The 72,089-nt window shown below is 32.6% G+C and overlaps 2 protein-coding genes across 2 annotated transcripts; both read right to left on the reverse strand.

Annotated features, from left to right (window-relative positions):
* Window positions 1–9,417: 9,417 nt before the first annotated feature.
* Window positions 9,418–14,089, reverse strand: LOC132732213 (uncharacterized). Its single transcript, XM_060718604.1, has 3 exons — window positions 13,921–14,089; window positions 12,255–12,383; window positions 9,418–9,545 (listed from the first exon to the last, which is right to left on the reverse strand). The coding sequence occupies exons 1-3, from the start codon at window positions 14,035–14,037 to the stop codon at window positions 9,426–9,428; spliced, it is 366 nt and encodes a 121-aa protein (XP_060574587.1). The 5' UTR covers window positions 14,038–14,089; the 3' UTR covers window positions 9,418–9,425.
* Window positions 14,090–26,911: 12,822 nt separating this feature from the next.
* LOC132732216 (plexin-2-like) lies at window positions 26,912–34,928 on the reverse strand. The gene is made up of 7 exons (XM_060718606.1): window positions 34,113–34,928; window positions 33,319–33,406; window positions 31,860–32,123; window positions 31,055–31,216; window positions 30,346–30,574; window positions 29,724–29,832; window positions 26,912–27,883 (listed from the first exon to the last, which is right to left on the reverse strand). The coding sequence occupies exons 1-7, from the start codon at window positions 34,304–34,306 to the stop codon at window positions 27,610–27,612; spliced, it is 1,320 nt and encodes a 439-aa protein (XP_060574589.1). The 5' UTR covers window positions 34,307–34,928; the 3' UTR covers window positions 26,912–27,609.
* Between the last annotated feature and the right edge of the window lie 37,161 nt (window positions 34,929–72,089).

Consider the following 72,089-nt stretch of genomic DNA (forward strand, 5'->3'; position numbering starts at 1 on the left):
ATTTGTATTTTTTGAAAAATTGGTGAAACAACGTCGAGTTAGCAAAGAGAAAAGGTTAATAAAATGCCTTTATATGGAAATATAAACATTATGCACGTTGAATGTTGACTGGTCATTTTCTATTCCTGTCCACGAGGGGAAAATGATTTTGGGTAACGGTCACGGGTACTTTTATTGTTAATAACCCCCACGAAATATTCTTTTTGCGATCGATAGCTTTGCTGGCTTAATCTTAGATATTGATTAAGCAAAATCATGATTGATGCATTTAAGATATCATAAAATTAAGAATTATATATAAAATAAAGCCAAAAGGTTCTTGATAGAATCAAGCACCTTTAGGTAGCAAAATATACACTCACGTGAATATATTAAATGAAGTTTCGATATTGATGAATTAACATATTTTGCAGATATTGAAGGTTCCAGCTGATAAATGTGGGAAAACATTTTATTCACGACCAGGTCTAAATGACCCAATAAACAGGCTACTCGGCAAAGGACCTTAAAGATTGTGTGTCAAAAAAATATTTAGATTCAATAACATTAAATTATAAGTTCTCTAGATATTATCACTCTGTTTGTAAAATAAAGACCCATTCTAATATTCTTTAGGGTTTTTCTTTGCTTTAGATTTTGAAAAATTAATAAATAAAAACACGTACCTAATTTTAGAAATAGCTTGTTACATAAAGACTTATTAATATTGGAGTACAGAAAAAAGAATCCCTAAAATAAGCCTAACACTCGGCTCGGTTTGAGTAAATGGACGGTACTGCAAAGTGCAAGTTACCGTTGTTACGAGCCAGGCATAACGAGAAAGAAAAGCCAGCAACAAACTTGTAACAATAACAAATTTATTACAGAAAAAATATTAAAGAAAAATTTAAGCACAATTTATGCTTACAAATACCTGAAGTCCAAATAAAAATGTAAATCTCGAATGTCTAGTCTGATCCTGAAATGATCCCGTTTTGAACATCACAGTTAAATCCAAGAACACTTTAGAATAAATTCCCACAATGAAATCCACAAGAATAATTTAATCTGTTTTAAAATCCAACTCCAATAAATTACTTAATATACAAGTTGAATAATACTCCAAGTGTATTGATGACTTAAAAGGTAAAGAAAAGGAAAAATGTCCCCTTATATATATTAGCTAAGATCATTCTAGATCAGTCTTTTATGTTCTACAGAAATCATAATCTAGCACCTTCAACAATAAAGAATAATCTGGAAATTTCTATCTAAATATAATGCACGAATCATAATCTAGAACAATAACACATTTATTACAGAAAAAATATTAAAGAAAAATTGAAGAACAATTTATGCTTACAAATACCTGAAGTCCAAATAAAAATGTAAATCTCCAATGTCTAGTCTGATCCTGGAATGATCCCTCTTTGAACAGCACAGTTAAATCCGAGTTAAATCCAAGAACGCTTTAGAATAAATTCCCACAATAAAATCCACAAGAATAATTTAATCTTTTTTAAAATCCAAGCTCCAATAAATTACTTAATATCCAAGTTGAATAATACTCCAAGTGTATTGATGTCTTAAAAGGTAAAGAAAAAAATGTCCCCTTATATATATTAGCTCAGATCATTCTAGATCAGTCTTTTATGTTCTACAGTAATCATAATCTAGCACCTTCAACAATTAAGAATAATCTGGAAATTTCTATCTAAATATAATGCACGAATCATAATCTAGAATTTTCTACAACAGTTAAGAAACTTCTTGTTCAATCTTTTGTTGACATACATGTAGTTTATGTTCTAAAAATAGAACAATGATTAAATTGGAAATACCAACTTGTCAGAGATAAACTAATATATACATGTAATATTTGGACTTCAGGTATTTGTAAACATAACACCGTCCACGCCCCCTAGCACCGGCTTAAGCAGAATTCAACATATAAAACAACACAGTGTGTTATATTCTAAATTGGCTATTTTAGTTGAACAATAAAGATGTGGATACGTGAACATGAATAAAAAACATAATGGCAGCCAGTTATTAATACATGGCGCCCTAGGGCAACCATTATTGAAAGGCTCAGCTCGCGTGAATTTATCTGTTAATGCATGTTTTATTATCCGTCCTGTGCAACATTTACGCACATATTGGTACGGAATTAAACCCAGTCCTAGAAAGATATTATTTTAAATTCAACAGTGGCCCAATTTAAGTCATTTTTAGTTTGATATGTCATAATTAAAGAGTATTTATTGCATCTGTGTAGTTTTTGTTCGTTACATGATGACCCTTAAAGTAGTTTTGTGTGTATCCTCCAGGACCTCATTTGTTGGCAGAAGAATTAAACATGTATAACATGACAGCAGTCAAGTGTTTTAAGTTTCAACAGTGCTATAACAAAACGAAGAATTATGAATTAAGTAGATTGTTAACATAATATAAATCTGGCCTCATTTGACTTAGATAGTGTTGATGATTAAAGAAGAAGACATTATATAGTTTATCAAAAAACAGTAGAATATAGAGTTAAGATGATTTACCAATAAAAACGTCCATGGCTATTATTTATGATAACCTCGGAAACAATACGGATTGAAAGTAGTTTTACCACGTGTTTTCAGATGTAAAGAGAACAGCGAGTGAAATGTAAAACAAATGTATATGTTTGACTTCCAAAGGAAAATAAAGTATATTTCGGCACAATTATGATTGAATATATGTTTGACCAAATTTTTTAATGAAAACATGCCCGCTGATGTACAATTTTAAACAAATCCGATTTAATGACAACATGTTGAAATTTTGTTCTTTCGGTTTCACCAACCATAATAATAAATCTATAAATAATGAACTGTTTGCTTATGTATCTATGAATTCACTTATTTTAGGTGGACTTTTACTTGATATCTTTGAAATAAACTTGTCAATAACTCCCAGAATTAAATTATTATTTGTTTACATGTTTAGTTTCTTAGCGTAGGTTAGGCCGAAATGCCGTATCCGTTGTGTGTATTCGTACTATGGTGTTCGAGGTCCTTGTCCGAAGACTGACTGAAAGGGCCGAAAAATGCGATTAGCCGATTTACTATAGAACAGTAAAAATTTCAGTGGGCCGACACCAAATCAATGTGTTTTCTATCCCAACGATAGGATACTGCTACATCGCGCATTTAGTATATATTTTGCTACCTAAAGGTGCTTAATTCTATCCAGGACCTTTTGGCGGTATTTTTAATATTATTCAAAAGTCTATGATATTATAAATGCATCAATCATGATTTTGCTAAATCAATATCTAGGCTAAAACCAGCAAAGCTATCGATCGCAAATAAAATATTTCGTGGAAGTTATCAACAATAAAAGTACCGGTGTCCGTTATCCAAATCATTTTCCCCTCATGGACAGGAATAGAAAATGACCAGTAAACATTCAACGTGCCTAATATTTATATGTTCATATAAAGGCATTTTATCAACCTTTTCTCGTTGTTAACTCAACGTTGTTTCATCAATTTCTTAAAAAAACCAAATGTTACGTGAATGCTACCCGCAAAGTAATTTTCAGCATTGATAATTCCACGGATTTACATGTAATATAAATCCGTGATAATTCCTAGTGAATATTTGAGTGTTTGTAAAAACAATAAGCGCAGGGGTGGAAAATAAGGTAAAGGCGACAACAATTCTTTATTCCGCTTAGGCTGCAACAGGTCTCGTATGTAAGTTAACGGAATATAATAAAGAATGACATGAAAATCACGTTCGAAGCGAGGTGTTTAGGCGGCCATATTGTCTTTACGCGTTACCATAAAAGCCACGTGACACCGTGTTCAATAAATCATGAATTTTAACAATTCGGATTAACACGAATAAAGAAGGACCCAACTGAATATAAAACAAAATTCTATTTATTGAAGTAACTAATATCTAGTGATAACCATATCACTTTTTTATTGAAATAATCCATACATGTTGTTTAAAAAATATCTATGTAAGTACCAACACCATATATTGAAAGTTACTTTTACCAATAACAGTACCTTGTCAGGCTACCACACTCGTAAAATGAAATGGCCGCTTCAGAAATACGGATACTCTCATTTACGTATGCCTGCACCGACACCTCAAGTTTTAACTTCCTATGTTCTGAAATAAAGACATATAAAGGCCTCAACAGACAGGTAGGATTAAGTTGTACAACACTAATGAAAGATACATGATGTTCAATTTCCAATGCAATACAACACTTTGTATCAGGTTTCCCTCCAAAACGTTTCCCTCCAAAAAACTAGCACACTACTATTAGTGGAATATGTGTAAATAATATAATTATTGGAATTTGCCTAATAAGGAGATTGTTTTGAATGAAGAGCAAAAGGTTCAACCGTGGATAACATGGAAGGAGTATTTAGGAATTTACCATGTCCTGGGAATGATTGAAAAAATTAAGCACCTTAAAGTTTTGTGTTTAATTTATGTATTATGGTGAGGAATTATATTTTTTTCATGAGTAACGACTGAAATTCCTTCATTAAAAAAACCTTCTAGTCTATAATCATTATCTGAGTAATTTGGAATTCTAACATTCCACAGCTTGGAGGCTCACAAAAAGTTTTTCAACATCCTATTTACTCCATCTTACTACTATGTTTTCATTTGAGCCTTAATTGTTTGAATTTCATTAATCAAACACTTTATCAGTGGACAGTTAGGAATCGGTCATCTGTCATCGTGGGAGGTCTGAACAACTAAAATTACAAAATAGAGCATGTTCTCTCCTGTAAATCTAGTATTAAGGTTTAGGAATTCAGGAAATGGTAGCCTTTACACAATAATATTTGCCTGTAAAATCTAAGTTTTAATTGGTGTTGTTCTTCTAATCTTACGGTATGTTGATGCTTAATTAATATTGAAAATTTCTCCGACGAATGCGGGACAACCATGTTTCTATGCGCAAAGTTGATGATAAAAATATTAACACTGGCATTAAAAAAATAGTTAACCTTTCTGCTTATAAACAAATATTGTTGATTTTCATTAAAATACCAAAATGATTAAAATGTCAGATGAAAGAATAGGGCTAGGACGGAAACACATTTTTGCATGATTTAATTTTTGTTCAGAGGAGACAGTTTAACATCATTTAAGCGTTCTTGTACTGATTAAAGTTGTATTCAATCTGTACAAAAGTGAAAATGAAAAAAGACTTTGAAATGACATACGAGGCAACGTTAAACACATCTTTGAAAATAAACGTGCAATAATTGCAACAAACCTTTAATGAAAGGTAAGGTACAAGAAATCACACTTCCGTTTATTTCTGCTTGTATTTCCGAGGCAATGATGTCGTTTTTATTATCTACAAGGCTGCATTTTAAAAACACATCCTCAGTTCGCGGCTTTGGAAGATGTTCAAAAGATATCGTCACCTGAAGTGCAGTATTCAAAAGATAATATACAAACTTACATAAAAATATTTGAACATCAACATGTTAAATGTGTTGTGTCATATACATGTTTATTGTTTCTACTTTTTGTTCGCAAGTCATCTTTCTATTTTGTCTTCAAAGAAGTTGCTTTTTGACACGTGAGAGCAAATAACTTGTTGTTGTTTATAAAAACAACACGCACGCACACACAAATACCAGAATATGTTTAATTTTTAATAGTTATTATCATTATATATTTTTAACATACCAGTCCAATTTGAATTATTTATTTCGATGTTTAGCACCCGAGACTAAAGATAAGATTAAAACATGTAACTCAAGAAACAACAATGTGTACCTACGCGTCATTATACGAAAAAAAACAACATATTAATACACAAAATTAATCGAATAAACAAGTAGATAAAAATAATCGAATAAATAAATAAATAAATAAAGTTTACCTTCACGTTTGAAATCTTTGAAACCATGACAGGTATTTTGGATGGTGTTATATGAATTTTGTATAACGACGATATCCAATGGAAGGGCGCATCTGAGCATTTAGATTTCCATGTTGCTCTTTAAAATAAGATGATTGTCATGTTTTATGATATTGTAAATTAATGTTTTTACAATTAAACCAGCATGTCAAGACAACTAAAACTAAACTGTTTATTCGCTTACTTTTTCCTTTTACCAGATCAAGTGCCTTACGTTCCTTGATCATGATAACTTCCTTTACCATCATGTGGTACTAGATAGATATATAGATAGATTTATTTCAGTAATCAGTAATAACATGGTAAAAACATATCCAATACATGATAAAACAATAAAAACAAACATCAATGTACAAGAAGTGTACCATATCAAAAACATCATACCAAGGATAACAAAAGGAAGCGAACTTAATCTCTTATTTCCATTGTGGTCCTTAGATACTGATGGTTTTGACAAAGAGAGGCATGAAAATGACTTATCACAGTTTTAATTGAAGAAAGACGAATAGTATACATTAAAATGTTCAAGATTAAAAATAAACAAATAAAAATAATAAATATTAAGGACTAGAGGATAGACACCCTTAAAAGACAAATTAATAATTACCCATTAAAGTAAAATGTTTTTAACAGATAATTTAAAATTGTACAATTTGATTCCATCCTTATAGAAGAGGGTAGTTTATTACACAATACACATCCATTGTAAGCAAAAGACTTTGATCCGAAACCTTTGACCTTAGGTAGCATATAACAACCACTTTCACTTGACCTGGTACTGTAAGTATGAACAGAATCTAATGGTAAAAGTTTTCTCCCATATATTCAGGAACAAGTCCATGTTTTATTTTAAAAAGATTACAGAGGACAATTTGATCAACTCTTTTCTGTACAGGTAGCCAATTTAAAATTTTAAAGTGTTCATTATCAATATGTGACCTATAACCAAGATTTAGAACAAATCTTATTAATTTATTTTGTGTGACATGGAGTTTATCCTGCTAGTATTTAGTAACCCCGGAAAACCAGAAACAACATGCATAATCAAAATGACATTGGATGAGGGCCATAACCAGAAGTTTTTTAGTGTGAAATGTGAGATAATCACGTTTTCTATACAGAAACTTTAACCTTGCATTGGCCTTTTTAATAATAGAACTTGCCACCGGAGAGAGATTGATCAAGTGTTGCACCTAGATATTTGACATTAGAAGTTGACTGCATATCAGTTCCTTTACAACTGACATGAAGAGATGAATCTGATTTTAACCTATGTTTAGAACCAAATAATACTGTCTCTGTTTAGCCTAAGTGAAGGGAAAGTTTATTGTCAATTAACCATTGACTGACAGAATGTAGTTCATCTGTCACTTCTTTTTCAATAGATGACATATTTTTACCTGCAACAAGAATAGCAGAATCATCTGCATAAAGAAGAAGTTTATTTTTAACAACAGCCTGCATATCATTTACATAAATTAAAAATAATAATGGTCCCAAGATAGACCCTTGCGGAACACCACAAGTAACCCTTTCATGTGAGGAAAAAGTACCAGATACATCAACAAGTTGTTGCTTATCAGACAGATATGAGCTAAACCATTGCAAAACATCAGTACTAAGACCAGTGGCTTCTAATTTCAATAAAAGGATTGAGTGGTCCGCTGTATCAAATGCTTTTTAAAGATCCATTAAAAGCATGCCTACAACATTACATTCATTCATATGTAGCCTAATGAAATCAGATGTGTAAGACAAGTGTCCATGGAAAAACCACCTCTAAATCCTGATTAAAATTTATATAAAATGTCCATTTCTTTAAGATAGGAAGAAATCTGATCATAAACAACCCTTTCAAAATTTTTTAGAAACATTGCTTAATATATTGCCAACTTCAGTTTTATCATTAATTTTTAAAAGAGGAACAACTCTCGCTGCCTTCAAATCATCTGGTACTGTGCCTTGTATCAATCACAAATTTATAATGTGTGTTAACGGAAAGGCAATAATAGATGCGCTATCTCTTACAAAACGTGAAGGAATACCATCCAGACCAGTGGATTTGTTTGAACCTAGTTTATTCAAATACTTTATTACACTCTTTTCAGACATCAATGAAAAAGAAAAAAATATTATATATAATTCTTTTTGAAAAATAAAAAGAAGATACAAACTGTTTACCAAAAATGTTTAATGCTGGATGTAGTTTTGCAGTAAGATTTGAGGCAACATTACAGTAAAAAAAATTAAATACTAGAAACAACCGGAAGAAAGAATTCCGTAGTAAAATAAAAGAAAGAGGACTGTCAGTTTTCAAAAAAAAAAAAAAAAAGATGTCAAAATTAACGTTTAAACGATATTTCGATTTCTTTCATTTATTTATGTATTAGAAGAAAACTTTTAAAATATTCGTACTACACAAGGTTTTCTGATATCTTATAGGGGCATGCTGCTTTAATTGTTATAGCATGGAATTTCGTTTTTAAATGTTTTAAATTATAAACGATCCATTTATTTATTATAACAACAGTTTGATTTGAAAATTAATTTGATCATACACTTTATTAGAAACATTTTAATTTTAAGGTATATTATGCATAAGAAACGATTTTTTTGTCTTGTTTTGAAAAGGAAGCCGTGACCTATATTGTTTTAAGGTAGACCACTGCTAATGCATAACCTCAACTTTGAAGAGCATTCAAATAGGCTAGAATCACTTGTCAAGTGCATTGAAACTGAGGGGAGTTGGTTCAAACCCCAGTAGGGGCATTTTTTTCTTTCTTTTTAACATTATTTATGTATCTTTCAGATCCCTTATGGAAGAAAAAAGTGTTTGATTTTAGTTATGTAATTACTGTAGGTATTCATTTGCTAAATAATCCCAAATTTAATAACAAAAATGATCCCAGATATTTTCAAAGTTTAATAAAATATAAACTACACGGTAAAAGTATTTTATATTTTATAAGATCAACCAATATACTTTTAAGAAAATTTAGGCAAACTTTGAAAATAGCTCCTTATTGTTGTAAATTTGCTAAAAGCAAAGTTTTAGTTCGGAAAAATGTCCATAACTCCATAAACAAGACGGTAAATTTTATTTACATTTTGCATACAGGTGACCTTTAAGGCAAATAACTGTCCTATGTTGTTAATTTTACAGTTCATTTTAGTGCCTATTAGGTGTGGTCTACCTAAATGATGGTTTTACAGCATGAATATGAGCATCATTTGAAGAATATAGCGTAAATGTAAAATAATAAAAAAGAAAATATTAACAAATAATATTTTGACTTCAAAATAGTTAATCCTTATAATAATATCAATTGGTAAATGACGATAGAAGCAAACTATGACTACTAACATGGTTCGGGTTATTGGCCATTTTCCAACGGGGCTCTATAAAATGTATATTAACTTTTAAGAATTTCCTACATCGTCGGTTCTATAACATATTCCCCAATAGTTACGCTATTTTGGGCACGTGTCTTCGCAATTGGACATTATTTTTCTATGTAGTACCTTTGTTTGAAGACACACCAGCCACAAAAAGGGTTCCGACCTGCCATTGTTTCAGCAAGAGACTTGAACTCCGAGCAATTGGACTGTGAATACAAATACACCTGTTGGATAGAAAATATTCATTATTCATAAGAACAACACTGAAAATATCAGTTGAAATAAATCGAAATGAAAGTTGCTTTTAAGAAATGAAATTTTATGTTCTTCTCGCATAAATAAATTCTATACTCATTGTTGAATTCGATAGCGAAACCGATGTTAGTTCTATTAGGTTAATTTGTCGTGAAGACCAAAATAATCCTTAAAGTACTAGTGTCTTGAAAACACATGTGTTGCTAAAAAAAACATCTGGTGTAAGGCATAGTTTGTATAAGTTAAGTTATAAGCTTATCTATCATAAACTATACGCCAATTTCTATCACATGTCTCAAAATTTATCATTTACAAACAAAAAACCCTTTCAAATTGAAGTATATAAAAATCAGTTGCTAGAGTGCAAACTATTTTATGATTTCTCGATATTTTATTTGTTTTAGATATTGTTAATGAATTTAAGATCTGTACACCAAAATTGTACAGCTAATTGATATAATGATTTGCATTAAAGAACCTTACACATAGTCCTGTAGTTAAGGTCAGAACTGACGATAAATATTTGTTTTGAATGATAATCTCTGTATTCTGTTTTCTTTTTATATGTAACATTATTATATAATCGTCACTGAAAGCTTTTTTAAAACGTAGGTAAATTCAACTGACATTTATCAAATAAATATAAGTGTCTATTTGACTCCTAAAATTAAATGCTTTCACAATATATATACATATAGAATGAAATAATGCACTTCTAATCCAAATTATATAAAATACATTATTTATCTACATATGTGCACACATCAAAATATGAAGTACTTTCTTCGACATTGAAATTCAATATTACGATAGTAGGCCCAAATAAATGAAAATAACGAGTTATCAAATAATAATCTTTATATATAGCAAAACTGAATAAACGTCTATTGATCTAAGCATTTTAGGTAAACATAGTAAGAAAATATGAATATCAAAATAATACTTATTCATAAAAAACAATTGTTAACAAGTCGTCTTTCAATCAAGTCGTCTAGTGATCATAAATACAAACGCTATTTCAAGCAACCGTACAATGACCTCACAAAGCAACTGCATGACTTGTTTTTTTTTTAATTATACAAGCAATCGTACAGTCAGTAAGCCTCAACATTGGCAATTTCAGTAACAATATTTTTTTAAAAATGTGATATCTGCAAGTATTCCTTCATTTTCTTTTACCTTGATAGTTATTCTTTACGAGGGGTGTTCAGATATGAATGCAACTGGGTCGGTTTTCACAAATTAACAAACAGTGCCAAAATAATTATCTCCATTCTTCAAAATACTCTCCACCATGTGATATACCACGTTTTTTTTTATCTAATTTTTAAATGCGTTTACATAATCTTTTCGAGGTATATTGTTCAGACACTGGAAAATAGCCGAACCAAGATTTTTTCGCGTTCGATATTTTCTTCCAGCATTATGTTTTTTGAGCCTCGGAAATAGGGAAAAGTCACTAGGGGCAATATATGGCGAATAAGGAGGGTGAGGAAGTTCGACAAATTTTCCCGTTTCAGATATTCTCGCACAATGGCCGTTTTGCGTGACAAAGCATTGTCATGCAACAACCTGGCGCCACGGAAAACAGTTGCTGAAATATTTCTTTAATTCATGAAGGACCTTGCCTTTGTAAAATTGGCATTTACAGATTTGCCCTTTAGGTAAGCCGTCCGGCCGGTTAGCTCAATAGGTACAGTGTTGGACTGTTAATCGGGCTACCGGAGTTTGATTTCGGGAAGGTGCAGTTCACTAACGTTGTGATTGAACATCGAATCTTTTCTACTGTCATTAGCAGTTTACATCTGCTAAGGCATGTTCAAAAGTTTCAATTCCTAACGAAAGTGAAGGCAATTAATATTAGTAAAGTGCTTAACAGCTTACCCAGGAACGATGCGGTTGCTGAACTGTGTTCTGGTAAATTAAATGTGGCGCATTGCCGTGATTCGGAGAGAAAACTACCAACACCACCCACTCAGTTTCTGAGGTGAGGAGTTCCAGTTGAGACATCGACTCGGAAGGTCAGGCCAATAAATTAAGTAACTTGTGTAATACTTTGAACTTTGTGCCAAAAAATACCACATAAAACAATGGCTCAGATATTTAGAGCATTGCGTTCTGATATCTTAACATTAAAGCATTGTTTTAGTTGTACGGGTCGCGAGATTAGTGAAGAGCTTACGATATATGTCTAACCATATAGAATATATAGGTTGATGTATACATTTACAAAAAACATTGAATATTACCAATCCATATGACTTACATAGTACTTCCCTATTGGTTGAGGTTTTAAAATAAGACGTTGACGAGTTCAAGTAAACTTATGGAAGATATATTGGAAGCACCATACTTCTTTTAAGTCCCCATAAGTGGAATTGCCACTTAAATCATTTGAGAATCATTTATTACCAATCATAAGGGAAGTAGCCTGAGAAAAAATACATGAGTTATAGTAGCAAGAGCTATTACTTTATATAGTTTAAACGCTACCTGAATTAAAAGACAGAAGCTCGGAAAAGTTACAATATTAACATGAAATTGGCGTTCAGGAAAAATGCCGTATTAAATATCAATAAATTTTTCTTCTCTAGGAGAAAACAGTACGTAAGTTATTGTTTGATATAAAAACACCACAAGACATATCTAAACTGAATATAGAACAAATAGAATATTACGTAAACATGTTGAGAGCCCAAAACATAGAGGGTATCTTCGTCTTGTATATGAACATTAACTATTGGTGTGTTTATTCCTGTCGTCGTGCCTAACACCTCCATTGTAGATTTTAGACTTTTCATGGTTATCTGCAAAAGATAATACATAACACTTTGGTTAGTAGGCATCAACCAAATAGCCAAGCCATCTGTGGCGGTTCTCGTCGCCTAGATATGTAATATTATCTTATATGTACATACATAAACGTGTTAAATCTTTATGGAAAAAAGAAAAACATATCCTCTTTCACAACTTGTTTATTGTCACAATACATAGTACACATGAACGAGGTTTCGATGTAAACACAAATGAGACAATATATATATAAAGTTTTGTTTAATTTGCAAACCTATTGCCACAAGAAGTTTATTAACTTCCTCCAATACTGTTACTAGTTACTGTACATTTATGTGCCCATTGCGGCTGTACTTCGGCTAAAAATTCATTTCCAAGGCATGTTTGGGGTTTCGTACTTTTTGTGCCATAACGGGCGGATAGACCCCTCACAAACATATATGCATCTTGTGATTACAAACACTTGTTGCATACATATTTCAACTAGTATCTTTCTTGTGATAACAGGAAGTTGACTTTTTCCCACACCGACACTGTTAAATGAAATATCTAAAACATTGTAAGTACTTAATGAGTCATTCCTGGTTCTGAGTATTCTCTTAATCGACCGACTGTCTACCTGCTTCTAAAGCTCATTAGGAAACCTTTTGATTAGTAAACCAGGGGTCAATTGTTATCTGACGATCAGACATTGTGTCTAATAATCATTTGTCCCTCACCGCTGATTTAGAAATCATGTGGTATTGATAGTTGATTACTAACTGAGAAATTATTGTTTCAATTTAACTGGTGAGTTATTCGTCAAGATATGAGCAAAATATTTGGAAACGTCGTTAATAACCAAAATTAAACAATAAAACTATTATTTGACTATAAAAAGAAAATTTAAAGTCTTCAGACACATTCCTTGCAAATTTTTGAACTAAAATGTCATGTTGTTTATTATTCATGTTAGTTAAAGTGTTAATGTAGTGAGAAAAACTTATCTTTGCATCAAGCTATCTATCTTACGAAACATTGGCAGTTCAACTAAGGTGCCTGTTTGTGCCTGAAATAATGTATGGAGGTACATTTGAGGTCTCCTACCACCAGTAAAGCTATAACATAAAAGGGCTGTTTGTGCGAGCAAATGACGCCCCCGCTCGAGCCGTCATTTCGAACTAGGAGCTTATGCATTCCAGTATATTATAACTCCTTGACTCTCCCAAATTTTAGGGTCACTCCCCACGTAATGAGTCAGGACATCGGCAGCTCATACATAGGTCTGGCCGTCTTATTTAACGTTATATCGAAATATAAAATTTTTGTTAACTAGCAGTCTTACACGTTGCAGTGGGCCTTCACTCATATGCCGAAGCCATGTGCTTCTGCACTTCGTGTACATACCGAAGGGAAGAGAGAAGTAATCATAAGACATGTCACACATTGAATTCTATAGGCTCGCAAGACAAGGTGCTGAGGATGAATTAGTGATCTTTCCTTTTTCAAAGAAATACTTATTCTGAATGCTTATTTATCTTTTACAAAGCCTTTAAAAAATAAAGGAATTACCTGTATTAAAGATCCAGTCGATAGCCCTGCAATGAGGACGATAGTATCTCCAATAGAGGTACCATCAAGCGCAGTCACGTGACCAGTCTTCGTTTGGTGTAGATATGTTGCTGTCATTTCATGCGAATAATTACCACTCCCACATAGCAAGAAGAAATAGGTCAGTAAATAGTCACTTAACTGAAAAAATGCAACAAAAAATAGTTTACTACATCATCATCATCAGCATTATACAGTCAACACCAACACAATCATCTTCATCACCATGTATGTATGGAACACCCTGAAGGTGGAGCTCCACTTTATGTTTATTGATAATATTATTTACTACTTCTGCGTAGCATAGTTGATGCAAGGTAAATGCATTTCTTTCTCCAACATATAATTTGTTATCAGCCTAAATATACACAGGACATTGATAAGAAAATTCATGGCAGACACGAAAGTCTTAAAGTATTGTTGCCGTCATCCTTATAAACATGCAAGCTGCAAAAGACACCCTAAAATTATACTACCAACACCAAACAAGTACTTAACCGTTGTATTTGTTATTCACAGGGCGATCTGAATATTTTTCAAGAAAGTAATATAATGGCATCCGTTTCACTATGTTTTTTTAATAAAAAAGAAAATATTTTGTAAAAATACATGTAAGCTTTTATTATTTTTTATTCAAGAGTGGGTTTATTAGAATTTTGTTTTTGTCATCAGATTAGAAAATTTAGAGTTTATTGTAATAAGTAAAGCTTTACATAAATAACAATTTAATTTAATTTTACCACAAACATTATCATCATTTGTATTATCAAATGTCTATTTCTTCCTACACATATACATCATTATCATAAACATCGTCATTTTTATCCATACATATCATTATCACTCTTACTACCTCCTTATCAATCAAATATCATTATGGACATGGTCAATAATATCATGAATTAGTCCACTTTTTAAATTTTAGCTTTAATGATTATTGATTTATATTATTGACTACTTGTATTATATTTTATAATAATAAAGTTTGTTCATCATTAAAAACTACCATTACCCAAGCACAGAAACTTGGATGTTTTCCTTTGGCCAAACTCTTAAAGTTTTCTTTAGCATTTAATATGTCCTGAAATATGTCACTTATTTTGGATACACAAATGGCTGTGTTACCAGTTGCATTTGTAGGGTCATTTCCTCTAGTGAACGCGCCCACAAAAATTCTATCGTTTCTTAACATTCCGAAGGAACTTGGGGCATCTATAAGTACTGCCTTTTGAATAAGATTATACTCAATGCCACCATATATACAACTAAGAATTATGTCCGTATATGAATCAAAATCAGTATCATTTTGGTAAAGACTCATCAATTTAGAAACATAGTTTGTACTGTTAACATTCTTCTTTTGATTTGTTACAAAATAAGTGTACCAGTTAAATTGAAACACGTCTTTGAAATAGCAGATGAATTCTCGAAAAAGGAATTTAATACGACCAGATAATAAACATTTTCTGTAATTGAAGTTTACAACGTCCACTGTACTGATATAACAAGTTAAATAGTTGTCAGGTTGTGTTGCATCTTGAGAAACGGCTATCGTAACATGACCATCCATTGTAACAATACTTTGCATCACGTCATTTTCGTTCGTGACAAGAGTAGTATATATCCTTTTTGTTCGCAAAACAGTTTCAATTTTATCAATCATTCGTATTTCGCATATGACCATGTAGTCAGTTCCGCATACGAAAATTTCGTTCCGTTCTTCCAGCACAAGTAAAATTTTATTAATATTTCCGCACACAATCGAAGAATTGGAGCATGTTGTTGCTGATTGACTTACACTTAAGTCATTATTAAGTATGTACAGCATATTGGTGCCTCCAATGTAGATTTTGTCATTAAAGACACGAAGATTCTGCAACGGTCCACTAAGTGCCACAGACCTAAATCGTTGAATCAAAGCATTGGCGGTCTGGAGAAATAAAATCAAAATTAGAAAACATGATATCCTTTTGTAACTCGGCATTTTAGAAAATCTCCGACTTCCACCAAAATAAACACACACACAAAACAATAACAACAACAACAACAACAGCAGCAGCAAAAAACCCAAACCAATTGTTATATAAAGCACTTTTTCATACAAAAAAATTGAACATATAGACATTAAGTATTTTTGCATTACTCAAACCGGAAGATTATCTATAAGTTATGCACGTTCAGTCGCACTTCTTCGAGAAATTAAATTCAAAAACAACTAATGCACAGATCACGCGCTTATTGTTAAGAGTTTATTTCTGATTATTTATCATTTTAGAAGACAATGTCCGGAGGTGAATTTAAAAGGAAAATTAATGTTAATGATATGCTTCGATTGAATGTTTGTATACATTTGTTATCATCTACCATTGTATACTAGTACTCTGTTTTCTTGCACAATAATATATTACGATATCACACATATAAAACAGGTAGTGAAAAAGGATTTAAAAGAATGATTGTCAAACTTTGTTCTCTTACAAAGTGTCTTCGTTGTTCACTCTCAAGTAATAATAAATAGACTTAATGACATAAAATAATCTTCATCGGGTTTTATTTCAATTGCCTTCAACTTTATTTGTAAAATTTAGTTATTTCAATATCTGTCTTTTAATGTTCAACAAGTTAACTTCGCGTTCGATCTATTTTTTTAATGACTATAATATAAATAAAAGGACACTGGTACGAGCCGTTATTAACATGGAAGGTTTTATTTATCTTCACTTAACATCCACTTCAGGTTGCTGTTTACTAAGTATCTGTTTCAACAAAAAATATTTGTAAAAAACTGTAATTCTTTCATTTAACCTTTGGACTAATGTTCGGTAGACAATGCTACATAGAAAATATATTTTCCCTTGTGCGGTATTTCTTTATATGACTCATATCCGGGGATATTTATTTTTATCACAGTTTACGTACACTTAATGATCTCAATTTTGATGAGAATGACATAATACAACTTTGTATAGAATCATGTAGAAGCTACAAATCAACTAATTATGCTGGGTAATACAGTTTCTTACAACATTCAAATAGTTTCTTTTTTTTCAATTCTGCTTTCACAATAAACCAACACTAGTTGGCCATGACCTCATTTGGTTCGGGAGATATTTCCTAAGGGTAGTGGAATTTGATTATGTTTATCCGGCCACTATACCTTTTTAGATAGGGTTTGATGACTTCAGGAGCTCAGTCATAAAAAACACGAAATAAAGAAGCTGTATAACAATTTTCTAGCGTTTTCAAATGGAGAAATCCCTTTGTGTATTATTTGTGATACTTTGTTAATTATTTTTACTTCTTCCAATTGTAATTTTTTCCTCTTTTTTTACATAGATTTTAAAAAAATCTCGACCGTCAACTGACCATCCTGGATAATCATTAATTACCAATTACTCCACAAATAACCGTCTACTAAAATTTTAAAGGATTACTTAATCAGCTGTGAGAGACAAATGAGAATTCGACTCAATGTTCAAGATCAGTTGTCATGGAGAAATATAGCCTTGATAGAGGGTCGAAGCAGTGACCCCTGGATTACAAATCCGATGCTATTCCTATTGAGATAAGCAGGTGGGTGCTTTTTCCACAAGAACATCTCTGGTATTCAATGTAGACTAGTCTTTAAAATCACGTTTTATATTCTTTGTATCATAGTTTGGGGACCTGTCTGTTGAAAATGTGACATTGTAAAATCGTATACATATACATGCACTGTGCGTTAACTGGAGTGCAGGTATTAGTTACCCGCACTCCAGAGCATGCTTATTGATTTGTTCATTTTGTCCTGGGTTTACATATTGTGACGACAGAGAAAGGGATAGTGATGGAAATATCATATTTAGATGCTCGTTCATTGGTTACTTTTTGTGGGGTTTCATATTGTGGTATCAGGGAACGTGTTTTTATGTTTGACCATGATACAAAAGAGAAAGAACATCAAAACACTCGGCAATCTGATTTATACTCGGGGGCTTCCCCTCGTACAAATCAGAGTCTCGTGTTTCGATGCTCTTTCTATTACTTATCCTCATCCAAAGACATACACATACTTATCACACGAACAGTCCATTATTTATCTAAGAATCTTTAATATATCAAAACAATACCTAACACAGAGCAGCTAGTAACTAGGTTGTAAGCGAGACTATACTGATGTGTAGGATGACCTACATCTTACAATACTGGTGACAGAGACAAACTAGAGCTTTCACTAAAGTTGATTAATACAAGCAACTTTGACTTTTTGTGAAATAAGTGATCACTAGAAAAATTTGATATAGTAAATGAAGTATCAACTGTGTACAAATAATTATTTCAGTTAATTGCAATCCCAACCGGGGTCTTCATATAAGCTTGCTTTACACCAAGTTTGATTACAATATCTCATTCCTAACTCTACTTATTGTCCGGAAACCGTTTTTCTATTTTTAGTAACGGTGACCTTGACCATAGCCCCGGGAGTTGGGGGTCCAAATGCAATACCAACTAGGGTCTTCATATATGCTAGGTATACACACAATTTGATTATAACACCTCATTCCAAATTCTAGCTTTTGTCCGGAAACCATTTTTATATTTTGAGTAATGGTGATCTTGACCCCAGGGGGTCCAAATGCAATACCAACCAGAGTCTTTATATAAACTTGCTATACACCAACTTTGATAACATTATCTCATTCCTAACTCTAGTATTGTTTGGAAACCATTTTTCTATTTTAAGTAACGGTGACCTTGCCCCAGGGATTCCAAATGCAAAACCAACCAGAGCTTCCACATAAGGTTGCTTTATACCTAGTTTTGATTACATTATCTCATTCCAAAATCTAATTTTTGTCCAAAAAACATGATAAGGACTGACCGACCGACAAGCTGACTCCTTTAAATAGCCCCCTAAACTTCGTTTGTGGGGGGTATAATTATCATCTCCACAAACACTCTTTTACATTTTAAATTAAATTACTTCATCAAATGAAAGCAAAAAGCATTCAAACAAATACATTCTGTTATATCTTTAATCACTTATATAATGTTCATTTTTCTTTTCTTTCACAGTTTAATTACAATGTGTAGTTTTATCCAAAAAAAAGATAAACATCCATAATTGTAATATTATTGTCAGGATAATCAAATATATAGTTTTCGGAAATTATACATTTGTATTTGAAAACAAACAGTTAAATTCAATTCCATTAAAAATCCTCAACCATTAAAATTTTTAAAAAGTTCAGAGCAACATAGGTAACAAGATAAACATATAAAGATATGTTGTCATAATTGTCAACAAATTTAATAATTTATTTATTTCAGTGTATTAAACACACATCAAAAAGCAACTGCTTTCAATATGTCATTGGCTCAAAATCTTCATATAACAAAAACATAAAACATGTTCGATTCCACGAGTAACTTTACCGTAAGCTTTACTTTTCGATCCCTGAAAGTGAAAACAAAATCTGTAATTAGAACTTAATTTTTATCATATGATAATTCTAATAATTTGGTAGACACATTTACAACTGAGACAACACAAGCTTTGCTGCATAACTTTTATCATATATGATAATCGATTAGCTGATAAACTGCTTGTCCTACATGTAAATACCTTTAGAAAATATCAATACCATTAGTATACTTTCTGTACAGTACATAAAGGAAATGCAAGACCCTTAGCTGATATACAACCAATAGTTATGTGTAAGTGTACCGCTGTAATCAAAAGTTTACCTCTATGCAACTATAACAATTTTAATTCCGGGCCTTAACTGTTTAACCCTTCAAGTGATGGGAATTACCATGCTTTTTATTTGGAAATTCCAAATTATAAGTTTAAAGGGAATCAAAAATTGTTTTGCACTTTTGCACTGTTTAAACAAACAATCTATATGCAAAATTTTATTTTAATTGCATGAAATGAGCCAGCTTGAACAGCTTTTAACTAGACAATAATGTTTTTCAATTAAATTTGAATTTTTTTAATATGTTTCCTTATTTCTTTTTTTATAAAGGGGTCTTAGTCTTATTCTGAGTATCTGATAAATGTAATATTTTATTTAATTTTACCTATGAAATTTGATTCTATATCAGTCATATATATTTCATTTGTTAATGATAGATATGAAATATAAATATGAAAGTGGGCGAGTCAAAACTTATATTTATTTCAAGGGACTTTTTTCGCCATTTTGTTTGGAAAAAAAAACCTTAAAAATAAAAAAAAAACAACAAAAAACACTTTTTGTTGAATTTTGTTTTGATAACTGTCTAGAATGATAGAAAATGGTCTAACAAAGAAAATAAATCCGAAACCAATATCTTTAATTCATTTAATTCAGTCATTACCGCTGTACAGATGTTTAAAGAGTTATTTATGTGACGTCACAATGTAGCGCCAAACAGGGCGTGCAGAAACAGTCACAACAAAATATAACTGCACGCTGTACAGTTGCAGTTCCGTAGCAAGCAAGAGGATTCGTCATCATTTTCTTATAATAAAATTACATAAGAAGGTTATTTTTTCGTTTTTCTTGAAATATGGTATATATTTTCACTCAACATGATAAAATGCCACATATTTTCACTCGCCGATCTGGCTCAAGAAAATATGTGGCTTTTTATCATGTTTCCATATTTCACTCAAAGGAAAAAATATCCTCTTAATATTTCCTCTTAATATTCGTGTTGTTTCAGTACTAAATGTTATTTATTAACTTGTTGAATAAAATAATATTATGCTCGCCAGAGGCTTGTATGATATAATTTTATTTTATTTTCGTTCAGAAATAGATAAATTTAGTATTGAAACTAAACTCAATCAATATCTACTAAGTCCAAGGAGATGCATGTAAATTACATAGATGGAAGGGGTATTTTTTACTATACAAAAACTGACCTTATTTTTCCTCTTTTGTTTTGAAATTGTGGGTCAAAATTATTTGAATCATTCGATGAATAACCTAAAAGTGTAATAAAACATTATTTAAATGTGTGTTTTAAAAGCTCAGAATTTCCACATAACTAAAAGTCAATGAAAAATTCTTTCACTGTTTTCAGAATACTATTCTGGATTTGTTTAATGTTACCTGGCAACTATCCCTGCCTTTACTAGGGCTTGATGACCTTAGGAGCTTTTTCCATGTAATATTCTAGACAGCAGCTGATGGATTGTTCAAATCATTCCATCAAGCGTAAGATGGATAGTTTTCTTAGAAAATGTAAGGTGAATCGGTGTGGATCATTGATTTAATAAAAATTTGTTAGATATTTAACATGTTGTATGATCGTACAACCAGCATGTTGTTGCTGATTGACTTATACTTAAGTCATTATTAAGTATGTATAGCATATTGGTGCCTTCAATGTAGATTTTATCATTAAAAACACGGAGATTCTGCAACGGTCCACTAAGTGTCACAGACCTAAACCGCTCAATCAAAGCATTGGCGGTCAAGAGAAATAAAATCAAAATTGAAATACATGATATTCTTTTTTAACTCGGCATCTTAGAAAATATATGACTTGAAACAAATAACATCGACTGTCATTAGTGCTATCGAACACAATTTTATTTCTTCCTAAAGACATGAAACATAGACATTATCATTTTGAACTAATCAACGCGGAAGATTATTCTTTAGTTAGGCACGTCCAATCGCAATTGTTCCAAAAGTTAAGGAAATTAAATAGATAAAAACAACAAGCAGTACATACGTCAGCGTTCATTGTGAAGAGAATATTTCTGATTATTGCTCATTATAGGAGACATTTGTTACAGGGGAATTTCGTGATAGTTTTAAATTACAACAGTTCATTTTATATAATCATTTCAGATTATTCATTTTGCTTTCCCTTACAATATGAATAGTTTTCATATATTACAGTTATAAAGAGTGATATAAACGAGAAAACACTGATTCATTCATTTATTTAATTTTATTAGGTCTGTTTGGTCACACTCGTTTTGTACAAGTATGAAAGGTCATATCCAAATTATTCAACATGTTTGTGTGTCCACAAGTGTTATTTTGTCTACGTATAAATTAAATTCGTACATAAATAACTAATATATGACAACTTAGCCAAACTTCAATGATTTGACATTGACGGTCAAGGTCAGATCACCCTTTTATAAGGTCTCACCCAAACGGTAATTTTGTCCAAGTATAAAGATAATCCATTGATACATTACCAAGTTACATTGTATTATAGCAATAATCAGTGAAATTATTTTAATTTGACCTTTAAGTTCAACGTCATACATGAGTCATAGTCAGTTAGAATTTAATTTACATAACGAACCCTAAATAAAGGCTGTTCTGTCTTAATATGAAGCTTATCCATTTAAAAATAACAAAGTTATAACCAGCCACAGAAAAGAGCAAGGGAATATGTTTCTTTTGTTGCAAGTTCTTTTGTCCAAGTTTTTGTTTGTTTTGTTTTGAGTTTTACGTCACATCGACACAGTATAGGTCATATCGCGACGTTCCAGCGTTACTGGTAGAGGAAGACCTCAGGTGCCCTTCCGTGCATTATTTTAGGCACGAACGGGCACCTGAGTAGAACCACCGACGTTCCGTAAGCTAGCTGGATAGCTTCCTCACATGAAATAATCCAAAGTCCCTGTCGGGATTCGAACCCACAGCGGTGAGGGGCAAGTGGTTTGAAGTAAACGACCTTAACCACTCGGCCACAGACGCCCTTTTTGTCCAAGTAAAAATCAAATTCGTACACAAATAACAACATTATAACAATTTATCCAAAATTCAATAATTTGACCTTGACAATTAGTCATTTAAAGCTCATGGGCAAGGTTAGTTCAACATTTTAGAAGATCGTTTCCTTAAGGTGGTTTTGTCTAAGTGTGAAGCTAATCCATATGTTAATTACTAAATAAAGTCAATAATCGAAAAAATAGAGAAATTTCAATAATGTAACTATTAATGTCAAGGTCATTCATGAGTTGAGATCAACTGGAGTTCAATATACATATTGGCCTTATTCTTAAGAATATTGTATCTTAGTATAAAGTAAATCAATTCATTAATAACAAAAATACAGCAAGAAAAAGAGAAAATTTGACCTTGAAGGTGCATGTCATTGATAAGTGAAGGTAAAGGTCTGTCTGGTTAACTAAAAGTTATATCCTTAAATATTGCTGTATTTATTTTGAAGAAAATCCATTTAAAACTCACGTATAGCCAAAGATGCAAACAGCCATTTGACCTTGAAGATCAAGTTCACTAATGAATGAAGGTCAAATCTAGTCTGGTCCACTTAAATGCCTTGTCCCAACGGTTGTTGCGCAGGCTAAATATGAAGACAATACACCAAGAACTTAAAAAATTATAATCAAGGTTAAAGAATTTTTGTTGAATATCCCCCGGCAAGCACTGGTTATCACTTACACAACAACTGGAGACCCAAGGCTTTACTTATATATTCATATAAACCAATCTTTGATGATTGACATAGATCTGCTAAAATTCAGTCAGTTGTTGTAAAATAAATTGCATAAAAATGTTATTCTATGTACATGATAAAAATTTATAACAGGAGCCATAAATCCGTATTATATAGGTATTATCTGGACATGCCAATGAGATGCACATTTTTTCTTATTGACGGCGATGGCTCCAATAAAGTCTTGTTGAAATAAATTCAGCAAAGAAAATTTAGCAATATTACTATAAATATTTACTGCAAAACCAATCAAGGGCCATAATTCTGTCTTGAAAAATCCGACCGGAACAATGTGATGATACATTGTATGCACATTTTCTATTGAAAATGATTGTTTCCACAATGTTTTCTTGAAATCCATCCAGCAGCTGCAGATAAAATATCGCGGAAACGATTATCGCTCTATATACATAATGCTTAACTAACCAAGGGTCTTGAAGGTGTTGAAGGGTCTGACCGGAAAAAATGTGTTGATATGTGCATTTCTTATTGGTATTGATTGTTTCCACAAAGTTATCTTGAAATAAATCAAGCAGTTTCTAAGAAATAGCAAGGATACACTAATTGCTGTATATGCATACTACATAACTATTCAAGGACGATAACTGTATTGAAGGGTCTGATCCAAACAAGGCGAAGATATGTACATCTTCAAAGAATTCCAGCCAGTAGTTGAAAGAAGTAGCACGGAAACGATTATTGCTCTATATGCATACTGCATAACTAATCTAGGGGCCATAACTGCGTTGAAAGGTCGGACCCAAACAAGGCCACGATGTACCCATTTCCTCTTGGTATTGATGGTTTCCATAAAGTTTCGCTGATTTCCAGCCAGAAGTTGTAGAGAAATAGCGCGGAAACAAAATTCTGACTGCCAAATAAAACGCCAAAAAATATCTCCCTCCTGATTCCATTGGAGAGGTATCGAAAACTTACAGTAGCATACAGTTCATTTCGAAAATAGTTTCATTTTACTATGATTGAACACTGATTGCAATTGTATTATATTTGTAGTAGCTCTCATTTCGTTTCTTGTTAAATCTAGGTCTTCAGGAGAAGTGTTCAGCTGGTTACCACACATTTTTTGTTGTAAACCAAACCTTTCCCATTTTGACTCCTAGCAATCACTTTTATTTGCAGGACTATATTTAGTGCATATATCACACATAATAAAACGAAAGTAAAATAAAAAGACAAGACATAGTAACATATGAATTTGATACGGATGTTTCGGACTAGAGAATGATAAATGAGGCTTCATGGAGTACAATATAGTTCTATTACATGGAAACTATGCGCCGCTTTTCATAGAATGACACCAACGTGTCACATTGAAGATTCCATGAAAACCGCCATATGAAATCATATGCGGATGGTTCTTAACTCAAAATATCACCATCTTCGTCTTTAAATATTGAATTCATGTTAAATGTTAAATTCTGCTTAAGCTAGTGATAGGTAGCGTGGACAGTAGTTTGCACTTGACATTACCGATTAACAGGCGCAATCAAACCGAGCATGCAACTTTTTCAATTTTGCAATGTTGGACTTTATTTAGGGATACTGTTCTCTTTTTTTTACATACAGTTGTTGTTGTTTTTTTTTTTTTTTTTTTTTCTTTTTCTTTCTTTTTTTTTTTTTTATCTTTTTTTGCAATTGGAAGTGATAATGAACCTTAATTGATACGATTGGATCTAACAATGGTTTTTAATTGGAACATAACATGATGCAAACACGGAAAGTTTATAGTAACATTTTATAAGGAGACATATTTATTATTATTTGAGCCTGCAATATCAGTATAAACTTCATTTAAAGATTTTATACAAAAACACCAAACACCACACAAGTAGTTCCAATCATGTAAAAGACTCACAATTCATTCAATTAAGAAACTATCTAGATGGCGTAAAGGAGCATTTGAATAGAGAAAAACGGAATTTCTAGAGAAAGCCCAACAAGGCAAAATTTCGGTTTGATTGAGCCTGTTAATGAACGGAAGTGGTAATTGCTAGCTTTAAAGTTGAAATCTTTTTCCACCAGCTAAGTTGGAAAACCGCCATGTCATAATCGTGGCTTCAAACACAACTTAATAAAAATAACTTATAGCTAAGAAAAAATAATTATAAAGAAACAGACATTTATTTTATAATTTATTGAAATCTAAATCCATCTCCAAAAAAAAAAATATAATTAATCATTTAAAAATTATTTTACTTAAAATCAGAATAGTGTAGTCCAATGTGTTTTATGCATCCCAGACTTCCTGGTTGATTCCTTGAAAGATAACATTTGATAACGTCTTTCGTATGACACATGCCTATGATAAGCATTTAATTAAAATTATTTTGTAAATTTGTCAGTGAATCATCGATTTTTCGTTTGACTTAATGATTGAAAAGCGTTTGTTTTAATTAATAAACAGTGACAATGAGTGTCATAAATACAAAGGAAATATCGGGCAAATTACAACTCTAATAGTCCCCCGATTATTGAAAATAAGCGCAGAGTATGGGAAAAATGAAATATTCAAAATTGAAAATGGAGAGAAGTGTTGAAACTGTAATACACGTATAACAGTCCATTAAATTGATTATCCTTTTATGTACAAGTCTACAAGAGCATGATTCAAGCACAAAATAATGTTTGTTTTCTTTTTCTGTACAAACTATTTACATTTTGAATATGCATGCATATATTATGTCATATAAATATTGCAAAACATCTTGTCATAAAAATATTTCTTGCCTGTTTTCTGTTAGATATACTGTATAGATATAGCTATGGGTAAAATAATATTATTGCAGGAAATTGAAATCTTATAATTTTTTACTGGACATATCAAATCTGAATAAGAGAATGCACAAACAGTATTCTGTGGAAACTGCATTCTCTAGCTATTACTGGTCATATTGATTTTGATCTTTCTTTTAGAAACTGCTTGTTTTTTTTTTAAATGACAACATGTATTCATACAGAGTTTAACTATGGTGTGTATAGTAATTATCAGTAGTTTCGAATTAAATTTGAGCGTATCTGAAACTAGTAAAATCTGACACTAAAAGTCGCGAAGAACAGCAAACAAATAAAAACATAGACAACAACAACAACAAAAATGAAACACACTAAAAAAACAATTAAAGTTTGCTTTGCGTAGTCAAGTCAAGTCTAGTCAAAAAACATTTTATTCTCTCATTTCATGTACAAACATGACATAATGGAGTAATAAACATGAATAAAGTATAATGAGGCTCAAATAGCAGTTAATTTACATACTAGCGAAAAATATAATAGAATTGTGCTTCCAGTTTTTAAGTACGTGGAGAGCCAAAACTGTTGTGTATATATATTACTAAAACATATTAAATAATAAAGAAAGCTAGTATTACATTCAAAGATATTGTTTCATTTTGTCTCGTCACACGCACACGCACACGTACACACACACGCACATACAAACAAACACACACACACACACACACACACATATATAAATGTATGCTTTCTATTTCACCAATGTGTAATATTAAATTGACGATAACTGCTCAATAGTACCGACAATCAATATTTTTACGTAAATAAATATACTACAAAAATTAAAGTAACCGTGCGAATCATTTTAAGGTATAAATGGAGAAGTCTAATTTTTAACAATAACAAAAGGTATGGTATAGAGTAGAAATTCCATTATGCGAATGGTAGATGAGGGGAGATAACAAAAAAAGCTTTGTACGTAGGTGTTGTTGCATTTACTTCCCTTTACTTAAAGTTTTAGGTAATATTCAAGTGTTTAGTTATGCAGAGTGAATTTAAATATGTATTCTACCATTTTGACTGTGAACGGATTGTTCGATACTTTTTAATCCAAGAAGCTAATCCGAAAGGTCACTATCGTTAATAACATGTAAATATAACTGATCGCCAGTGAGTTAGGGCTCGGATAAATCATTCTTCTAGCTGAACTTCTACAGTAATATGGTTCGTCGGGCTCAAATAATTTTAGAAATAAAAACATAGACAACAACAAAAAAACATGAAACACAGTAAAGAAACCAAACAATTTAAGCCTGCGTTTCGTATTCGTATTCAATCAGTTTGCCTGTGAACGGATTGTCCGATACATTTTTTATTCAAGAAGCTAATCTGAAAGGTCACTATCGTTAATAACAAGTAAATGTCACTGATCGCCAGTTAGTTCGGGTTCGGACTCAACATTGGATGCTTTGGTTCTTCTAGCTGAACTTCTACAGTTATATGGTTAGTCGGGTGTAGATAGTTTTGGGATTGTTCACTGGTCGAAGTGCTTGTCTCGGAAACGCTCTTGCGTGGACACGTTAGAGAATTATTATCAGTTTTGCACCTGTCCATTGAAATGTCGTCTGCTGCGATCGTGTCATAGTGGTCAGATTCATAGGGTTCATTGTAGACCCCGGAGTAGTTCATCTCACACGACGAACCCGCAATTCTTTGATAAAATAACAAAATATAGTCATATGGATAAAATAGCGGTGAAATAGGCTAAACTAACAGTATAACTTTCAATAACAGGACCATGTTATTTGAATGCTGACATATTTTGATGTATTGTCTTTTCCCCAAATTCTGTTTTGCTAATAAGATGTGAATGACAACGATCTTGGTAGTTAAGTTCTCGGAGTGTAAAGGCGGACTTCAACTTAAAATGTACACTACGTATAAAAAAGGGAAATAAGTAAGCAAAAATTGTTTTCAGGACGATCTACCCTCCCAAGAGATGCATTTCAAATTTAATACCAAACAAGTGATCCAGATATACATGTAAAGTAAATATATTTGATACTTATGGAGAAATGTACCCCAACAAAAGAGTATGATTAAGTATGCTCACTAGGTGCAATGTAATATGTAACGTCTCACACGCTTGCAATCCCCTAGCACCGGCCATACCGGTAATCAATAAGGCCAAATATACAATATCTGACAATAATGCAGAGTGATTTTATAAATTTGGTATTCAATGTGGGGTTTATATCTAGTAATATGAAACTACGATACGGATTAATTGTTACATTGGTATACGAAACAAGAGTGGTCACCCAAGTGACGAATGCCCCCGAAAATGTTTCTTATGCATGCAGGTATTATGAAAAGAAAAGAGAATGAAAGTAACTAATTGCTGAATATTGTTCTTTGTATAATTGTACCTGTAATCTGTAATTGTGATAGCATAAACCTTCAAAATATAAGTGTGACCTTGACCTTTGAAGAAGGGACGTGGTTCCTGGACGCGACAAAATGTTGTTATGAGATAGACATTTGTGCCAAATTATTTCAAAATCCCTTAATGCATGACAAAGTTACAGTCTGGACATGAGTGTTGTGTAAGTGGGGACGCACGCACGGACAGACGGACATGAGCCTTAATCGCGACACATTGTCTTGATATGGTAGACATTTGTGCCAAGTTATTTTAAAATCCTACCATGCATGGCAAAGTTACAGTCCGGACATAAATAAGTATCTTCAAATTCGTCTCGAGAGAATGAGTAACTTCAAACTATAAGTGTGACCTTGACCTTGAAGGTAGGGACATGGGTTTTTGTCGCGACATGTCATCTTGATGTGGTAGACATTTAAGCCTAATTATTTTTAAATCCTTCGATGTATGACATAGTTACACCCCGGACACGAATGTGTGTACCTATAAACTCAAATTGTGATAAAGTGAATTTCAAAATGGTAGTGCGACCTTGACCTTTGAGGTAGGGACGTGATAATTAGACGCAATAAATCGTCTTGATGTTGTAGACATTTATGCCTAGTTATTTTAAAATCATTTATTGCATGACAAAGGTACAGTCCGGGCATGAATGTGTGTACCTATTTACTCTAATTACGATAATGTGATACTTCAAAACGATAGTGTAACCTTGCCCTTACAGGTAAGGACGTGGTTTTTCAACGCTTCACATCGTCTTGATGTGGTAGACATTTGTGCCAAGTTATTTCAAAATCCCTCAATGTATGACAAAGTTACAGTCCGGACACGAATGAAGTAGGACAGACGGATAGACGGACGGACAGACGGTGCGATTATATTCAGCCTCCCTTTGGGGGCATAAAAAGAGACAAATGTCTCTAAATTAATGGATAATAATATGAAAACATCACTAATTTACTCCCAGAAGAAGTCAAAACCACTTGTAACGTAAAACAAGTACTTTCATAATTATATCAATTAAAAAAAACGATGATTTTGAGTCATAAAAATCAATTACTGCCTTAACAAAAGCACAAACTGAAAATATTGCATTAAATTAATGTACCTGCTCAATCGTAACTCAAAGGGGGGTTCTTTTTTCGTACTGTTCTTGTTTACTAGATTGCGTACTCTTGACTTCGCTTTTCTGTATTGACGACATATCAAAACTACAGCTGTAAAAATGAAATAAATGTAATTCGTTGAGACATTTTGATAAAATGACATGACATTAAATTTGACTTCTTTCCTTTCCGATATTGCCAACTGAAATCCTTTTCCGTAAATTATTTAACAACGCCCGTATTAATACTGCATAACCAATAACTCACTCTTTCTCCCACGTTTTGGTAGATTATAAACAGAGTGTCCAAGTACCAAGCTTTTTCGTATTGGATTCAACATTGATTAAAAACGTTAATACATCTCGCTTTATAGAACGCATACTTGATTTCATGTTGTTTAATAAGCAGCGAGTACATCAGTAAAAAAAAATAGATTACATACATCAAATATATATATATATGTGTGCTATATAATTTGTATACAATAAAAACAACAAATAGGAAAAGAAAACTACAAGTGTTATTTCAAAATTGTGTTACCATGCAATTATCCCTTTAGTGAACATATGTGTTTACACAAGCACAAAATTAAAAAAGGACATTATGCGTATGTGATTACTTTACCCGTAACGTTGATAAAAATGAGCGCAGCACCCGCTCCAGTCACTGACAATATAACGGAGAAATCAACTGACAATATTACAGAGTTATCAGAAGAACTAGTAACAGAGTTATCAGAAGAACTAGAATAACTGGAAGAATTTTCTATTGTTTCCGGTGTTCCAGTCGTGCCTGGTGACGTTTCTGTATACTCAACATATCCAATCATCTTTTGTATGTTTCCAATTGTTACCTATAAATTGAAAAAAGAGTAAAGATACGTATATGGATGACAATAAACGTAGGGTATAGGAGCAAAAAGTATGTTATGGTTACAAAAAGGATGACAGGTCACCAGACGAAGAAAATAAAAACAACTGACGGTGGCGTTTTCATGCAGTTTTAGGCTAAAAAAGATTTTGTATGATTTTCGGCAGTTTTAAACATTGGCTCCCTATTGTGTTAATTCTAAACATTAAAAGGGCCAGGCTTTTTTCAAGGAAAATCCTATTGAACTGGCAACGTAACAATTATTCAGTCTTTAAGGTAGTATGCTCGGAAATTGCTCAGCGATATTTTCTCATAACCTTGGGTATTTTAGTCTGCCAAGCTCTTAATAAGAAATAAACGAAACAATTTACATTTTCATACACAGTGACAGGTCTATTTAAGTATATATTTTCAATTAAATACTTGATATATAATCTACAAAAGTTGAATGAATATTCCTTACATTAACTTCAGACCGTGTTGCATTTGGTATTCCACTCCTTGGCTCGTATTGAGGGGCAATGCATGTTATACACGTCATGTTCAGCTCCACTATGACACATGATTCCACGCCGACTGTAACATTTATATCAAATTTTGTTGCAACATGGGTCAGCATATAACCCTGAAATAATAAGGGGATGGTAAACTGTTTTCTATTATGACTCCGTCTCTAGATTCTTGCAATGTACGTTAGAGCTATATTGCCAAAAAGATGTTCCATATTCCATTATAAGGTCTTACAATAACTTTCAAAATTTGCAAGATTTAATACACATAAAATTATAGACCTGAAGACACCAGTGAGACAGAATTGAAATGAAATAATATTCTATGTACAGATGTTAATTCATGCTGTTGATGTTTGGTTGTAAATCACACCAATACTGTAATGCTCATATGGCATCTTTCCAGGTTTACTAGTAGAGAAAACCTCATATGCCACTCCTGCATTTGTTTTTAGACAATGCAGGGACATGAGTAGAACCACCGATGTTCCATAAGCTAGCTAAACAATTATCTCCCATGAAATATTTTAAAGTTCAGGGCGGAAACGAACCTACTGTGGTGGGGAAGGGACAAGTGCTCTAATGTCAACAACCTTTACCGCTTAACCATGAACACCCTATGATAATTTATAATACCAATTACTTTTATAATTTTCTAAATTTCATTATTCTAAACAAGGTTGAAATCTTTGATATTCAAACACTAAAAGATTAAACAGAATCTGGTATTAATTTTATCCTTCTTAAATAAATACGTACATAAATATTCAGACGTCTCGTGTTTGCTTCAAATTTTACGACATTTTCTCCTTCAGTCAGATCTTTAATAATTGGATCTTGACAGTAGCATATTTCAACACTTATATTAACATTATCCAAATAAAATAAACCCTCGACTGTAACATTTTTTGAAAATCGATCTGTTGTATTGTCAAATTTCAACAGCTCTTTTCTAACACTTTCAGGCGCTTCTGGGGTTTGACAGGTTACTAGTTTTCCTGACAGTATTATGCAATCGCCAGTCTATAAGACAACAACATGTTGATTATTAAAATATGACATTTTTTCAACTTGAAACCTGATCATTTTAGATAATAATATTAGAAAGAATGCACTTCAATGAAAAAAATTATCATGAATTTCGAATACAAATGTGACACATTGACCTTTGAAGTAGGGACCTGATTCATACTCCCGACACATTGTCACACACATTTATGCATAAAAATTTTTAAATCCACCCAGGAACCTCAGAATTGTTGACCAAACACATTAGTGTTGATTTACAAAAATTCATATCATGACCATTTAAAAGTTTAAACTTGTTGGTTCATGCGTATGACTCATTGTCATTATGTCAAACAAATTCATCCATAATAATTTTCAAATTCATCCGGACATAACAAATTGTTGACCGGACACAAACATTTGTGTACGTATACAAAATTTGATATTACTTATTTTATCTACAAGTCAGTAACCTGATTCTTGCACCCTGAGCGCCGTCATTATACCCAATATATTATGGATAAATTTCCTTTTGGATTCAGAGTGTGACAATAACCTTTGAGATTCAGACCTAGGTGTTGCATATTACACACTGCCTCAATGTGATACACATTTAATCAAACTTATTTTATAATTTATCAAGGAATGACAAATTCATAGACTTGTCACGGACGGAAGAACAGAAAGACAAATGAAAGCTTCAAAAACTATATGCCTCTTTTTGGGGCTGGGGAACAAACAAAACAAACAACACAAAATAACCACATAACACAAACAAAATAAAGAAATTAAAGAAAGCATCATTGAATTTAACAATGCCCACCAATACCTATAGTTGATTCATATTCACAAACTTTTTACCACTGTCCTATTGTAGAGACAAATGCAAACGCTACACTTGTAGATATCAGGAATTTGAATTGAATCCTGAGTCACAGAAATAAAATTGAAAAATCATTCAGATTATCATACGTCTAAAATATTACGTGTGTTTTTCTAAACAAGATCGTCAGTCAATAAAAATGAGGATCCCCCAAACAAAACTAACCACCGACATACCAAATAGTTTATGTAATATATGAATAAATGCACAATATAGTAGAAAAAAATCTAAACGCACGTACAAAGTCAGCAACGAAATGTCACCTACTGTTTCCTTTCTTTGTTGATGGGCCAAATATGTCAGTAAGTTTCCTTTTTAACAAATTACCTTAATTACTACTTTGTGACGTAATATTAATCTGGCATTATGAGCGTTGGTTAACTGTACCCCTTCAACTGTAATTTTAGTTCCTCCACTGAGAAAGAAAAAGAACGGTTACACTTCATAAAGAAAGCTCTAATTGTTAGCAATATTTACATGTACTTCGATGAAAATCTGGAAACAAAGTGATCCCTCGGAAGCATTAATCACAACAAAATTACAAGAGAATTGCAGACTCGGTTTGATTGAGTCTGTACATGAGGGATAATGAATACGTGCAACATCCCTCACGCCCCCTAGCACCGGCTTGAGCGGTACTCAATTCTCAACACTCAATAGTGTTGGCATCAATGATCCCGAAGGACCAGAAAAATATAACAACACTGAAGTGAAGAACGCTAGTTACCTATCTTCAGATAACAATTAAACTGCTGTTAGACCATTATAAGAAGTCCAATAAAAAAATTAATTTATTTTCAGATAAAAGCCACTGATACCTATTCGAACTTAAAGAAACCATACCTTGCTTTATTTGTAACAAGAGTCACAAAAGCTTAGAATGTGGACAATAAATATTTTCATCTGAATTGAAATTTCTAGGTTAATCTGATCCTTTCATCTCTTTGTGACTCAAATATAAGACACAATATTCAGCATTTTTATGTTAAGTTTTAAACTCCTCTGAAGATGTTTCTTAATTCCGAATTTTTCATGATTTTCATATTCAAATGTTAGGTACTGATTTTCAGCCAGTGCTATGGGGGTGGGAAAAGTTTTCCTCTATTTTTTTGTGAATATACCTTAGAAATGCTTTCTGGGGTGATAACGGATGAATAATCGGATCGGCGATAAATGTAAATGCATATGGTATTGTAATTTCGCTGCAATCAATCTTGAGAGAAACACCGTTGATTGCATGTTCTTCTTTTTTACCAGCTGTACAAACGATAGTAAGGTTTGTTGGTGTTCTAAAAATATAAAAAGAACATGGCATTTAAGGCAGAAAAAGATCAATGATACACATTCAATGTGTAAAAACATTGACGAAATAATTGATTTTCCTTTTCCATATTTTTTTGACCTGTTTTCCAAAAAAAGATAATTCTTAAAATCTACACTCATTAATAATTGTTACTTTATTTCGAAAAGTTTTTTAATGGTAACGTTATGACGAGACAAACATTTTGGAAACATGTCAGGATTTTTACAGTGTCACCTCAAAGAAGGTCAATGTATTCCCCGTCTCTTTATGTATATTCAACGTTGTTATACTTTGCTGGTTCTTCGGGATCATTGATCCCAGCTTATAAGTATAGAAGATTGCATTCCGCTCTAGGGATTGATACCGCTTATGTCGATGCTTGATGCGGATGAGATGTGCCACATGTACATAAACTTTCACAAACCGAGTCTGTACTTTTATATTAAATTGTTGTTTTCAATATCTCCAGTGGATCTACCTTTACAAGATTTTTAACATTATTTTGAAAAACAATGGTAACATTCATATGAATTTTATTGTAGATTATGAAAATAGTAAATGATGACAAAGTAAGTTTCAATCCTAATCTTTTTTTAAGTAAAAGTCACGTATAAGGAAGTTATTGTAGGAAGTGAATTTTGTATAAAATAGTCCTCGTAAGTTTACAACAATTCATAATAGAATGAATGATTTTAGCTCGAAAATATCTTCATATTTTCTCCAAACCACCAAAAGAATTGTTGCAATCCGCAATATATATGTAATGAACATGAAAAAAGATACTCCCTCTGTATAAAAGTGCAGATTTACACAAATATGAAAATTAGGATAAAATTTGATTTATATGTATTGAAAGTGTATTTTATTGCATTTTCCATGAAAGAATTATTGCTGAGGGTTTATTCAAAAGTAGAGAAATGGTAGTTTAAATGTGGAAGGGATCGCCCTACGACATCACAAATAAGTATCGGGTATGACCACTTTCAGCATAAAGGACTTCTTGGCATCGTTGGCGCATAGAACGGATCAGCGTATTGATTTGGTTTAGCGTAATGTTGTTCCATTCCTGAATTAAAATTGTCTTAGCTGAATGACGTTTAACGGTGGAATAAGGTGACATCTAACACGCTGGTCAAAATTATTCCAAAGGTGTTCAATGGGATTAAGATCAGAGCTGTTGGCAGGTCAGTCTTTATTAAATGCAATGTGAGTTGCCCTGAAGAAATTTACAGTCTCCCTAGTTGTATGGCTTGTAGCAATATCATATTGAAAAAGAGTGAACATGGCATTATTTTGAAACCGTGGGATAACATGCCTAGCAATAATTTTATCTCGGTAGCGTGGGGTTTTAGTCGGCAAAACGTTTTTTTTCTACGTTATACTCGAACCCTTCCATCAGCTCGATGAATGAAAAACCTCGACTCGTCAGATAAAAGATTGTCATTCTATCCTTGTCAAAGCCAGCGTTTGTCTGTATATGCCCAATTAACACGATTTTTGCGTTGACGCCGCCTCAAAACACAACCAACGTATGGTCGACGTCCGTGAAGCCCACCTTCGTGCAAGCGATTGCGCACAGTTTGGGCAGATATACGGCTGCTATGTGTATCAGGTGTTAGCAGCAGTAGCTGTGGCAGTTTTGAAGTGATTTCGCTGCTAGGTGTTCCGAATTAAGCGGTCTTAAGAACGCGTCGTCGTGCGTGGACATCCACTACGTGGTCGATCTTCAGTACACCCTGTTGTTTGAAAACGTTACCTAAGGTGTCGACAAGCATTATCCATGGCAATGGCATGTTCCCGTTAATATTTCGGAAGTCTAGGCATGTCAAAATATAGAAAACTGAAAAAAAAATGCAAAGTCTTTTTCTTATTGACATGAAACCCTTTAGAATTACAAAGGTTTCATAAAATATACACTATCAAATGGCCCGTGCAGGTGCGTGAAAATCGCTTTTAGCGAGTTAAAATCGAGTTTAAGTTTGTTCTTTTTGACACATAGCCGTTCATTTGACATTTTGAATTTAATAACGCTATATCTCTGCTTAAACACAGAGGAAGTGTTTTCTTTTTTGGTTTAGTATATTACCTAGTAACAATTTGTATTAGTACAAGAACAATAAGAATAGTTTACATGAACGTTTTGTTCATGGATTATTAATCAAAATAAAGCAAACATTTATAACGTCTCATTAATATTCATATTTTATTACACATAAACTGTAGTGTTTCTAGTGATGAACATTTCAATATATATTGTTATCGATATCATGAGCTAAACTTGCCTAACAAGTACAAAAAGTGAAATCCTTATTACGTAAATTTTATAAATCCAACATCTAGTCACATATTTCACCAGACCTTGTATTGCAGTATCAACTTTATATTGGCTCATAAATTTATTTTATTTGCGGATTTGAATCAAGAGAACAGCGCATTTTTTCTCAACATTTTAACATTATTTTAGCATGCCTTCAAAACTTAAACCTACAAAACGTTAGTCCTGTGTTTAGAAACGTTATAAAAGACAATGACCAAGTGACCTTTTTTTCCTGTTCGTCAAAGCGCGGTTGAAAATGTAGATCGAGGTGAGTTTTGACGAGTTACAGTATAGACTTGAGTCATAATTTAAGTCATCTAAATTATGTGCTGTGTTTAATTCTTCCGCTTCAAAATTTGATTGACGTCAGAATGTATGTTTTCGAATTATTGAGCGTTCATATGCCTGCATATTTAAACATTCCTTGTATACAGTTTATTATCTTTGAGTTGCAATAATGTTCACAAAATTGTAACATTTGTGTTACACAAAATCATTATTTATTCAATAGGGCCCATGTCACTGTCATTTAAAATTTTAAATGAATGATGGTTTATGAAAAAGTCAAACCGTTGTTCATATTGAGTTTTCATTTGTTTTACATTTAACTTACACATTTCCTAAAGTCAGAGCTGGTCTTACTTCTGGGCTCGAGCATTTGGAACCGCCAAAGGTTACATAAACATTTCTATTTCCAATTCCTAAATTTTCGCCAAATATAGTTACCCGTGGCCCACCCGCTTCTGGTCCGAAACTTGGTTCAATGCCTGTCGCAGTTGGAACCTTCAAAGCAGATGTATTTCACAACAGTGTATAAATATAATAATAATAATAAGAATTATTATAATTATTATCATTATCATTATATTAATTTAAAAAGGAATGTAGGAATATATCATCCTATTGCTTAGAAACAAAATAAGTTCGAAGGTTATGCTGACTTTATAACCCGAGTGTGAGGGGGTTCGCTCAACAATATACCAACAACTATTCATATCTTGGTTCCTTAAGTTGCTTTTTTTCTTCAAAGATTCTAAGATATTTAAGCCCAAATTTGTGTTATTTCTGTACAAAATATTTTAAATGAAAAAAAAACAACATCTATTTGTACACATAAAAATATGTTGCGAACACTCAAGAAAAGCAAAGTGTAAATACGTATTGTCCTTATAAAAACTGGCAGAAAGGACCATATCAACTTGACCAGTAATAAGGAATTCAGCTTCTCACACATAAGTTGTGCATTCACTTCTTACAATTAGTTATATTCAGTAAGAATTTCATTGATTTCAGGATTTTATTGGCTGAAATAAAAAAATATTTTACCTTAAAATGAGCATAGTATATCTTTAAGATCTAAAAAGGTGTGCTATCTGTATACAATTATATTACAAAATGGGCTTAGGAAATGAATGACGACAAATATTATGAAATCCTAAAGCAAAAGCTACTCTCTAAACAATATGTTCAATGAGCCTAACGTTTCTCTTAACTCTTTTTTGATGTTTAAACTTTAAATGGGAAAAACGACCCACAAATCAAATGTGCATTTATAAATGTTTCTCGTTATGATTGGACACATTTTGAAAAATGAAGTGAATGTTCTTAAATTACATTGTGCAGAATATTATCAAATATGTTATATGTACTCTGTAATAAAACGTGACATCTGAGTTGGATATCATTCCATTAACAGACACTAGGACAGCTTCTGATGTCTCGTTTTGGGACGATCCAGTTAAGCATATTATTCTGAAACAAATACGTGTAGTATTAACGGAAAACTGAAACTTTTTATCACGTGTTTTATAGAAAACATTAAATATTTTACTGAGCAATTGCGCTAAAAGAGAAAAATGATAATACCAAACAGTTGAATGAATTTAATAAATAGAGCAACAAAATGATAGAAAATTTTAGAAAACTCAGTGGGTCGTACAATATACAGATATCTTACACCTTCTTTCCAACATTTGATTGAGATGCCGCTATGGAACCTCAATTTGACTGTGACATAATCGACATTATTATACGCAAGAGATGTTTTGCAATTTCAAACGCTGACTTGGGTCCAAATAGTAGAAGCCCAAGAGTTTAGGATCCATAAGTAGTATTCTTGTTCCTCCTTACAGGAACCGTCCCTTGAATAACTTAAATAGAAAAACAATACATTGGTACTGTATGTTCATCGTGTTTCTATAAAATGGCTGATATTTATAAATTGAGAATTTGATATTTATATAAAAAGAAAGAACACGGCTAAAATGTATTGAATTTACAATCTATGTAATTTCCAGAAAGGAATGACTTAAACTATTATCAAAGCTGACAGGATTTCAAACTTATACTGTTTGGGGAAAAGTGAAACTTACTTTTGTTGTATAGTAGGTGCACGGAATATTTTGGATCGAGCAGCTTTGATCTTTTATTCGCACTTGTCTGGAGTGTTTGGTGCAGCCCAGTCGACGAATGAGAAATCGTGTTTTTGTTTTAGTGCTTTGCCGATTGACTGGCAGTCCTTTGGGCCCAACATATGAAACAAATTGTGGAGACCGGTTAACTAAATATATTGAGAAACTGTGTAAGATCATTCAATTGTGTTCCGGCCGAGTTTGAAAATAGGACACCACGTCAGTAAAGGGGTTTTTAACCTATTTTAAAACATATTTTTGGAACTACATATTTATTTAAATAATAAACAATCAGAGTCATATGCCTAAGCGGGAGTACACGCTGACGTATTACTTACTTAAAAGCCAAACACATTGGCAGGAAGATTATTGTAGTAAACGAATATCCTAAGGAAAGAAGTTTTTGGGGACAAAATATAATTCAACTTCATATTTGACCTTGACGCAAGAATCATTCAACCAGGGACAATATTCAATATTGAATTAAATTGACAATATTAATCATAATGTGTTCCTTTTGTCCTGCTGAATAAAACATCAGAGTAAATAACTAAGTTATGACAATAAACAAATTTCAATAAATTTGTACATATAAAATAATAAAATGTTTTCAGTTTTGATGAATGCGTGTACTTTGTCCACAGCTACTTCGATATCTGCTAGATTGTGCATTGGAACCAGTGCATGGTTGGCAGCTCTGGACCGCTGTTTAAATTCACGAATGGCCAATATCTTCGTGGTTTCCGGAATTAAATACAACTCGAAACTTACACTATTAGCATAAATACATTTGTATGGTTTTCGTAGTATGCACTCACTGGTTTATGAATCATTGCTATGCATATACTTGTCTATAGTAGCAAATATCATAACTTGTGAGCACGTCTGACCAAAAAGATCAATCTTTATTTAAATGACAAATGTCATTTAGCCACTGGAACTTAATTATGTTGTAAGGTCTTTAAATATCGTATATATGACAAATGTGTGGTACTTGTAGTTTGTATTGTGTCTCTTGACGGCACGGCAATAGACGACTGACACATCTATTTGTCGCTAATTACAAGGCTAACTATTGCGGTGTCAAAATAACCGATCTTCTTCGGTTATGCTTCAAATGCAGCAATGATGAAACTTCAGACCAGCGCCTATATTAGTGTAGTAATTTAACAATTTCAATGGTCATAAATCATTGTTGAGCTCCTCCATCAAATACAAACGTTTCAGCATTAGGTCTTTCTACTGTGTGTATCAGAAAACAGAATGTTCGATATTGCACTGACACCAGAAGCTAGATGCGTCAATAAAAAAGGCAAAAAAAAAAACTTGGTATAAGCTTATGATACTCTATAGAAGATGGAATAGTGCTTGTGTTTACACCTTCTTCATCGGTGGTCGAGAGACAGGAAGCAATCAGGTGTTTGTCTTAGCAGATGAAACATGATTTTTACTTGTGATGATTATATTTTTACCCTTAGGAATTTTATTTGCGATTTTATTTGTTTACTGCAAAATGAATGGCTATCACTGCAGCAGGGACATTGAGATTTATGCACTTTACAAATGACTAATAAACGTTTTTTCTTCTGTGTCGACCATTTGATTGTAAGGAAATATGAAGTTGCTTAATGTTCATGTGTATTCTGTCATGACTAGTTTAAGTCTAGAATATTGATCTCAATTTCTAATGCTTTCCAGTGTTTCGGAAGTCACTTTCTGCATGATCGCTTATCACTGTTCGCTTGCTCTTCGCTTCAAGTTTCTTATGTATGCGAGGTATATTTCCCAAATATTAATGAACTTGACCTCATGACTGTAGATGGCGGATATATTCCTCCATCTTTATTAGAAATAAAACAAAACTAAAACGGTCTTAGCTTGACAAGTGGAAAGTTGGTCAAGCAAACATTGAATGTATGCATTTAACACCTTATGGGTCTCACCAAAACGATACATATGTAATTTGTTAACCACTAAATAGCTCATTTTAGTAACATTCAAACCAACAATCACACCGCTAGCCTCGTCGAAAAAAAATATTTATGGAATTATTTATTTTGTCGGCATATTTCAAATAGCAAAATTTCTGTTGACTAGCAGTCTTAAAATGTTTTCAACTCCAAAGTATCTCCATAAATATCTCCGTAAATTTGTGTTGTGTGAACTGAACGTTTTTGAAATGTCATCTACGTTATAAGCCTATGTCTCCGGAAGTTCATTCGGGTATATCTGGCGTATAAAGATTCTTACTATTTGTAGATATTTACATAGCCAGGCAGCGAGAAAAGGACGACCTCCACGGCAGTAGCGTCTGAGCCCTTAAAGCTTCTCCAATGAGTAGCCTAAGATGGCTTTACATGTTATCTGCTATCGGCGTGTTTACACATTGCAGATGCGTTATGTTTGTTTAACTGCATCTTTTGTGGAAGAGTAGTCTGCAGAAAGTGAAGAATTCGTCTAAAGTGTTGTAACAATCTTTGTGCACTTTTACAAAGTTTCAGTCTTTAGTTATCCATAATCGTTGTTTTCATCACGGCACAAACAATGACTGAATAACACTTATTATTATGATAATTCATTCTCACTGCTAGGACTCATATTATTCATTAACATTTAATTTTTATCTAATTTAAATCTATAAAATTCGTGCCTTAGAATCTTTCAGCAGGCTAAGTGGAATGGGAATGCAATATCAGGCTTTTCAGCAGATATGGTTAAATAATTTTTTCAGTGATTGAATTTGTGTTCAGACAATTTCCAGTCATGTCAATATTTGCCAGCTTAGTCTCCACATTTCACATATTAAGCATTGGTAATAAGAAATTAAATAACCGTAAAGCCAGTAGGATATACAATATATCAGTGTAACGATCAATAAATAAAGCATGGTATGCAGCCCAGTCTACCATCTTTTGTATATCACAAACTTTATTTCTAAGATCGTTTACTGACTTATTATAATTCAATCTTCACCAATGATTCATCATTTAATGTTTATTATTGTTATTATTATTGACTTTTGGTATAGGAAATAAAACAAATGTAATTGCAGACGCTTTGACTAGTTTTCCTTAATGTTCTTCTAATAAATGGTATTAAATTACCGTAATTTTTGTATCCATCTAATAATATTGGAGTTCCTGTCCTTTGAGAAACATAGTAAATTTCAGTTGTTTCATTATGTAGCGGACTATCCGACAAATGGTGTACCTACAAAAATTGTTTAGTTCTATTATAAGCCTAGATATGCATACGATACAACACTACCAAGAAAGTCTTAGCCATAAGTTAAATCGTTTAAGGGCATGCTGAAAACACGAATTATATTTCAGATAACTGTAAAATATGTTAATCTTTAAACATACTACTATTCAGTTATGCTGTCGTAATGAACGATAATCTTAACAAATGTGTGTGACATGAATTTGCAGAGGAGGTGAACGGCTGACGATATGAGACACGGAGATAATCTGTCTACTAGAACCTTATCAGGAGTTGCTGAAACACCGAGCATAAGTGAAAATTTCCATGATTTAATCAAGAAATTCGAGATCATTTTATCGGTTGTTAAATTCATTGGACCAGTACGAGAATAATGCAATTCCGAACTCTGTAAGCGTTACAACCTTGATAAGCTGTCTCTTACTATATTCACATCGCCGTCACGAAATGAATATAATCTTTGCAACTAAAAATTTCATACTGTTATGCTTAGATTTCTTTTATTCAAATATTACGCTTACATACAAAAGGGTAGGAAGTAACAAACAACTCATATTTCGAAAGAATTACGAAAATATTAATGGCCGCCATTTCTAGTCACATGATATATCAGGAATTCAAATGAAATCAAGTAAGCTTACATTAATGCTACATATTATTGAGTCGTTGACTGTTGATGCTCTTGATAACGCTGTTGAATTCATCTTACAAGCATAGAAGTTCTTGCTTTCCGACTAAATAAGAAGCATTATGATATTTAGATAAGTAATAAGGCATAAAGTAAAATAATAGTTATAGATCTAATTAATCAAAACATATTGTTTACATTATTTAATAAAGGCAATGTGTTGAAAAATTTACATAAATATGGCTCTCTGTATGGTTATTTCGGCACATAGAGTGAAAACTTGCACTAACTCATAATACAGCGTCTCAAGAATTCCTTGGTTCGGTTATTTCTTAAAATACTAAACAGAGTTTAACAAATTTTAAGGATGTCAGGGTTATTATCCCCCGCCGAAAAGACGGCGGGGGATATAGAAATAGTCTCCGTCGTCCGTCGTCCTTCGTCATCCGACGCGACATTTTTGTCCGAGCAGATCTCAAAAAGTGATTTGAGGTATCATTGAAACTCATGGTGGATAGAGCTCATTGAGGAGGAGTGCAGTGCACAAGAATGATATACTCTACCCTGCATAATTTTTTGAGTTATTGCCCTTTGTTATTTTTTCAAAAAATTAATTTTTGTCCAGAGCATAACTAAAAAAGCCTTTGAGATATCAACATGAAACTGCATAGGTACATAGATCTCACTCAGGAGGTGTGCCAGTGCACAAGAATTGAATAACTCCCTTTTCATAGTTTTTTAGTTATTACCCTTTTGTTTTTTTTTCATACTAAATTTTTCAACCTGAGTGGTAGCATAACTCAAAAAGTGTTTGAGATGTCCAACATGAAATGTCATAGGTGGATAAGAGTCTTATTGAGGAAGAATGCTGTGCGCAAGAATGATAACTCTCGCTATAATAATTTTTCGAGTTATTGCCTTTGATCTTTTTCATACTATTTTGTTCCGGAGCTTATCTCAAAAAGTATTTGAGATATCAACTTGAAACTTCATAGGTGAATGGATCTCATTGAGGAGGAGTGCAGTGCATAAGAATGATAACTCTACCCTGCATAATTTTTGAGTAATTGCCCTTCATAGGTGATTGGATCTCATTGAGGAGGAGTGCAGTGCATAAGAATGATAACTCTACCCTGCATAATTTTTGAGTTATTGCCCTTTGTTATTTGTAGTTTCAACTTGAAACTTCATAGGTGGATAGATTCTACTGAGGAAGGGTGCAGCACACAAGAATGATAATCTAACATGCATTTTTTTACAGTTATTGCCCTTATTTATTTTCAGCCATCAGTATTCACATACGTTTCAAATCTGTTATCACTTCAGCCATCAGTTTTCATTTCCAAAAGACCTTTTAAAATTGAATTATTCTGCTCTACTACATAAACATTCTTCCAATGAACAAACACATTCGGCGGGGGATGGTCATGTTGACATGGCTCTTGTTACATCTATATAGTGTTTACGAGGTATTATAAAAAAGTTCTCGGCCCGATATACTTCTAGCTAGTACACTGACATTTACACACGATACGTCGATACCGATAACTAAATGAATATTACGAACTGAGTAAAACGCGTTTTTACCAGATTATGTATTATAAAACACACTTTGATCAGTAGAGGGGTGTGTTATTTAGCCCAAATGAAGAAAGTTGAAATCAGAGCCGTCATTAAGTAGCTCTGTACGAAAGAGATCTACCCCAAGGAAATCCTTGAAGACTTCATGGATACACTTAGAAAGGATTCCTGTGAAAATTGGGCTGCATTATTTAACATGGGCAGGGATAGCATTGAAAATAATGAGCGGCCTGGGTGGCCAAAAGAGGTCACTAACGATGAAATTTCCAATCATGTCATGTGCGACAGAAGGCGAGACCTGCGAAGCATTGCAAGGGAAGTAGGTATCAGCTTTCGTTCAGTTCAGTCAATTCTGACTGATGTCTATGGCATGTCAAAGGTTCCCACTAGATGGGACCCCAAACGACCAAAAACGGACCATGCTTGACATTTCAAGATATACCCTGTCTCGCTTCGAGGATGAACCTGATTTTATCTACCGGATCGTAAATCAGGATGAAACATGGGTTCATCACTTCGATCCAGAATTAAAAAAAGAGCATGCAATGGAAGCACCCTGGCTCACCCCCTCCGAAGAAACTTTAAAAGGTGCCATCAGCAGGGAAGATGACAGCTTCATTTTTTTGGGATAGTCAGGGGATAATCATGATTGACTGTCTTGAGCAAGGTCGTACCATAAACGGTACATACTATGCAGACGGATTGAGACGTCAAATAATCGCGAGTAAAAGGATGGGAAAACTGACTCGAGGCGCTCTGCTCCTGCACGACAATGCTCCAGCTCACACATCCCAAGTTGTGATGGCTGCTGCAACTGACCTATTCTCCGGACTTTGTTCCTTCTGACTGCTACCTGTTTCGGAAACTGAAAACCAAGCTTCGTGGTAGACGTTTTGGAAGCAATGAATGTGTCATGGAGGCAGTCAGTGAGTTCTTTGAGAACCAAAATAGAGAGTTCTATTTTGAAGAGTTAATTAAGTTGGGTAAATTGCATTGATGTAGAGGGTGGTTATATTAAAAAGTAAGACCATAAGTTGGGTACTCTGACTACCGGAAGCACATCCGGTCAAGAACTTTTTGATAAATCCTCATACAGGGTTTTTCCATAACCTATATTTTTACCCTAGATGACCCATATTCGAACTTGAGCTTGAAATAATACAAACAACCTTTCTGGCCAATTGCAAGGATATTTGGGCTAAAAATGTAACCTCTATGGTGATTTTAAGGTTTTTCTATCTTTGGTCACAAAGCCAAACATGAACTAGAAATCACCAAAACATCTTTTATGACATATTTGCAGGAAATTTTGCCAGAAAATATTACCTTTAGAATGTAAACAGGGTTTTTCCAAATTTGGGCTGTGTGACCTAGCTTTTGACCTTGGGTTACCCATATTCGTACTTGAGCCAGAAATGAAACAGCCATTTTGACCAGTATTCAGGATATTAGGACTGAAACAATAGCTTCTAGAGTGTTCTATATTTGAGCTGTGTGACTTAGTTTTTGACCACGGATTATCCATATTCAGACATATGCTACAAATCATCAAAATAACTTCTGACAATTTTTCAGGATATTTGGCCTGAAAATATTGCATCTAGAATGTTAGAAAGGTTTTACCATATTGAGGCTACGTGACCTAGTTTTTGAATACGGGTGACCCGTATTCGAACTTGAGCTAGAAAGAATCAAACCAACCTTAAGCTTTTGACCAATTTCTATAATATTTGGTTTTTGGCCTGCTTTTTAAATATGTCTTCTGTATTTATCTATTTTTTGACGTCTTTTCTGTGATATCCAGGCTTCATAACCTCTGATCCCTTTCAAAATTCCATTTTATTAATTCCGCCCATTATTTTCTCGTTTAGGACACAGTGTCACATTGAAGGTTCCATGAAAACGCCATATGAACACATCTGCGGATGTTTCAAATTTCAAAATTGTACCAGTCCATGTTAAATGTTGAATTCTGCTTCAGCCGGTGCTCGGGGGCTTTCCTTAGGGATTCTTATTTTCTCTATTTTATCGCCACATCAGCGTTGTTTATGCCTTGTGGAGACTGTAAAAAGTCGCCCCGTACATTCAAGCAGAGATGTTGTATTTCCGATCCTAAAAGATCGTTTAGCACGACATTATTGTTGTGCTTGTGGTAATTTAGTTCTTTCTATTCGGCTTTTTTCTTGTTGGGTGGTTCCAGTATTCATAACTTGAATACTGTTGAATCACCCTTAGGATATGTGGCTAGCTTTTTAAATTTGTTTTTGACGTCTTTTCTATGATAAGCACGCTTCATAACCTCTAATCCCCTTTCAAAATTTCATTTTATTTATTTTTGGAATGGCACTAACGTGTCACATTGAAGGTTCCATGACAACGGCCATATGAACACATCTCCGGATGTTTCAAAATTAAAATTGTACCAGTTCATGTTAAATGTTGAATTCTGCTTAAGCCGGTGCTAGGGAGCGTGGACGGTAGTTTGCACTTTAACATGTTTAATCAAACCGAGTCTGCAACATTTCAATTTTGCCGTGTTGGGCTTTCTTCAGGGATTCTGTTTTTCTCTATTTTACATAGTAGCCCATATAGTTTCTTTTCATATTTTGGCTGTAACATTGTTTCTGACCCCAGGTGACCCATATTCAAACTTGAGCTTAAAATCATCTATACAACCTTTCTGATCAATTTCCAGGATATATGGATCAAAACAGCAAACACTTGATTGTTAACAAGAGTTTTCTATTTAAAGCTCATGTGACCTAGTTTTTCATCCGAAAAATTCTGTAAACAAACTCGTCCTACAAATTAATCGCAAAAAAATAGCTAAAGCCCCTATAGTTTAATAAAAGAAGATATTTTAGTTTCTACTTTATGAATAATCAACGACCCACTGAGGCGGGCACATTTTGACTCCAGGGCTTTTCATTAACAAACTCAGCTCTGTGTGTTTTTAGAAGAGATTTATTTTTTTGGTTTTTGCTATATACATATAAGGGAAATCAATTACTTGGAAGGGGCCGAACTCGACCCTTAGGCTTTTATTTGAACAAATCTAGCAGTTTATGAGGAGATACCGTTTAAAAGTGAAAGTTTACGGACAGACACCGGACGGACGCCAGACAAATTGTGATCACAAAAGCTTACCTAGTCACTTTGTGACAGGGAGCTAAAAATAGCAACACACAAACAATTTCCATTTCCAGCGTAAAAGTTAAATGTACAATGTATCAAAATTAAATAACTTATTACGAGCTTAAGAATAGTAATTTATCATAAACACTTTGGAAATTGGTAATTATAAAATAAATTGACGATGACGAAGACTTAATTTTTCTAGCAAGAAATATGGTACAATTTTATCTAATATTTTGCAATAATTAAGGAATCGATTTCAAATTTCTCTGTGATTTCTTCACATAGCAAGCATCGAAAACAATCTCAAATGGCAGTAGAAGGCTACTTTGTGTAACAACACCTCTGAACTATTGACCAAGTTAGTATAGTGAAAGCTGTAAATAGCATTATCACGGGTTACATGATTCAAAGTTTCAACACAAACTAGTTATATGCTAGTGATGCTGGACGCACGAAAACGGAGGCATCAAGTAGTATAAACCTTACGTAAGTTAGACGTAGTATTTACCTTACTTAAGTATATAAAGAATGTATCAACAAAAAATGTTCAAGATCGGTCTATAAATTAAAGCTCCTTGGTACAATGTATTTAAAAATAATATGCATCGCAAGATATTTTACGATATATCAAGCTATCAAGACCAACAACAATTCAGAGCAACAAAACTGTAAAAAAGAAAGCATGTCCATGTGTATCGACAACTATTAATTGAGTGACATAATGAAAAGGTTTAGAAGACATATTGCCTATCTGTAGAAAATGCCCGCAGATCATCCGCTTGACCTTTCTCTCAAAATGTTTTAATTCCTGTCTGACAACCAAACATCTTAGTTGCATCCACATAGATTAATTCAATACCTTTAACATCCGACTTCTTTAATAGCTTTGATTTGTAAGATTTATTTTAACTATAATTATCACATATACTATGAAACAATTTATTACTGAAGGAAGTATCACCACAGACTGACGCAAAAAGTGTGTGAAGGGTACCCCACGTTGTAAACAACATGCGTTTTGGCGATGCGCGTACGGTCCGATTTTACGCGGTGTAAATTCCGATATACAAGCACTTTCAAATAACGACTCGGGTGATATAAAATCTTAGCAGGTAATATATTCACATATATCACTCCAAAACCAAAATGACATATAACAACAACAACAACAACAACAACAATTAACATATAATATTTCTTAATGAATTGGTTATAAATGGTTTGTCTCAAACCTGATGAATATGCACTATTTATATTGTGTAACAATGTTTGGCAGTGGTTTTTCTCGTTGTGATGCTTCAAGGATTTTACTTTCTTTAACAGTCATTAATTGTTCTATTTTCTAACGAGTAAAGTTAATTAAAGATTTTTCTACCTTTGGAAGATGTTTTCCTTGAAAGAGTAGAGAGGTCAAAATACCGGCATGCACATAAAGTGGCCCACGTGAATCTGTCAGCTGTGGACAAAACTCTTTCTAGAAAAGAAAAAGACAATAAAATGCTAGTATTCCATAAAATTATGAAAGGGAACATAAATAAGCTTGCATTTTCACTACAAAAGCAACACATAGTTTGTGCTGCTATAATATGGATATTACTTATTTAAAATTGTGCAAGTAGGTCAATGTATGCGTATTCGGCGCAACCAAACAAAACGCTTTAAATCATTATCTGCGTTTTTGATACAAAAATACTTTTTCGAACATGTTTTCGTTTAGCGCAGAAGCGTATTGTCTGTTTATAGCAACGTAGTTTTGATATTTTCAAAGACGATTTCAAACGCTAAAAATTATATTTTTTAAAAATAATTTTACGTAGAGAAAATCGCGCCATCAGATCAGCAGACATTTGTAAACATTAAAATGCAATGCATAGACAGATCAATGGTGTCTTAATTAGCATTGTTTTTAATTGCATAGTGGATTTGGTTAAATGGATGAAGTTAAATAAAGACGTCATTGACGGTGACAAGCGTAAGACAGTGAGAAAAATGTCGATCAGTAGATCTACTATAATCAGTAAGCCTGTGTTCAGCGAATCCTAACTTCTCAGTTGAAAATGTCGTATGTGAAAGCTCAATAGATTCCCAGGCAGTGGAAGAAGATGAAACATGTTTTAGTCTCAGCTTCTAAGACATTTCTTTGAAAGGTTGCGACAGCACCACTTTTCTGTCCCGTCTCATCGACACATTGGACGAGACCATGATGTATTACTACGAGGAGGACCGGATGTCGATTGTGTCGAACATTTCCCCAAACGAGAAGGTATTGGCTATGACGTCCACGAGAAAATTGGTACCCATGGTAAAGCCTGGACGGAGAGGTAATGCAGATTACTATTTCTCATAACAAAATAATATTAACCATAATCAAACACACACATATATATACTTGCTAACCTAGAATGTATTTAAGTTTCAACAGGCTCTTCACAAAACATTAAAGTCTGTGTTCAGACAATTCGCTAAGACCTCATGAACGCATTGCGTAAGATTGACCAGCCCCGTACAACAACATCGAGAATGTTATTCTTCACCAGGACACCGCGGCAGGTCATACCAAAGCCACGACAAGTTAGAGATCGATGTGTCGATGTGCTAGATGCACAGAGAGCTACGCAGACACCATATTCATCGGACCTTGATCCTGGGAACTTTACCCACTCTCCACAATTGAATAGAGAAAAAACGGAATCTCTTAATAACGCCCGAAAAGACAATCTTGAGATATGACAGTGTCGATTTGATTGAGCCTGTTTTCGACGTTACTTGAAATGCAAGTAACCGTCCATGCTCCCTAGTACTGACTTAAGCAGAATTCAACATTTAAACATGAAAATGGTGACATTTTAAATTTGAAACATTTGCAGATGTGTTTAATTGACGTTTATCATAGAACCAATGTGACAAATATGTGCCTTTCCATGGTAAGCAGCGTATGGTCTTCCAGTAAAATAAAGCGTGAGTCCTTAACCAGAAAAGATAGGACTCGACTAAACAAAATAGAATTTTGAAATGGGATCAAAGCTTTTGAAAAACAAGGTCATCAAGGAAGGGTGGCATTAAGTGAAGCATCCTCCAATACAGGACCACCAGCAAGGCATCAAGCATGACACCTACAAGGACAGGACTCACGGACAAACCTTTGACGCTTTGTCATTATGAATTAACCAAAATAGGGAAAAAAGAAAAACCACAAGGTAATCAAAGACGAAAATAATTGAAAGAAAGGGAAGGGACCTTAAGGACGGGAAAGGGAAGGAGTGTAAAATTGATTAAAATCTAGGGAGGGAAGATACTTACTTTAAGTCGCAACTTAAACAGACGTTTGACATGCATCAAATATGTAAAATGTCATTGTAAGTGTATCGACCACAACGGAGAATGATTTGAAAACGTGTTGTATTGAAAATAAAGGTAGAGGACGTCGTTGACATCCGGCTGATTCACATACCTTATAGTTTTCTATAGTGTACAGATATGCTAAACTATAGGATCTTACAATATTTTTTTTTTAAATTGAATTTTTTGAACGATTTAAATTAAAGGGGTAAAATACGACGCGTTGCCGGGTATTTAATCACTTTTATCAACGAGTTTAATGAGTTCAGAAAGGAAAGATACGAATGTAAAATTCTTTCAGTGCATAAACTGAAAAAAAAAAATTGCCAACAAAAAAAATTAGTCCTAAAATCATATCGCATTCCCATGCTATTATACTGTAGTTCATATCCGTTTCATATAAATTCTGATAATGGGCTATTTATACATCATTTTATTTAGCAAAATTTCATATGCACTTTATATCATTACATATAATCTGTATTCATAGCACATGTATTCTAAGTACCATACTAATATTCATATCTATTCATGCAAGCGATACTAGTAACACAATATTATTACGATATATAGAAACATTGTATAGATACTTACGTCAACTATAAGCTGGCTTTTACACAGCGAATATCGTGGCATACAGTTTACTGCATCATTGCACCAGCTACATTGATGGTTCGATATTTCTATACAGTCACTGCATCTTCAAAATGAAATAAAGAATTTATAAAATATATAATGATTGTTTCTTAACAAAATGTTTTTAATATGTATAAAAAATGTTACCCTTCTCCACCAACTTAAAACACAAATTTGACCATTTCCCTATATAAAAAGCAAACCGAGCCTGCAACATTTTCAATTTTGCCGTGTTGGGCTTTCTTTAGGGATTCTGTATTTATCTATTTATTCAAAATATCCCTAAAATTTACCAAAATGAGGGGCCGTTTTTAAAGTTTGTCTTATTTTTCTAATAAGTATATTGGTTGATCATGCGAAATATGAAATACTTTTACAATGTAATTTTTATTTTAATGTACTTTGAAAATATCTGGTATAATATTTGCTTTTAAATTTGACATTATTTAGCAAATCAATATCTACAATAATTATATAATTAAAATCAAACACTTTTTTTCTTCCATAAGGGATCTGAGAAATACATAAATAATGTTAAAAAGAAAAAAAAAGAAAGAAAAAAAGTTTCCCTTTATAGGATTTGAACCCACGCCCCACAATTTCAATGCATTTCTAGCCTATTTGAATAATGCATTACCCATGGTCTACCTTAAATGAAATACATATATACCGTAAGATGTTGCGTGAGGTACGTCTCCATCTGATAATTTACTATACAGGTATTTCGACGAGTACAACGAAACATGACAATGTTATTTAACAGGAAAGAGAGTGCTATACAAACTTCGTCACTTGTCCACATAGTATAATGTTTTACAAACTGTGCTATTTTACTCTGTTATTTATCGAAGAGTTTTCTGATTTTGAAAAAAAAGTCAATCACCGAGCCTTCAACATTTACAATTTTGTCGTTTTTGTGTGACTCTTTATTGCTCTCTGTTCTGATCGATATATAACACATTTGTTTTAAATAAGGTAAGGGAGTCGACACTTTACGGCTATTGTTTTATTAATTAGAATCACACGCTTAATTTTCGTTTTATGGTGAGTTAGTTAATACTAACAATGACCGGCAGTAAATAAAGTGTCAAACAAGAAAAAATATCAATTTTGTTTGTAAGCTTTTTATTTGAATGTATAAAGTAAAGGTTAAAAGAACAAATATATCAGTGTTAATTTTAACTATCTATCATTAATAATACTTTTATAACTACAGTTTATGATATAAAAGTCGATTTTGCTTATAATATCGTTAGCGATTCACATTTAGATCAAGATATATCTCATGGTACATCATATGGGGGTATGTATTTCACAAGTAATTCAATTTGTTAAAGCGTGCACTCCTGTGGAGGACTCTATTTAGTACTGACAAACTTCTTCAACTGGGCTATCGGTATAAAAATGTATGCAAATATTTATCTAAGTTCATTGTAATTCAGACTAATTTTTAATATTGAATTGTAATTAAAAAACTATTTGGCAACCCTTAACTCTATGATGATGTGTTTTATATTTCGATATTGTATCGTCACATCAGTGTTTTTTGTGCTATTTGGAGGCTGTTAAAAGTCACAAGAGATTTTATATTTCCGATCCTTTAAGATCGTTCAACACGACATTTTTGTTGTGTTTGTGGTATTTTTTAGTTTCAACTATATGGCTTTTTCGATTTGGGTGGTTCCAATATTCCTACTTGAATAATGTCGAATCACACTTCGGATATGTTGCCTGCCTTTCAACTTTTGACGTCTTATCTTTGATATACAGGTTTCATAACCTTTGATCCCTTGTCAAAATTCCATTTTGTTTAGTTCCGCACATATAGTTTTGTTTTCACCTTTAAGGGAAGACGCTTTCTTTTATGTGGGGACCATACGCCGCTTTTCATGGAATGCCACGGAAGTGTCACATTGAAGGTTCCATGATAACCGCCGTATGAAGACATCTGCAGATGTTTCTAAATTCAAAATTTTGCCATTTTTACTTTGTTTGTTCCAATATTCCTACTTGAATATGTTGAATCACCCTTTGGATATGTTGCCTGCCTTTTAACTTTGTTTTTGACGTCTTATCTGTGATATGCAAGCTGCATAACCTCTGATCCTCTTTCAAAATTCCATTTTGTTCCGCCCATTGTTTTCTCGTTAAGGACAAACGCTTTCTATTATTTGGAGACCGAGCCTGCAACATTTTCAATTTTGCCGTTTTGGTATTAGGGATTCCTATTTTCTCTATATACGCATCGTAGGATCATAGGTCAGATAACTTATCTGCTTGCTTTAGCAAATTATCAAAAATTATATGAAAAGAAGCTATGGCTCTATTTTTTTAATGTTAACTATACGCTTGGAGTTCAACACTTTCACAGACGCCACGCTTTCCTCTTTTGTTTGCATCTGTCAGACCGAGATGAACAATTCTTAAGGCCTTTCGGACTGAATCGGTGGGGGCTCCTGTAAGTGATTTTTTTAGTAAAGACATCGAGTACTTTTGTATCGGTCTTTGGGCTGTATCTTTTTGTACCAGAATATATTGGTATTAGACTACTTGGAAGTACTAGGTTTTAAGACACGCACTGCATTTTTATTACACGTATTCTGTGACTTTAATACCCCGTCATTGTAATCGTACCGATATTATCATAAAGTTTATCATTTGTCATTGAGAAATAAAAGAACACTAATTTTTATTTTTATTTAAAGGCGGGCGGAGATAAATGCAAAATTTGTTTTGAAATAAAAAATTTATACTGAAGGACAATGTATTCCGTCACAAAAGAGCTGAAACCTGGAACAATGTTTTATTTTATGTTTAAAATTAATTCTAACAATAATAACAGTACCTTTGCAGTTTAACACATTCGAAAAATAAAATGACCGCTTCTAAAATAAGGATACTCTCATTCAAAGTTGTCTGGACTACTGAAACCCCAAGTTTTAATTCTACATGTTCTGAAATAGAATTGAAAGTATTGTAAAACAAAAATTGTTATGTATGTTGTTAATATCTTTGTTTATTGTATTGTTAAATCATGTCTGATTATTTTTATGTGCATTCAAGTATTATATATACCTCATTTTAAACTGCGTTTGATGAAATCCTGAGCTTAGAGTAAAATGTCAGGGTAGACAGAAAGATTTCGCAGGATTGTAAAATGTAAGTAACTTCTTATGATAAAATATACACAATACAATCGTGTTGATATATTTTTCAATTATATTTTCAACCTCCTATGAGTGTTCCAATCTGATACAAGTAATACAATTAACATTTTGATAATTACCTGACTGTATATCTGTTATTTTCGTGAAAACATGCTAATAAAGACTTGTGAACATAAACATAACATAAACAGCTTCGATTAAAATATGTTGAATCTACAGCATACAGTCAATAAAGGAAAAAAGAAAAACTGACAAATGCCATACAAGCTGTTCTCAACGAAATTTTATGCCAGTATATAGCACTTTTAAAAAGCAAATAAGTGTTACTCTTGCTTTAACAGAACTAATTAAAACTAATTAAACCTGTAATCAAAGGTTTTGGATAAAAGCAACAAAGCCAAAACATTAAAGGAAACCACAAACTCATTTTTATTTTGTTAAGAGGAGGCAGTATAAAGTGTATTAAATGCCATATTACTAACGCCTTTTAGTACAGATTTAAGCACTTTTTAAACAGCTGCGATCACTGATCACAAGTGTTGCCTGATGATAGCCAATTGCATGTTGTAGCAACTGTGTAGGAGGAGACACCAAAAATCATAAACAAGCCAAAACGCGTTTTGTTTTTCTTCAAAGGGCATTACTAAGCTAAAATCATTAAATCGGAAAAGTCGTTAAATATGAACAAATACTTGAGGTACCGATCAATGCTGTAAAGTTCCATTGAAATTGCATAAGTAGTTAAATGGAAGTAGTCCGGACAAAACTTTAAAAAATAAAAATCATTAACGGGATATAAACCTGACAAAAATTATTCAACCGGAAAATACCGATGATCTGCACAACTAGTCTTGGTACTGATTATTCCTTTACATTTAAATGAAATTGCACCATTAGATTCTGAGAAGTCCGGATAAGCTTCTATGACGGATAGGCAGAAAGACCACAAAAAGTAATCTCTTTATGTTGTGGCTGGGTTTTAACATGTATCAGCTTCTGTGTAGCTGGAGACACAACATCATAGCCAAACACCTTTTTATTCAAGGGCCGTAGCAAAAATTAATTCAGATGAAAAACCTATGTAATATGCCCAAGTATTTGATCTATCAATCTTTTAAAGTGTCATTAAATAGCATTAATGATAATAGAGGTGTAGGACAAACTCCCAAAATAAAAATTATTAAAGGCCCATGACCCTGACAAAAATCATTCAACCGAAAAATGCTGATCAATATGCACAACTAATTGTTGTATTTATCATTCCTGTGAAGTTTGGATGAAATTGCACCAGTGGTTTCTCTGAGGAGAAGTCCGGACAATCTTTGTGACGGACGTTCGGACTGACGGACAAACGACGGAGAAGTAATTCTTATATATCACCGCAATTCTATAGCGGACGACACAAAAATGATACCAATTAATTCCAAAGAACAACAAAACTTGATAAACGTGAAATAAAGGTAACAAAACCTTTTATGAAAGGCATGGCACAAGAAATCGCACTTCCATTATTTTCTGCTTGTATATTTGAGGCAATGATGACGTTCTTATTATCTACAAGTCGGCATTTAAATACGTCCTCCTTTCGCGGCTTCGGAAGATGATCAAAACTAATCATTACCTGAAGTGTAATATCCAAAAGGCAAACACCTTATATCAAATTATGAACATTGATATCTTAAACATTACATATATTTAATCTTTACAATTGGTTCGTATGCCTGTCCTTCTATAATTTGTTAAAAAGTTCCAAGTTTGTTTAACATAGAGTGATAATATTCTTGAACTTGTGCAGATGTTAATGTACAAAGAAGGAGCATTAACCCTGTAAATAAATGCCGTATGCTTATGTTGTACGCCAAAAGTTTAAATATTCAAAGCTTACCTTCACATTGGTAGTCTTTGAAACCTTCACATGTATGTTTGAAGGCGTTACTTGCATTTTGTGTAATGAAGATATCCAGTGATAACGTGCCTCAGAACAGTTAGGTTTCGTTGTTGCTCTTAAATAAAAATAAGATATTTATATGACTTAGTGCATTAATATTTGTTTCAATTAAAATGTTAAAATGCGATTAATCAACAATTTTAAATCTAAAGATGTTCATTGTACACACTTAAGTAAAGTGCTTTAAATATTTTCTTTTAAAGAGTAAAATTATAATGTAATGATAATACGAAAAGCTTACTAAAATGATAGCAAATGAAAAATTGTATATGATCTGTTTTACAATTAAAATCTTTATTTAGTATGTTGCAAATGACAAACAAATAAAAACAATATAACAAAAACATGTATGTGTTACAGACACTTTTGTAATTGCCTTCTTTTCTTTTTTATTTCATTTCGTTTAATTGCAATAAAGCAGTGCGAAAAAAATGTAACCTCATCAATTAGGGCATTATATCTAAGCGCAATGTTAAAACTTAACAATTAAACATTACAAAAAACATTTAATCTTGTTTGAACATCTTTATTTAAATTTATATCTATTACTAAAGAATTTACTGCGTATTTTACCGGTCAACTATTATATTATATGCTGCAACTTGATGCTGCTAATTGCCCTATCTGTACCTTTGTTGAAAGACGCACCAGCCACACAGTGGGTTCCGGCCTGTCATTGTTTCAGTAACAGACTTGAACTCCGAGCAATTGGACTGTGAATACGAATACACCTGTTGTTGGACAAAAAACTCATTAAGATCTTAAGAACACTTCTTACTTTGAATCGTGACTTTGTGTATATACACATAGAAGAAAATAACCAGTGTTTAACTGCTAATATGTAACAGTTTAGAATTAATCACATACCCGTGCCCATTATGCGACTCTGTAAAAATGGCATTGCACGGCCGTACATTTGCGTTATATAAACATAGCGTTAAGACGCGCTAAATGTTAGCGTTATATAATCTGATTTTATTGACCTGTCAATTATGAATACATTATAGCACTCATTTAAATATTCGATCACACTTCGGGTTCGTCCGTGTAGTTACGAGAATTATAAATGGATATATATGGAGTATATAACTAATGTTTTGAAAAAGTCACACTAGCTTAATGTAAGTTCGTTGTCACATATGCGATAACACAATCATTTAAGCGTTTGCCTTATATTCGAGAGATCTGTGGTTCAATCCCTACTGTTACCATTATTTTTCAAACCTATTCTTTCTATACTTTGGTGTTTATTTATATGGAAATGGCCAATTGTTTGCACGGATATGAAGCTAATAACAAACATTGTTTTGTTTCGATTTGTGTTGCGTTTTATGGCACTGAAATGACATTTATCAATTTCAATTGGAATGAATATAAAATATTAATTCATACACCATGATATTCAAAAAGTGTATAGACTTTACCAAAATAAAAGCAAAGTATATTTTAAGAAAAGAACATCATAAAAAACAATCAGACTTCAATAATGTTGAAACTATCAATGAGAAAAAAACATTGAACTTACAGCAGGTAGGTCATTTACATATTATAAACCAGTAGTTCATCCGAGTGCGCTATAAAGGTCAGTATAGCTATTTCACAGATACAAATTAAATTCAATCACAACTTATTGCATACATCTCTAGAAACTTACCGAATATATGTCGGAAATTGATATATTGTGTGCATGGACCGTGTAATCAGTTTGCATTTGACAGGTAAATAAAATAAAACAATACTAAAGGCGCGTCAATGAATAATGTTTCTTTATCACTTCAAATGGTCCTTATTTCTGGTATGTGATTTGTATTTTATAACAATAATAATATATGTCACATGTTGCGGTTCGGAGCGGAATATCCGTCCCGAGGGGACCCGCCCATGGGCGGGTTCCCGAGGGACGGATATTCCGGTTTGAACCGCAAACATATGTCAGATATTTTTCTTGCATATTTTGCCATATTATTTCATATTTAAAATGGTTTACCTCAATATGATATATGTTCATGGAAATTACAGTCATTTCATCCATAACTATTTTCTTACAATAGCGAATGAACTTACAACTTTAATAACAACGGCGAAATGACGTCATCCTTAGCACATATTTCCCTTCTAAACTGACGTCATTTTAACGCGGTTCTTTCATAAAAGTGCGCTAAAATGAAGTTGTTGTATGGCACGCGACTCTGGCACCCCCCATGCCAGATGAAATTTCCGGCATGGATGAAACTCACGGAAACGCCAGTCTGGTATGCAAGAAATGTTATATATTTGTTATATTTTTCTTACACAAAGAAAACAGTATTTGTTAACGAACGTTAGTAACGGATTAATAAAATACCACAAGACATCTTTTAACTGAATATAGGAAATAAAATGCTACGTATTTACATGTTGAGAGCCCAGAACATAAATGGTATCTTCATCTTGAATATGTATGTGTATTATTGGGGATTTCAATTTAGTTGTACTAAACACTTCCATCGGAGATTCTAAGCTTGTCATGGTTATCTGCAGAATATAAAACATGTAAAAGAGAAAAACAGAATCCCTTCAGAAAATCCAACACGGCAAAATTTAAAATGTTGCAGGCTCGGTTTGATTGAGCCTGTTCATGGTCGGTACTGGAAAGGGCATTTTACCGTCCAAGCCCCCTAGCACCGGACTAAGCAGAATTCAACATTTAAACACAAAAATGGTGAAAGAACATGAATTTGAGTAAATGCAATCTTGTAAATATAGAAAAAATCATCAAACCAGTTTTTCTTGTTTGAATAGGCAAGTATTTTGAGAATGATGTTCTGGTTTGTCTTTCAAACAATTGGTGTACTTGGAAGTTCATTTAACTCGAATTCCCATGTAAAAAGATTTGTTTTCCCTCTTTCCTATTCAGGTACTTTTATGAAAGATTGTTGTTGTTTTTTTGTTTCAAAAAGATTTTATCTTTAAAAAGTGTAATTTTGAAATAAAAGGACCATAATTATTACAGATACAGGTCTTAAAACCATGATCATTTTCCTGCCAAAATAGAAATAACTAACTTAACAGTATGTATTATCATTAAAACAAAAGACTGACGTAAGCTAGAGTTGACCTAAAACGCACCTTCGAAATAAAATAAAAGCAAATATATTTTATTCAAATAATTCATACAATTTTTAAAACAGATGTTTAAGATAAAGGTCAACATAATAACAGAACTTTATTTCTAGTGGTTACAATATCTATTTGAATGGTATGAAGCTATCTGGCATACCGACGAAACAACGAACGCCAATACGGGAAATCTAATTCTTCGATCGGAAAATTAAGAGTTGGTGTCTAGCAAAACATTTCTATCGATAAATCATCATTAAACGAGAGTGACCAGGATCACGCTTGACTTTTATATTTTTGCAAAAGTCGAACACAGAGGAAGAAAATTTTGTAAAGAGTACTCCTACAAAATACGTTTTTGTAACAAATAAAATTCAAATTTAATATATGACCTTGACGACCATGGTCATTCAAAGGTCATGGTCACATTTGAATTAAGTCATCTTGTCATCAAGTCAGTTGTGTCATTAGTGCTTTTTTGCCAAAAATGAATCAAATCTGTAAATAAGTAGCAAAGTGATAACATTATAAGCAAATTAAAATATTCGACCTTGACGGTCAAGTTCACTTAAAGGTGAAAGTCATATCAGAATAATAAAACATATCGGTTTTGTCATATGTGTTCTTTTGTTCAATTATGAATAACATCTGCAAATGAATTACAAAGTTATGACAATTTAAGCAGATTTAAATAATTTGACATTGACGACAATTAAAGATTAAGATCATATAAAAATAATTTAACATGTCAGTTTTGCCATATGTGCTCTTTTGTCCAAGTATAAATCAATTATGTAAGTAATGACAATTTAGGTATATTTCAATAATTTGACCTTGACTGTCAAGGTCAATTAAAAGTCATAAATATGTCGGTTTTGTCAAGTGTGTTCTTTTGTCCAAGTATGAATCAAATATGTAAATAAATATCAAATTTATGTCAATTTAAGCAAAAAACACGACATTGAAGGTCAAGGTCACATTTAAATTTTTCAACATACCGGATTTTTCATAAGGGTTCTTTGGTCCAGGTATTAATTAAGTTATAAATTACAAAGTAAAGGCCAAAAGTATCAAAATGTACTATTTTTTCATAAAGTGTAAAGTCAAAATTAAGATTATATTCTTTAACCTTTTCAATGAAACAACAATTTTTCGCAATATGCTCATGCGGTACAATACATTTGTTAAAAAGTCAATTATAGCAGTAGAAAAACTAAAATTAACTGTGAGATACCAATAATTTGACATTCATGGTCAAGGTTATTTATAGATCATGGTCAAATTGAGTTTGATGTTTTAAGACATTGTCCTTAAGTTAGTTGTGCTCAATTATGGAGACAATCCATTCATATATAACAAAGATTTAGCCAATTATAGAAAAAAATCAAGCAAAACACATCAATATGACCTTCAATGTCAAGGTCATTGGTGAGTGTAGGTCTTGAGCAAAGAGTAATTTGATCCAAGTATAAAGAAATAACAAAGTTAATGCCAACTATAATAAAGATCAAGCAAAGTTTAAACATTTTATGGTATGGAAGTCACATATTTTCACTCGATTCAAGTAAGTTTTACCAATATCGAACAATTACTTGAATATTCTGGAAATTCAAAGCTAAGTACCTATAGTTTTAAGTTTTTGAGATGCTATTTATGGCATGTGGAACATGGCAAAGTTCAAATAAATGTATGTGATATAAAGGACATTGTGCAATTTTACATAAAATGTTGTAAAATGTCCAACATATGTTTTGTAGTCCTGCGTAAGAGTTTAACTCCTAATAAGGCCTTTTTATTTCCTACTTAGGAGTTATAATGTCCTACGTAGGAATAATAAAGCCCTATGAAGAAATTATTAAGTCCTACGTAGTAGTAATAAATCCTACGTAAGAGTTATAAACTCCTTATTAGGCTTTTTCATTTCCTACGTAGGAGTTCTAAAGGCCTTCGTAGGAGTTTAAAAGTCCTACATAGAAGATATAAAGTCCTACGTAGGAGAAATGAAGTTCTATGTAGGAGTTATAAACTTCTAATTAGGCCTTTGTTATCTTGTACGTAGGAATTATTTTCATAGAACATTATAAATTGGAAATAGGCCGCTTCATTAGGACTTTATAACTCCTATGTAGCCGTTGGACTTTATAAAACTCATAAGTAGGATATATATCAAAGTACTGAAAGCCGTGTATGCTAAGAAATAAATAAGGATAGCATATTATGTAGGAAAATAAATTATATTGGTCAAAATGTATTGGGCAAGTCGTTTTCTGAATATCCTTATTCTGTAGCCAGAGATGATTTTGAGCGAAATTACAAAATCTCTAAAATCTGAGCAGATAAACCAGTTTCGAAAATTAAACTCACTAAAGATGATATTGTCTACATATACGATTCTGTACGTTTAGTACTGTAATATTGATTAGAGAAAGGAATTTGTATGGGTTAACTTTGTTCAAACTAGGATATAAATCACATTTAAACTTAACCCATTACTTCATGAGCATTTTGTGAAAAATGGCTGTTTTCATTGAAAAGTCTCCCGTTACAAGTTCAAATTGCTATAATACTATAAAAACTGCTTCAATTAAACTTGGCACAAATGTTGACTGGACCATTGCCCTTGCAACAACATGTTCAGGCTTAAATTTTCTGTTACCATGGCAACAAGGGGACATCTCAAAATTGCCAAAAATCACTATTTTGCGTTGATTTTTTTCCATCAAAATTGATTTCAAAGTGCTGCAACTTCTCAATGGATTGAGATAGAGTCAGATGCTTTTCAGCGTTGGTTACACGTTACCTTATGATCAATCTAGGGTAATTTATAGCCTCTCACAAGTCCAAAATATATTTGGCGATGAGGGGGACTCCGCCCCCCTTCAAACCCCCCAAACAGAAGGGGCCACATCCCCCTTCTGGCAACCCCCTGATCTTTTGGTTGGGGGGCCGCGTCGAAAAAGTGGCCACTTTTTTTAACAACAATTCTCAAACAAAAACAAGTGTTGGGGGCCTAAATAAGGCATTTTTTCACCATTTGAGACAACAAAAAGGGGGAGGTGAAAAAGGCGTTAAAAGGCGTGTATATCGCGTAATGGGTTAATCATGTATAATACATCACAAATAGCCACTTTCCGGTGCTGGAACAAGACATTTCACCCCCGCCCCTAAAAGGATGTAATTATCCGAAACGGCCAAATTTTTTATAAATTCTTCGTTTTGTTCATCTAATTCGTTTGGAAATTGTAATCTTTAAATTCTTTTAAAATTGAACACATTCATATTTTAGACACTTAAATGCTTGTTGTCAGGTAGATTGTTGAAAGTGCTGTCAAGCAATTTTCAGGAAAAATCGCAGACGCTTTCAGAGACCTTACCCCAATACACTTCAAACTCAAGAAATCTCAGAAACTGTCTTGAAAGGTAAAGTGTCTTTTACCATCGTCGATATACCGGTCCAGAATGTTGAGATTTGCGAAACAGTCTGTATGCAACCGATTGAATTTGAATTGTCCGAGTTTGTCTATTCGGAGTCTATGAGCAGTCAAATCAACATACCACTTTACATCCAGTCAGTCCATATGTACATCAGTACTTTGATACTCTAACTTAATGACTAACTTAATTGAAACAAAGTTTAAATCTTTTATTTGCAAAGTTGTCCGTATGTTTCTATGATGACATCAACTTCTTAGCAAGTGAAATCGTAACACGTCCCTTTTTTCTACCAATTTCACTTTCTGTATATTATTTCTATAATCTTGTGTCAGTGATATCCTTTGTTATTTAAGAGAATAATTTCTGTGTACAGAAAGATATTTATAAACTTTCATAACTGTTCCAGGTATTGAAATGCAGTTACTTGCTTTTGCATGGAAAGGAAAGTATGTAGTTTTTGACATTCGAAGTCCGGGACAGATCAGTTCGTTATATATAGTACTACGGATATTGATCGAACACATTTCACTTAACCAAGGTTATCTTACCAGCGTATATTCTACTCACAGCCGTTAAAACAAACAAACACCTCCCACGCTTTGCTGGCGGGGCTCGAACATACACCGATCGATGAGATGTACAAGAAATACCTGTAATAAGAATCCAACAGATGTTCCAGCAATAAGCACTATATTTTCGCTGCTAGTAGCGGTGCCGTCCAGTGCAGTCACGTGACCAGTCTCCGTTCCTAGTATATATGTAGCGGTCATTTTATGCGTATAACATCCGCATCCACTAAGCAACTTGCAATATACATGTCTATCTGAAAACAAAATCATCAAATGCTCATCAGTAGATCTCTTTTTCTATGGAGGGCGTTCGTTGCCATTTTCCAGACATGTAAAGTGTTTCTTTTGAAAACGTGTACGTCTAGCATTTTTATTGTTTTCGTGCATAGCAAATAATTTGCCTCTTTATTCAATATTATAATTGAAGGCACCCGCTATTAAATCTTAATAACTGACTTAAAATGGAATACAACAACAAATTTACAAGCTTGTATCTTCCATTGCATATAATACAAATGCAACTTTGCACACTCATAGATATCTATCTTTACCTGAGATATACAAATGAAATATAAAACTCGAATACAGAAAATAGAGTTTAAGAAAACGTATTTTGAAAGTCAAGAACTAAAAGTGTACGTTGACACAGTAACATGTTTAATATGACAAAATTAGATTCACAAAGTTTAACGATTTTAAGTCATGCATGACGCCCCGTCCCTCTTTGAGTATTTACGAACTTCTGTTAATGGAAAGGTACGGACAGGTATAAAACCCGGTGCCTCTCCCTTATTTCCCAATAAAATGAAGGAAAACACAGCGTCCCTTCTCAATGTAAAGAAATTAAATACTTTTGGTATAAAATGAAAGATTACTCAATAAGCTTTCTATAAATGCCTCAGAAGTAAAAATGAATTAAATAGATGTATTAAATTTTTTTTGTTTCAAAATTTATCATTTTTTCCTCTCAATTTCGGTAAGAAAAACAAGGCGTCTCCAACAAACTTTAATTTTAATTTCTTAATCATTTTTGGTAATTTTTGATTGAAATAAAAAAGTGTTTCAATAGTCTATAACTATATAATGCCTAAAAATAAAAATGAATTAATGAGAAGTATTTAAATTTTCTTTCCTAAGTTTTATCATGTTACTTTCTAAAAACAAAACTCTGAAATTCAGCAAGAAAAACACGTGGCCCCTACTTAATTACTTTTTATTTCTTGATCAATTAAAAAAAATTTGGTGTCAAATGAAAGAATCCTTCAAGAACTTTCTAGTGATGCATTAAAAAGATCGTCATTTACTTTCTTTCTCTGTTAAAACCAGATTCATATATTCGGCAAGAAAATTACGACGCTCCCTTTAGATACTTTATAAATTTATCAATTTTCAAAATAGAACATTGATATAGAATCAAAGTTAAGACCGTAAGGTTTAATTATTTATTAAAAAAGTATCTATTTATATTGAAAATACCTTATTAGAGATTGCACATATGTGTTACGGATATTTTCTTTCTTGATTTCGGAAAGGAAATCTTGGTGGCCGCTTTAAATCCTATTTTTCAAACACTCGCATAGTTTTTGTTTAAAAAAGAACTTTGTGCCAATACATTTTGCAATGATACCAATACAAATGTTGGCTGGTTTTTAGATAATGAATAAAATTACTCGCTTAAAGTTGGTCATTTTCCCCCTAAATTTTTCCAAATCGCCGATGTTTCTCAGGAAAACACGAGGTTAAATAATAAGTAAGTGCATAAGTTATCTTAATCATTGTATTAAGTAAATGGTAAAATCAGCAATGTTCAAGTGATGTAAAAAAAAATAGTGATAAAACTTTAATAACAAATGCAACAAAAATATGTTAGGAAGAATGCGGCGTGTTTTCCTTCAGTTTTATGAAAAAAGCCATGTTTTATACCTTTCCGCAATAGAAGTTCGTAAATACTCAAAGAGGGGCGGGGCGTCATGCATGACTTAAAATCGTTCAACAACTTTGTGAATCTACTTTTGTAAAAGTACTCTTGTACAAATACATAGATAACATCTACATCTCTGTCTTGCAATTCTACAACTGGAAATACGTTTTCTTAAACTCTTTTTTCTGAATTCGAGTTTTACATTTCATTTGAATATTTCAGGTACAGATATATATCTGTAAGTGTACAATCTTGTATATGTATTGTATGCAATAAAAGATAGTTACTCGTAAATTTGTTGTTGTTTTCTAGGTTAGGTTAGTTATTACAATCTATATGTAAACTTGTTATATAAATCGGGAACATTCAATTAAAAGATTGGATTAAGAGGCATATTATTTGCTGTGTACAGATACAATAAAAATGGTAGGCATACAAGTTCGCATATTCAAAAGTAATATTTAAAAGGAACACTTTACATGTCTGGAATTTTGGCAACGAACGCCATCCTTATTTTTCAATTTTTTCCATCAATATGAACATTGCCAATAATAAATTCTGATTAATTAATCTTATTTGGCTTAAATGACAATAAACGTGTGTTGATAGCATCTAGACAGAAGTATATTTCATAATTATATTCTATGAATATTGTGAAAATGACATTACATGGTCCTTCAACGCCTTCGTAACACTTTTTAGTGAACCAATGGGGTTCAAAGTTCTCTTCAGCTTTTAGAATTTCTTGATTTATGTCACTTATTTTGGATACACAAATCGCTGTGTTACCAGATGGATCGGTAGGGTCATTTCCTCTGGTGAACGCGCCCACAAAAATTGTATCATTACTCAAAAGTCCGAAAGAACTAGGAGCAACAACTTGTACTGCATTTTGGATTAGGTTATATTCAATGCCATTGTATAAACAACTAAGAACTATACTTGCAAATGAACGGATATAGTAAATATCATTTTTGTAAAGCCATAATAGTTTAGAAACAAAGTTTGCACTTCTAATATTTTTCTTTTGATTTGTCACTAAATATGTGTTCCAATTTACTTTTAAGATGGCTTTGAAAAAGATGGTAAAATCCGGAACATAAGACTCAATTATGTCAGCATAAAGTTATTGTCGATCATAAAAAGAATCGTTCCATTTGATGATAAATCTTTCAGAGCTATACATATGTAAGTCACCTAAAGAAACGGCTATAACATATTGGCCATCAATCGTCCGAATACTTTGCACAGGGTAATACGGGTCCTCGCTAAAATCCACTAGACGTAGATCTTTCGAACTTAGAACAGTTTTAATATTATCAATACTTCTAATCTCACATATGCCTTTGTTGGCAGTTCCGCATACGAAACATTCGTCTCTCTCTCCCAGTACAAGTAAGATTTTATTAATGTTTCCGCAAGGAATCCACACGCTGGTACATGTACTAGCTAACTGATTTATGCTCAAGTCATTATTCAATATGTACAGCATATTGGTGCCTCCGATGTAGATTTTGCCATTAAAAACGCGGAGATTCTGCAACGGTCCACTTAGTGTCACAGACCTAAACCGCTCAATCAAAGCATTGGCGGTCAGGAGAAATAAAATCAAAATTAGAAAACATGATATCCTTTTGTAACTCGGCATCTTAGAAAATTATCTGACGTTAAACAAATAACATCGACAATCATTAGTTATAAAGAAAACAATTTTTATTTTACAATAAAGACATGACACATAGACATGATGTTATTAAATTACACATTGCGGAAGATTAATCTAATTAATTAAGCAATTCTCTCAAAAGTTAAGGAAATTTAATAAATAAAAAAGCAATGCACAGGTCAGTGTTTATTGTAAAGAAATTATTTATAATTATTTCTCATTATAGAAGACATTGGTCGGATGGTACAGGGAAATTATTTTTCGTGATAAAAGTAGATTCCCATGATGAATTTTCAATATAATCATCTTAGTTTATTTAGTTCGTTTCCTTCAATTATTTGTATTTATCACAGAGAAAAAAGTAGCCATAAAAGTGTCTTAAATATTGTGATACTCTGTTTTTTTCTCTATAATACGTTAAGTGTTAAGTTCTAAGTTAAAAATGGTCTTCTTTGCTTTTTATGACAGCTTCACCGACCTAACTTTTGTAATATCAGTTGTTTGTAAAGTCGGTCGGTCTTGCTGTCGAAATATTGATACTACAACCATAACTTGCAAATTTTAGTTTACTTATTCCAATATCTGCATATTAATTTCTAACATTTTCAATCTCTATAAAACATCTACCCTAACTAACGCTTCACTAGTTTACGGTATGTTATTTCGTGGCGCAAAACATAGTGCTGATTCTATTGATATGTAGTTTACATACGAAGAAACAAGAATGATTTTTGTATTTAAAGAAGAAATAAAGTGAGGAACATAATCTTCAGATTAACACTCTCATACCCACCTTTGACGTTTATTAACGTTTTGAATACATTTGAACGGTGTAATATTTGAAGTTTGAAGTTGATCCCTATAGAAATAAATAAGTAACAGTAAAACAATATTTTTAAGGGAAATCAATTGGAGATAAATTTGAAAAAATTGGCGCTAGAGTTATGAACCTTGTCACATAAGATGTGGTTAATGAAAAGGAACATATATTTGGAGGATGAAGTTGATCCCTTAGGAAATAAAGAAGTAAAAGTAAAGAATAATATTTTTTAAGGAAAATTCTAAGTTCAATGGGAGATAAATCTGAAATATCCCGGTGCTAATGGGGTTGTTTGGATAAGGGGAGCATAATTTTGAATTTTTTGTCCCTTAAAAAAAATGAAAAATTTTAAACAAAAAAATTTTTTTAACTGAAAAAAAACTTTAATCGAAATCGGGGACACGGCCCAGTTTTGCCCAATATAGCTGCCAGACTGTACTAAAGGGGCAGGAGGGCCCAGGGAAATTTTAAAGGGTTTAAACTAAAAAATTTAAATTTTCCAGCAAACTTTTATTTAAGAAAAAAATTGGGGCCTAAAGAGGTGAAATCCCGGGGCTATTTTTTGGGCTATTTAACCCCGGTTTTGGGGTTTTTTTGGATGCGTGGGGAATTGGGAACCCAAAGGGCCCGAGGCCTGAGTGGTTAATTTTGCCCGCAATCAAAAGACAATAGGGGTTTAAATGGGCCGATTTTACACCTCTCGGGGCCGATGTTTTTTCGTTCTAACACGATAAAAAAGGAAAATCACTAATGTTTATTTTTCAAGCGAAAATAACTTCCGGTGCCGATTTTCGTATAACGCTGTTCGATTTTCGCCACCCTAACTGTTGCGGAGATATAGAAATTATCAACCAAAAGAATATAATAAGAAAAAAAACGTTTATTCTATCAAGTTTTCAACCAATAAAAACTTACGTCGTATTGGATTTTTACATCAGTGCCCATTTATCATTCTTGTATGTATGAAACTAACGTCCAGCTTGTTTATGAATGAGTTGTTTACTTAGGATGACGTTTTTACGGCTGCTTACGGATTGGCGGCCGTTTTGTCAAAATATGTAATTACTGATATGGATCCATATGTGGCCGTTAGTGTATGTGAGATAATTATTTCGGGTATTGTGTATGAAAAGAAAACATTATATGGACTGAAAATATAAATAAAAATGCTTTATAGTGTTGCTTTTAAAATGCTTTTGTAAACCCTATACAATCGAGGGTGAAAACATAACAGCGCATATACAAGTAGTCCCTAACCGGTGTTTATTGGCAGTTTAACACCAGTTTTTTTCCTTCTTTGTCTATAGTGACAAAATCACGTGAGTGTTAGGATAAGGGTTTAAAACCACATGAAGAAAAACTCATTTAAACATACACATTCTCTTATATCTTTTTTCACTTAACTGTTATAATTGCCAATTATCTGACATATAATCAATGTGATTCATGAAGATTTGACAGTTCAATATACATGTATAGCTAAATTCAAATATGATCGTCAATCATTATAGTAAAATTAACATTTTGTCAAGATAATAACTTAAGGTATAATGTTAAGACATACACTTTTAAAAATGCAAATTATATTTTCAAAACAATAAAAACTGTGAAATTCAATTCCCATAACAAAAAACCTCAAAATTAAAAATTTTTAGACTAAAGAAACATTTGTAACAAGATAAACTATAAAAATTTCTTGTCCATAATATAATCAACAAAATGTAATTACTTCAAATATTTTAGAATACCAGAACACTAGAAAGCATTAAACAGTAATAAATTTAACTTTCTTGTAAAGATATTTTTATAAAGATATATTCCTTTCAAATTTGATATTTGAAAATCCTGTCTGATAATAATTTATTGCTATGTCAATAACATTAATTTTATATAACACAAATTATTTCTTCAATTGTGAATATTTTTACTTAGTACATGTACATTTTTTCTCAAGGATGATTTTCTTTAAATATGTTTGCTCTATTGGAGACATGCAGCTTTCAGAAAAATGACTCAAAATCCTCATCTGACAAAAACCTAAACATGTTATTTTTGTTTCCATGAGTAACTTTTCTGTCCTCTTTTACTGTAAGCTTTACTTCTCGATCCCTGAAAGTGAAACACAATCTCTAATAAGGACTTGCTTCTTATCATATGATAATTCAATTTTTGACATATTCTGCAACTTTGTCATGCACAATTAAATTGCTTGTTCTTCTTGTAAACTACTAACCCTCTGAAAATATCAAGACCATTAGTATACCTTCTGTAAAGAACATAAGGAAATGCAGGACGATAAGCTAACAATTACAAAAAGTTCACATTTCATAGTTAACAATTTTCATTTTAAACAAAAAGTGAGTTTGTAGTTTTGATTTTATAATTTATGAGTAATTCTTGTTTAGGACCATTGGATATATGAATGTTTTGTACAATGAAAAACGAAACTATAAATTAAATGCCAATTAATGTTATTACCTATAAAACAGGTGTTCCACTTTTCTTTGACTTGTTTGGTAAATTCTGAATTTGCATATTTTATTACCTTATTTTCTTTTATATAATAAACCTAAATAGGTTTTATATAACAGCTTATAATAGCGTATTGAACATTAAACAAGTTGTAATAAATCAACATATTAAACTTTTGCATATACAATATTATTGCCTGTTTTAAACTATGATATTGTAAAAGATTCACTTGTTTACATGTTATCTGTTCAAAATGATTTAAATCTACCCTGTTCATTAATAATATCTTTGATAAATCTGATGCCTTTATCATACAATGTCTGACTGAAAATATATCTGTTTCCTGATAAAAAAAATGATTGTAAAAATGGCATACATGTGTAAAACTTATTCTATATTATCTATACAAAGTTTTTCAACAAGCACCATATAAGCCTTTAAAACATCAATCCAGGAGGCATTTAATATCTTACTAACAACTAATACTCAATTTACTAAATATTTTACCTATGTTATAAGACTTACCGGTAACAAACAATGTATTCACTAGCATATAACATTTACTGCTGCTATTACTAACACATCTTCTGAACCATTTATCTTGAAACAATGCATATAACTATTAATGTAAGTCATATTTAAACCACCTTCTTTGCATGTTTTAGTAATGACTGATTGTTTGATTTTTGCCTTGCCCATCCATATAAAATCATGAAATAAGTCATTTAGTGTCTTCAAATAATCAGTACTAGATGTTGGTAAACTTGTAATACAATGGGTAAAAATGGAAGCAATATTGACTTAACAACAGTTGTTTCAATTGGAGTTAACATTCTCTTTTTTCAAGTGGAAAAAAACTATTTTTTCTTTTAACTTTAGTTTAAGTTTAAGTATTTTCTTTCTTTATCAACATCAAATATTAAACCTAAATTGTGTATCACCCCATGTAAGTTTCCATCTTGTCTTAATTGATCTAGTATTTTATTTCAAGGAGTCTATCCAGATAACCTTGGTTTTGTCAAAATTTATTTTTTAATCTGGAAATCTCTGAACATGTATTTAATTGTTTTAAAAGAGGCATATCTCCATTTTTCTAAAACCATCTAAAAAAAAGTTGATGTATCATCTACAAATTGGAAATTTTAATACTTCCCTCGCATGTTTATTTAATAATTTAAATTTTAACATTGCCTAATTTTTTATAAGTTACGTAAAATTTCTGCACATAAAGAGAAGATATTGGTGAATTGGATCGGGCCTTGTCTACAACCTCGTCAACTAAAAAAAGCTAAAAAACCCGTTCTAAATAACACAAGTTTCGTTTTCATATAGAAACAAAGATACCAAATTTTCTTAGCATAGGACCCATAAAAAAAATGAAAACGATGAACTACTTTTCTCAAATAAATGTAAACGATTAAAAGTT

Source organism: Ruditapes philippinarum, unplaced genomic scaffold (assembly GCF_026571515.1).
Source record: "Ruditapes philippinarum isolate M1 unplaced genomic scaffold, ASM2657151v2 ctg5244_1_1_1_1, whole genome shotgun sequence".
Lineage (NCBI taxonomy): Eukaryota > Metazoa > Mollusca > Bivalvia > Venerida > Veneridae > Ruditapes > Ruditapes philippinarum.

Excerpts from the sequence above, each read along its gene's own strand:
- LOC132732213 (XM_060718604.1), bottom strand. The coding sequence starts at position 14,037 with ATGACAGCAACATATCTACACCAAACGAAGACTGGTCACGTGACTGCG. Across the intron at positions 12,384-13,920 it reads CGACTGGATCTTTAATACAG|ATAACCATGAAAAGTCTAAA; the intron begins GTAATTCCTTTA and ends TATCTTTTGCAG. Across the intron at positions 9,546-12,254 it reads TGGGCTCTCAACATGTTTAC|GTGTATTTGTATTCACAGTC; the intron begins GTAATATTCTAT and ends TCTATCCAACAG.
- LOC132732216 (XM_060718606.1), bottom strand. The coding sequence starts at position 34,306 with ATGCCATGTTCTTTTTATATTTTTAGAACACCAACAAACCTTACTATC. Across the intron at positions 33,407-34,112 it reads CCCCAGAAAGCATTTCTAAG|TGGAGGAACTAAAATTACAG; the intron begins GTATATTCACAA and ends TTTCTTTCTCAG. Across the intron at positions 30,575-31,054 it reads CAACACGGTCTGAAGTTAAT|GTAACAATTGGAAACATACA; the intron begins GTAAGGAATATT and ends TTCAATTTATAG.